This window comes from Parasteatoda tepidariorum, chromosome 3 (genome assembly GCF_982258835.1).
Source record: "Parasteatoda tepidariorum strain Cologne lab strain chromosome 3, Ptep-v5.0, whole genome shotgun sequence".
Taxonomy (NCBI): domain Eukaryota; kingdom Metazoa; phylum Arthropoda; class Arachnida; order Araneae; family Theridiidae; genus Parasteatoda; species Parasteatoda tepidariorum.
Window position 1 is genome coordinate 88870841 of NC_141757.1, and position 72089 is coordinate 88942929.

The window sequence follows — 72089 nt, forward strand, 5'->3', positions numbered from 1 at the left end:
GAAAGGAAATTGTATTTTTATTCAAAATTAAACTTTAAATATAGAATGATTAAGTTCAATGTTTTTTCTCAGAAAAATAATTCATACCCTGGCCGAATTATTAGACGCACTATAAGATTCTATATAAAATCTTGGTTATCAGGTGATACTATACAGCTTTATCGTTTTTATGTGACTGAAAACGGCTTGCCCTTGTTTACGTTAGTGTATCAGTTGGTTAAATTAGACAATATATAATATTAATTTGACAATAGGGTAAATTAGATGATATATTATATAAATATAGAATGTTTATTATATCAAGCATTATATTAATATATTATAATTAGATTGAATTTAAAATTTCTTAAATATGTCATAACTGTAAAAGTGCAAGCTATTTCACATTTCAAAATAAAGGAATGAAAATTTTGACATCAACTTACTTATTTTTCTAAATGACAGCATGTATGAAAAGACAGCACTAAACATTTCTTGGTCTCTTAAAGCTGAATAAATAATTTTGAAATTTTCTAAATTTTTAATAAATAATCTAACAAATACTATTGAAAGTTTTCATCTTTAGAAAAGTGTTCACTCATCTTCGTTACAAAATATAATCAGATTCATTTTTACTCTTTATATTCACAACTGCAACGGAAAGCTAATTTTACATCTCCACAGAAAAATTCCTTTGAGTGTAGGATTTGATACTTTCTATTCAAAAATAGTTTATTAAGATACCTTGAAACAAAACAGAAACAATAAAGAAATAAGTTAAATAAAAAAGGGAATATGAAAATAAGATAAATTGAAACTGCTATTCAAATGTTTTTAGCATAAAATATACATAGTGAGTTAGAAATAAAACATAATTTAGCGCAATTAACTTTTTCTAAGATTTCAAAACTTTTAAATCATTTCAATTATAAATATTTATAATTTATCAAATATATATATATTAGAACTTTGTGTTATATTTATTTAATTTATGCATTTATTAATTTTTTTCAAATTTGGAATGGCGCAGAAAAATCACGAAATACTCGAAAAATGATTGAAGAAAGCCATCTTAAATATGCGGAATATCGACAAAAGAGGAGGAAGAGACGAAGTAAAGAGGAAAAAGGAGGAAAAAAAGTTGAAAACGGCAGCAGCTACGAAAGAAAAAACAACTACAATGACAAAAGCAGAGTGAGAGGCCAAGAAAGTTAATATTATTACTGAATTATTCATTAATATGTTAATTAAAAAAATCTATTTTGAAATATTATTGATATTATTGAGTCATATATATATTTGCGTGTCTTTATTTCATTGGTCATACAAGTCACACCCACAACGGAAGCTAAATATTTCTAACACAAACAAGAGAGAAAGAAATGTAAATTTTTTAATAGAATACTTATTTAAACATTATCGTCTGGCATGAAAAAAAGCGTAGTTCACACTGCTGTTATAATTAACTGAATTTTGAATTTTTGTACTGAAAGATTAAACTGCACTTGCGTTTTATGTCTCACTCGCAACGTTAGGAAATTATTATTTTTTAAATAACCTAAATACTGGTCAACTTAAAGAGTTGTATTAATATATATGTAAGTGATCAACGTTGAAATCCATAAACATTTAAACCAATGCTTTGAAATATTTTGAAGTAATGGCTAATTTAGTTTTTGTAAATATCGCAACTTTAACTTTGGATAGGAATAGAGCCAGAAAGACGCTAAATGTTACCATATATTTGTAGTTTTGATCGTAATTTTTTTCTTGTTGTATTTTTCTCGTTGTATTCTGTATTTGAGTTACGTGAATTTTCTGTTTATGTGAATGTCTGTTTATGTTATGTTTTATATGAATATTCCGTTGTTGCTTAAATGTTACAATTTATAAATTATAAAGTATTTTAACTATACGTTGTGTTGTAAACAATTTTTATGCATCCAATTCAATTAACTGGAAATATTTTGCGTTAAGAAATTGAAAATTTATAGTAGTGTCTAGGGAATAAAAAAAAACTCTTAGAAACAGTAAATGAAGTCTTTTTTCCAGCTGATTAAAAAATTCCTATGTTTTGATCGAGTATAAGGCTTAAAATAAACTTAAAACTAATGTCATGAAAAGCAAATAGGTTTTTTTAAAATTTATTTATGAATATATTAATATGCGAAACAATAATATAATATACAAATTTTATCAAATATTGAATGTGGAAAATACTTGCAAACAAGAATTTTATACAATGCTTCTAACGCCTTGATACACAGAACTAATAGAACGGAAGCATTAAAACCAAAATACTATTTTTTAAGCAGAAAGTATTTAATTTTCTTATTCCAGATTCAAAGTGAAGTAAGAAGAAATTCCAATAAAAAATCTTCAAAAATTTCGATTCCAATAAATGTTGTACACAACATGAGTATATCGACTTAAAGAGAGTAAGGGGAAAAAAAGTGAATTGGAACAATTTCCCTATATAAGACTAAGTTATTTTAAGCGTCTAGTTTTATACTTTCGATAGGATTATGATACGTATGAAAAATGTTGTCTTTATTGATAAGGTTAGTAATCGAAAAATATTAGACTTTATTGAATTCCAATGAAAATAAACTGGAGTGTAATTTTCAATTTCAAAAATTCGATACTTATTCTTAAGAATTATATCCCGCCTGGAGGTGCATTTTATGTGTTATTTTTTTTAAATATTGATTTTGCATCAGTTGGGGGTGGTTTTTAACAGAAATATATGCTCTAGTAAAAATCGCTTTTTCAGAAATTATTGGGAATAAGCTTAAAAATAAATGAACAAGTTTGCAGTAAACAGAATAAACCAATGTTATTTTTAAAACTTTCATTTTGGACTGGATAAACAACATTTTAGGTAGATTGGTATTTTGAGAATTAAAAGAAAAAGAAATTAATTGGATGTCTTGGAGCAGTTTAATGATAAGATGTATTTTAAAATTTTTCAGGAAAGTTACCAAGTTTATAATGTAAGTAATAAATATTTCTTTGTAATTGTACTGTTATCTGATAGAATGTTTTGATTTTATTTTCATTTATTTGCTCTTGAGTTTTGTTTTATATGCCTGAAGAATAATATATTCAATGCTTTAAACAAACTTCACTGTAAAAAAATTCGGGATCAAATTATAGTAAAAATTACTGGCAATCAGGGGGACGGTGCTTTTTACCGTAAAAGTCATTTTCAACGAAATATGTTACAGACAAAAAATCTGATATATCGTAATTTTAACAGTAGTATTTACCAACATATCACTGAGTATTTTTAATTAAAGAAATAATACTCAGAAAATTACTGTATGACATTTTGCGGTAAAAATGAATTTTACGGATGAAGCACCCAAAGTGTCCGTATTTTATACCGTAATTTGATTCAGAATTTTTTACTGAGTTCAGCGTGTATATTTTAAAGAACACATATTTCTAAACCTACCCAGAACTAAAGCATTAAAATTCTTTTAAATAATTATGTAAATAGATTATGATCTTAAAAAAGACATCAAAATGATGTGTCTTGTTCTTAAACAGATAAACTCAAAAGCAAACGGAGACACAAGTTACATTTCCTTTTTGAAAATGATTTTATTTTTCCTAAATGTGAGCTTTTAAGTATGGGACAATTTTTTTTTTATTCAGAATAAAAAACGGAAAATAAAACTATATAAAGGTAATTTTTTTACTGATAAGTGAAATTCAGCTTAAAAGAGGACCTTACCAAGCCTTTAAATAAATATTAAGGAGAATTTTAAATTTACGATATTTATCACGAAAAACTAATCTAGAAGGAGTTTAATAATCAATCCCTTATAATAATTAATAACAATGCATAATAATTATTGCATTAAATTGTAAAATTAAAGCAGAATATTGCAAATTCATTTTATTTAAATATATATATTTATTCCTTAGGTAAAAGCCACAACTTCAGATATTTCTGTTTTTTCCCACACCAACGGAACTATAAAACTCGAGCAAGAAAATAAAACAAAAAACATAGTAGTTGCATATGTTCACATTTCATTTAAGTGAGCTATAAACAGGAATACTGGCTTGCTACATTTAGCCTCGTGATATTAAAGTTTATATTTTATTGCATGATTTTTTAGTTTAGTCAATTTGATTCATATTCCCCACCACAATGCGTGAAAGAATTTTCAGTAAATATCCAATAATACTTTGTTTTGGTACTTTTTTAGTGAGCCTTTTAAAATGTAAACAAAATAAACTAAATACGCGTAGTAGTAATGGTAAGTACCTTGTAGTTGTACGCTGTACCCTGTAGTTGTTGTACGCAATTAAAGCATAAAAATTAAGAAAAAGGTATCAAATGCAACTAAAAACATATGTAGTCGATAGCATTTAATGATAATGGACATTTTAGCAAAATTAATAATTGGATTATTTATTACTATCATACTGCATTCTGAGCAAGATCACCTAGTTTAACTTCATACACATTGATGAGCCAAAAAATAAAATAATCTTCTTTCACCCTTTCACGCCGATTGTCACGTATATGAGCCATCTTGAACGCTCTTACTTCCTGTCCGACACACCGGCATGCCAGAGTGTTTTCTAACTCATTCCCGGCCATCACGTATTTCTGATAGTGTTCTGGAACGTTTTGAAAACTAAAATTTTAGGCACAAGGTGTCATTGCATCTTCATAGATTTTGAGATGCATGTAGTTTGGACCATCTACTCGAAATAAGAAACATGCATCACAACCCATGCAGCATGAAAGGGCAAATAAACGTTAAAAATCCGTTTGTCCGTTATAAGGTTTTGATCTTACGTTAAAATTACGTTAATTTCACGTGATGATTTTCACCATTTCTTCATTCGTTAAAACGTATACGTTAAAATTACGTTAATTTCACGTGATGATTTTCACCATTTCTTCATTCGTTAAAACGTATACGTTAAAATTACGTTAATTTCACGTAATGATTTTCACCATTTCTTCATTCGTTAAAACGTATACGTTAAAATTACGTTATTTTAACGTTATCAATTTTCCCTTTAAATATTTCGTTAAAAATACGTACTTAAAATACGTTATTTTAACGTGTACATTTTATCCATTTTTTGACCGTTTTTTAAAAACGTTTTATTAGCGAAAAATTGACGTTTTGTTGCATAGTTATATTTACGTAAATTTTTTGGGATTATAAACGTAAATTTAATTGTAAAAATGTTTCAAACAAAAAGGATGAACCTGTGAGAGCCCAAGAAAGATAATCTTTTACGTCTCTCTTGAATTCGAATAAACTGAACATTGCAGATTTTCATCACAATTCATATTTAATTTTTAATACTTATAATTATTTTTGTTTCATTAAACTGGTTATAAATATTTGCTTGTTGATAATATTGAGTCGGCTCATTATCAGTAACTGACAAGGGAAATATGAGTTTTAATTCTTATATAACTAAACTACGATGAAAATTAAGAAATTTTCCAAAATACTGAATAAAGTAAACATTTTCTACAACTTGACATGCAACGAACATACCGTAGAAACACATTATACTTAAATTTAAATTATCTCTGTCAAGAACAAGAGTCGTGGTGTAGTGGTTACAGCGTTCGCCTCAAGGGTACGGCGTCCTAGGTTCGAGCCTACTCTAGAGTGGGGTGTGATACTAATAAATATTATTATTCAAAGATCTTAATATAAAAAATTTATTTTTCTGTTATTATGTAAAAATTGATTCACTATTTTTTTATATTTCAATTATGGCTCACCATACTAGTTTATGAAAAATAATTTTAATATTATAATTATTATTTTCTACTTCAATCAACATGAAATAGAAACGATTATTTTTGGTTAATTTTGTTAACATTTATTTATTAATTTCTTACTTTGCAATAATCGCTTTCCGTATATAAGTTTTTTCAAAATAATTGCTAAGAAATGAGTCTACTTTTAAATTCCATGTTCTTACTGCATGAAAGAGACATTTACTTTATTTTAAAATACTGATTTAATTTTTTTTTCCTTCCAGAAACTTCATAAATTGTAAAAATAGAATTAAAGTATTTTGAAAAATTTATCAATCTTGATTTTTTAATGTATATAATATTTATTAATGAAAAAAAAAATATACATATCAAAAGACAGGTAAAAAGATAATTCTCAAAATTAGTTTTCGTAATAAAATTTAGTGTGGGAAGTTTTAAAATATTGGTTGTTATTAAAAGACGTTTTTACACACAACAACGTTTTTTCAAATTTATTAAATTTTGCTTTGAATCTTGAATTTTATAATCTGGAAATTGTTTAATTATAAAATCTCAATTGCAGTAAGTAAATTATTTATGAAAATCATATATAGTAAAAAATAATATAAATTTATTAAATATAGAAAATAATGTAAAATAGCATAAAATATAAATGATAATTGTAAGTTTTGTTGTAATGTCAGAAAAATAATTTTTTTTTATAAGAGCAAGTAATGATAATTCTTTATTTCTTTGCAAAATATTATTTATGAGTGAGTTTTTGTGTTTTAAAATTGAAGTACTTTTAAGAATAGTTAGAGAGTTCGGTTTATTTTTCCGAACTGTCAGTTTTAGGCTTTCTTGCATTAAATAGTCTGTTTTGTTTTTTTTTAATTTTGTTTTTTTTATCATATCTGGCAATAATGTTACATAACAGGGAATTTTAGTAAAATTTTCCTAGGGACACAATGCTTGGAAGGATTTAAATAGCTAATGAAGTTAAATAAATTGTTTTTAATTATTTAGATCATATAAATAAAAAAGAAAAGGATTTAAGTAAGGAAAAGAGAAAGTTCCTCAAAAATTGAAGTTAAGACCTAAATTTTGCAATGGTAATACATAGACCCTGAAAAAAAAAAAAAAAAAAAAAAAAAAAAGGAGCACCTTTGAGGAAAAAAAAAAGGTCTCGCAGTGGACTGATCGTTAAGACACGGTTCCCAGCAGATCACCGAAGTCAAACATCACTGGCTGCGGTCAGTGTGCACGTGCCACTTGGATCAGTCTGCGTAGGGACCGAGGGTGTGCGGTATTGGTCCTCGTTAAACTGTGCTACCGTAAAGTGCTCGACTTCGCACGCATGTCGTCGGGCTACCGAAGCGGGGGTGCCATCCCCTCCGCAGAGGATCAAAATTGTGATGGTATGTCTTCGGATCATCCTCCGGGATGTTTCCCATACCGTCGCCAATAACCCATTGTGCAGCTCTAGTGCGACGTAAATTAACAACGACAACAACAAGAAAGAGAAAAGAAGAGAGAAATTAAATATTTGCTTTTTCATATTTTGACATTAGTGCGACAAATTTTTTTCTTTGTTTTTTGACCAAGATTTTTCCATTTAAGCTTAGTTCCCGGTTAATAGGGGTTTTAAGGGCCATTCTAGTCCTTGACGGGGGCGGTGCTCGATCCTCGACACCACCGAGTACATGCGATATATGTGCTATTACAATCTGTGGAATCGAGAGGCCTGTGGTCGATCACATTGCTGTGCCAAATGTACAGAGATCTGGAGAAAATTTCCTACCCCTTCAGATTTAAGTTTAAATGGATGATAAGCCTAATGTACAGCTCTAGTGCGGCATAACTAAAACTCCTACCTTCATTAATTCGTTGACACATTATCTGTTTACACTGTGTTATCTGGGAATACAATTTCAACAAAATCGTTTTAATATATACATACATTGCTTTTAAAATGAAGACAAATATCAGCAAGCGAAAAAACAGATTCATAAGAATTTACTTTTTTTTATTTATCTAAAGCACTGAAGAGAGAAACGGAACGCTTAACGAAAATGGATCCTTCCAGCTAAAATTAAATATAAAATTTTTAATATATTATATGAAAATAACTTGATCCAATGGAAATGTTAACAACTTGACACCCTTTTTTACCCTTATTGTTATAATCAAGTTTTCAAATCCATTATATTACCTCTTTTTTTTTCTTTTCTCCAAATGAAATCGTGATTTAAAATGTGCTTTTTATTTAAATGTGTATTTTTTTATGTAATAAATATTTTATGAATTTTTTCAAACTATTATTTTTAACACGGTCATCACCAACAACTAAAAATGATACTTAAATCATGAGACCATGCCTTTATGCATGCCAATTAATGTATGTAAAATCTTCACCCACGCAGACCAGAAAAACAAAAAATAGGCACGAAATTTGAGAAATAACATGTAATCATGATAAAATAATTAAAATTAACCAGAGATAAATAAATGTACATGTTGATCCCATATTATGTTAATCGATAAAGCTTTTACATTGGTGGATGTAGTTAGATTAAATCTTTTTGATTTGATGGAAGACGTAACGCAGAATGTATTCTACAATATCTTTCTTACTCTCATTTCGGATTAAATGGAAATCCTACAATTTATGGTTCATTGATCAGCCTATATGATGCACAAAAAAATCAATGTATATTGTTAGTTTTACAGTTTTAAAAAATAACATAATTAATGTCTCATTTAGTTAAATTACTATAGAACGATCTCTAATTCCTAACGATTGGAAATGAAGTTCCTGGTTAGAGGAAGCAAAAAAGTGTAAAGTTTTAAAATAAATAATCACGTATTTTAAATAATCTTGTATGTCTTCCGAATCAGTGATCTTAATTTATAATATTTATTCATGTTTATCTTTTAATAATAAATTATTGTTAATAATAATTTTACATTTCCAGATCATAAAACAGCAATTTTTATGAATTCATAAAAATTATAAAAAGCATTAAAATCGAGTTTTTTTTATGTACAAGCTATTCAAATAATATTATACTAGTTAAAATAAAATACTATTATATCTCTGTAATGAAAACAACATTACATAACAATATAATTCCATTTTTTTTTAAGTCATGAGGTAAAATAGTAATAATTTTTTAAAAAAGGCTTGACAGTTTTATTTAACTTTTTTAAAAATATTATATGAAAGTTATTCTACTATGTAGCATTTTATTCCAGGTTTAATTAGAATAATAATAAGAAAAATAAGAAGAAAAATAGAGAAAAAATTGATTCACAATATAGATTCAAAGTAACTCTCCACATTGCTTTCAGTTATTTGAGTTTTTGTTTTACAAGTGGATTAAACGATACTGAGTTTCAACTTTTCACTCCTTTTCCGTGGGAACAAGTTCTACACAAGGATTGCTACCCCTACACTAGACGACACTACATGCATTTATTTACATTTTTGAACGCGTGTGTTTATATACGCCGAATTCAATGGTAAGTTCTTTTATTCCTTACTTTAATTATTACTATTTAGAATGTTAATTCATTATAATGCTTCACTATCAAAAAGAGTAAATAATTATTGTAGTTAATTCTACTTGAAATAAACACAAATATTCTAAGCCTATCATTTGCGAAGTTTAACAAACTATGACAAAACGTAACGATTTTGGAAAAAAAGCAAGAGAATTTGTTGAATCTCATTTACTGTGCATAAAATGTAAAGAGACGAAATACAGACCCGTTATATACGATTGTTATGCAGTTAAGATATTTTTAATAAAATCATGAATTTTTGGAAAGTTTTCTGATGGCACCTAAGCTTAATCAAGGAATATTAATCTAAAATGCTGAGTTAAACTAGTTGCGATCTTATGTAAAAAAAATATCTATTTTAAAGCTTTAATTATCAAAATTATTAAATTAATGCTGCATTATTTTATTCACCTGACAAATTTTGTTGCTATAATAAATAACAATTAACAAAAAGTAACAATTATAAGCATTATTCTGAAGATAATACTTAAATGTTATTAATCATGGTTGACTTTACACACCAAAATATGAGTAGAGGGGATATTTTCCTTCTGTGATTTGCTGCGCCTACTATTGTGGATTTCAAACTTGTATACATTTATAAAAGAAAACTTGTAGAGGTTTGCCAAGGGGTAGTGGCTACAAGATATACCCTTTTGAATTTCTTCCCATGTTTTGTTTTCAGTGTGATGATAGTCACTGGAAGTTACCAAGACCTGTTGATTATTCTGCCACAGGTGATGATAAACAAATTTTCCGGAGAAGAAAAGAATTTTAACTAGATTTATAATGTAAATTTTTCTGTTTCACTAATTTTAGGGGATATTTCTGTATATTAATCTGTCACACTAACTACAATAGCCAAGCTACCAAAAAGATATAAACTTGAAATTTTTTTTAAAAAAAACATGAATGTTTGCCAAATGGTTACGAGTTATATCTTTCGAGTCCGTCCCTTTCTGTGATTTTTTTACTTTCTTTCAGTTTCTCCGATACCAGAAGTTGCCAAGACGTGCTGATTATTCTGCCATTGTTCATTTTATAGAGATCTCCCCTGATTTTATGAATCAAATAAAAGGGGATGTTTCCCTATTTGAACTAGATTGTGCCAACTAAAAATGTTGAAACAAAAAAAAAAAGATTTTGTACTTTGCAAAAATTTAAAAAGAAGTATGTAGAAGTTTTCCTGAGGGTTGCTTCAACTTATATTCTCTGAGTTACTCCCATTCTGAGATATTTACTTAATTTTTCGTGGACCACTGGAAGTTTATAAATATTTAGCCATAGGTAACAACATAGAAATACTCATTAAACTTTTAATTCTCTATTAGGGTTACTTCTGTATTGTGAGCAGTTATGCCAACTGCTATCGTCCAGGCACCAAATAGATTTCTAACTGCTAACTTTTTAAAAGAATATGTAAAGGTGTGAGAAAGGTAGCTACGAGTTATACTCTTCAAGTTGATATCCGTTAGTTAATTTTTTTTAGTTCCTCCTAGTTGCTGCGTGGAAGTTGCTTAGAAGATGTAGTGATTATTCACCGGCAGATGATACGGGCATTTTTCTTACTGTTTTGCCTACTCAGTACGAGATGGCAATTTTATTAGCAAATGAGACGAGACAAGTTTTATGTGTGAAACAGTCCTATCATATTGTTATTAATTTGAGCTGTCTTATCTACTTACCTACTATTGTCTTATAAAGTATAAAAACTATTAGTTGTTGCATTTTTAAAAAAGTTGAGTAGTGGCATTTTCTTTTAACTTTACCTTTTTAAAGAACCAATGGTTAAACACGCTTGATTGGGGTAAATTTTACAAGAGTCTATAGCAGATGGTTCTTCAACCAAAATGTCGTGGAAGTATCATCTTAACAAGCTATTGCAAGAGAAAATCTCACATGGACAAAATAGTTTTTTGACTAATTATTTTGCAACATGATATCTTTAAAAAAAAAAACACCCAGTTGAACATTTACTGGAAATTTTTCTTCTTATTTTTGAAACAGTTTTTGAAATTTATCAGCTAAAACGATATGGAAAATAATTGCAGTAATTTTCAATATTAAATTATCTTTAGAATTATTCTTATTCAAGCTTTTATTTAAATTTACATTGCTGTTTAAAACTTTTTTAATTCTTTTATAGTCATTGTATTCTAAAAATATGCCTAGGCAGGGGTCTGTCGAGGCCGAATTTACTACCGTTTAGCGGTACCTTCACAAATTAAACTTTAGAAAAAACAGTAGTTTCACAAAATACTTTTTCTTATAATTTTATTTTTGTATTCCTTAAGAAACGATAAATCCATATTTTTGTGTTGATTTTTTAATGTAGTTTTTAATTTTTCACAAATTATGTCTAAATTTTCATAAAATAGGTACCTCTCAGAAAAACCTAGACAGACCCTTGCTAGGTGAAAAAGTTCAATTGAAATTTTTATTGCTAAATTTTTCTTTTAAACAATTTTTGTCTTAGTTTTTTTACCTAGCTTTTTACATTTCTAAAAAACTCTGTTTTTATTAACTGTTTGACACAGTAATTAAGAATGTTTCTATTGACTTTATTCTTATCTGGAAAATATGATAATTGGAAAGACTGAGATGTAAAGCTTTAAAATTTTATTTTGAGAATTAAAATAGATTTTTCTGTTTTACATTTGTATATAATCTTTTGTTTTTGTTAGTGTTTTTAAGATAACAAAGCATTTTAATAACATATTTCTAATAGATTATATTTTAGTTAATGTTGCTTTATGGATACTGCTTTACAGAAAATATTATTCTTAGCATGGAAGTTTTGTTGTAACAATTATGATACTTTTTTTTTCTCTTTCTATTTTACTTCATAACTTTATTAAGTATTTCTGGTTTAATTTTTTGTTTTCCCTTTAGCCCATTCCACTAATATAGATAAGCATGGAGTAATTTCCAATTATAAATAAACTTATTTATTCGTAAAAAATATTTATTAATGAATTTTTTTAAAAAAAATATTGCTATAAAAATATATTCTGCATTTCACCATTTTTTTTAGCTAACATTCTGCCAAACCATTACTCCTTACTTCTCTAGTTCTGAATAATAAATGTGCCCGTATAAAAATATGTTTGAATAATTTCTATGTTTTTAAACGTATTAACTGAATGAATTTTCTTTTTCATAATCTATTGATGTACTTCTGAGGAAGATCTTTGAAAAGGATCTAGCTTTGAGAATGAACCTCCATCAAGTCTCATTTGAAGGTACCTGAATTAAGTATGTCTAAAGAAATAACTGTATTTGAATTGTTTCCTTTTTTCTTGTACTTAAAAATGGGTCAAAAAAATTCGTGAAATTATAAACATGAACAAATCAATTGTTAAAAATTATTTCAGATTACTTTTGCTGATATTAAAAATAGTAATTAAACATTGTTTACATAGGCTGCCCATGCTTCAATAACAACAAATAAAAGTACTCAAAAATTTGTCTCTTAAAATTAATTATCATATATTGTAAATATATTTTCCATGTACTGTAGAATCCTAATTATTTGATGCACAATCATCAGCCTTTGCACTATTCAACTAATTTATAATAGAAGTTTCTGGTGTAAGTTTCATCGTTAGTATCAAGTAGAATGGTAAACTGTTACTGTTTTTACCACCACTATTTTTGCTGTTCCAATGTTTTATTTCACTGGCACTTAAAAAAAAAATGTGTTTTATCTGCATTAAATTAGTCTTTTTATTCATAGTCCTCCATAAGTTCAAACAAATTCTGAAACTTCTATTTTGCTTTTAACAATTCTTCAACGATTATGCAGATTGATGAATCCCTCAAAGGCCCTGATTGATGAATCCCTCCCCCTAAGACTACTCAAACCAAACATTTGGCAAACATTAAAATGAATTATAAAATGAATGAACAACATCAATTGGAAATTCTCGGGGAATTAAGATTGATACATATTGCTCAGTATTTCAAATCTCCATGGCAGAATCGCAGCGACACGGCGACATTGTTGCAGTATTTTACAGATCTCTTGCAGAAAGATTTTTCTCTTGAAAGGAAGAAAATATTACTTTTCTTTTTTACAGAAATATTTGAACATGCAATATTTGAATCATGCATTTAGATAATAAGTTTTTGACATGCTCAATTTTCACCGACGTAATGTTTTGATAGTATTTTCGGCAGTTATTGATATTGATTTTCATTTGATTCTTAACCATCTTGATATATTTAAACAATATGGAAAACTCGAATCGTGCATTTGAGTATCTCTTTTTTAAGGCTATCTTTTTTTATTTTTTTTTTTAAATTCTATCGAATTTTTAGAAGTTATAGATGCTGATTTCTCCTTAAATTTTAAATCCGATATTTTTTATACGATATTATTTATTGCAACCTAATTTCAAAGTGTAACACGCTTTTGACTAGTCCAATTTACGTAATTACATCATATTTTTTTTTTGGGGGGGGGCAATTGCTACTACGGATTTCATGATATTTAATATTTTTTTATTGTGATGATTATTTACAAAATGCGAAGAAGCTAATAAAGTGTGTGTCTTCCCACCAACAAAATGTGAGAATATAACCCATAATATTAAAAAAAAAAAAATTTCGTGTTAAATTAAGAAAATCATTATTATTATTTTTTGTTGACACAGCGTATTTGCCATTTTAAATTAGCAACATATATGTTTGTTTGTATCAAAAGTATTTTGCAATTAGATATTAGTGCTGGAGAGTTTAGTCGCAGATAGCTCAAAAACATTCTGCTACAAGATTTCAAATTATCCTTGTTTTAATTAAACTAAGCCAATTGTATATATGTTTATGTATATATATTTTTTTTTGTACATCTGCAGTTTTCTACAATTCCGCATATTAGAAATTGAACTTTCAATATTGTTAACTTTAATCAATGATTTTATATCTATGACTGTACCATAGCTGCCAACTGTTCAGAATTTTTCGGATTTGTTCCTAATTTTTATATCAAATCTAAAAATCTGATATTTTTATAAAAAATCTGAATTTTCCTAAAATTTCAGTATTTTTGCTTTTAAATCAAACCCTAGTTCTGATCGCCACAAGCTTCCTGTGATCATTGTGCAGAAGTAATTTTTAGTAGCTTTTTATTGGAAAATACTATTCCAATAGCTCTTGCTGATCATTTCACTAAATTGAATCGTAAACAACTATTATTATTTTTGAAAAAATGTATTGCAGTATTTAAACACATGCATCAGAAATATTTGCTTATGTCGTAGATTATTATTTACCTGTCTTTTATAATTTGGAGAATAATAATTATGTATTAAAAAGTAATGGTTGTTTTTAAACTATTATACCGGTATTCCTAATTATAAAATATTAATATTATAAATTTCCCTCAAAGGATAGTGTTTATAGTTTCGTTTTACTAATTTACTTAAGATATTTTAATATTTGTCAATTAATGTTAATATTTAAATTTTTGTCTTACTCTCATAATTGGTGCGTAATTTTGTGGCATATAGTGTTCCTAATTTTTGATTCCTAAGGTTGGCAGCTATGCTATACATATGATATTTTCTATTTATATGATATATCTGTCTATGATATTATCACTTTATTTTTAGAAAGTTTTTTTTTTCAATAACTTCTGCACTATATTATTATGCTTACATTAAATGAAAATTTTTTTGATTTCATACTGTTTGAAAACATCTTTTATTTAAATATCTTATTTTTCCAAGTGAATGTTTTTGTGTCTATTATTTGGTGTTGAAGTATTAATGATTAAAATGCTTTAAAACACGTTTCATTGTGTATATCAAGTTTTCATTAATTTATTATATTTTCTTGCATTTTACTGTATACATTTAGCATACTCATGTTCCAACTTTTTATTTAAACAAAAACTATTAAGTAAAATTTATGTTAAATGTCTAATATTGCAGAAAACTTATATATCTTGTAAATTGAGTAGTTCATGCAATGGAAATTATCACTACTACAAACTATATGAATTACAGTTTGACAAAAAAAATATATATTTGTTTTCACATCTTTAAATACGTTAAAAAAAAATTTTGATATATCTGCTCTATACTTGTTCAAAAAAATTTTTATTTTATTTTTTTGCAAGGGTGTGGAAAGTTGGTAATTTTGTTTTGCTCATATATATATATATATATATATATATATATATATATATATATATATATATATATATATATATATATATATATATATATATATATATATATATATATATATATATATATATGCAGCATTAAAAAAGATAATTTCTAATTAGTTCCAAGCATAAAATTATTATTTTTTGAAACAATTTTAAGTTTAAAGCTGTTCCTCCGAATTGTTTTTACAGTCCAAAATTGCTATACTGCATTACTCCAAACATTCTGTCATGTTGCTACATTTAACTAACACTAACTGGTTTTTTTTTTGAAATTTTTTTATCCAGTCCTTTTAAAGTGGTTTAAACAAATAAAGTTTTTACTGCCCCCAAGCAACCTGATAGTAACACACTTGGGTCAAGGAACACAGAACCTATTTTTCCCACCCTGGAATTTAATGCCTCACCATTACTAAGAATTCCGTTGTGGAAATGAATTTCTAAATCACCTAACAGCTTTCTAATGTATTTTGGAGTAAAGTGTTACGTTTTAGCAGCGATTTTCCAGAAATTAAAGAATTTTCAAAATAACCATTTTTTGTTTAAAAAAGCTTTAACAGAGGCAATTGTAAAATGTAATTCTTCACTTGAACTAAATAATATATAGTTTAACAAATTACTGAATTTGTTAAAATTACTCCTTTTGTATATTAAAGATACTGTTAGTGTTAAAAGGCATAGTATTTTTACTGTTTTAATAAATGAGAAATTAAAAATTACGTAACTGAAACTAATCGAATTGTGTTTCTGAACTACAAAGTTCTTGCAAAATATTCTGAAGAGGAATGAAAATTGCACCCAAGGAGCAATAAGAAAATGAAAAGAATGAGAGAGAAAAATAAAATTCTGATGATAAGTAAATAAACACAAAGTATAGGGCAGCTTTTAGGAGTACTTTACCTGACAACGGGTGCATGTCGTGGCAAGTATTGCGGTTATGAGAAAAAGTAATTTCAAATAGGGGTGTTTTGTGAATAGTTTTGTCTTGATTTTAGGTCAGCGTGGGTAAACCAATTGACACCTTTATTCCTTCATTGTGCTCTTACTTGTTACCAAAGCAGCCAACAGCACCACACTAAAAGTCTGGAGGAGTTCTCCTCAAAGTCACACGAAAAATAATTTAATGTTTTGTTTATAACTTACTGCTGGCTTCATTGTAAGATTTAGTTAGGATAAAAAAAAAAAAAAAATATTGAATATTCTAATTCAGATTTGTGCTGTATATGTATATAATTTTGTCATGTAATATGTGACTAAAATTTGTAAAATAGATTTTCTTATATCTAAGTATTTGGATGTACTCAATCGATATATACTTAGTAGAAATTCCATGAAAATCATGTTTTAATATTTTTTTAAATTTTTTTATTTAACTGTATTTTATTTAGTCAGTATTGCTTCGTTTTAGAAATCTACTGTTGGTTGTAACAATTTAATATTATTGTCCGGTATATTTTTTTTCATATGCTAAAATATTTATTTGTTTTCCAGGAACATTGCAGTGAAGAGGTGATAGTAACAGCGGGGTGGAAGAAGTTATGAATGTTTCAGATCTGTAGCGATGTGTTATAATTGTAAATCTATATATTGTAAATATATTGTATGATAGTTGTAAAATAAATAAAACTTAATAAATCTTATTTGATTTAATGTTTTTTTTTTTGTATTTAAAATTATTTAGTTAACTGCTCTTCTGGATTAAAAATTGTAATTTTACGAACATAAGACTTGGAAAAATTGTAATTTTTGTAAATAAACAAATCAAATGGTAAATTTGGTTAATATTTTTTTTTACTTCGTGTGTGTGTTAAAGTAAATTTTAGTCAAATTTTTCAAGCTGAAAACTAAAATATATGCATTTAAAAAAAAAAAATTAACCCAAAAGCATTCTAGAAGAGTAGATAATTTCCAGCAAGCAATTTGGAAACATGGACTTCAGCAGAGCAGTAGATTTGTTAATTATTAATTTAAACTAAAAAAAACAAAATATTTTTTCCATAGGGGTTTGGAAAATCATGTAAGTATTGAGTAATTTTTTCTTCTACCAATTCTTTATATTACAAACTTTTAGGAATGAAGAATGTAAAAAATTCCTGAGAGACATGAAACTTCGTAAATAAACCAGTATGCTGCTGTGAAGAGGTAGAAAGATTTGCATTCCATATTCGTTGAGTTATAATTTGAATTGTAAAAATTTACAGAAAGTGTGAGATTAAAAATAAAAGCTTTTTCTAGGATTCTAAAAAAAAAAGCATGAATATCGACTATTTTCCGTTATTTTAGTTTTAGTTCGAAAAGAATTAAAAGTTTTTTTTTTTAAATAAAAAGTAAATGCTATATTTTTTAGTGTAATTAGTGCAGCATAAACATTAAAATACGTAATGGTTTCTTTCCTTCTTAGTTAAAAAAAACTTAAAATATGCTATTGTTAACAATTCGGTTAAAATTACGATAAATTGAAATTAATTTAGTTAAATTTACGCGAAAAATTTATTAATTCACCTAGCTCAAAATAAGCGTTAAAAATATTGATATATAAGCGTTAATAATACGTAAATAAAGCTCAAAAATAAGCGTTAATAATACGTAAATAAAGCTCAAAAATAATCGTTAATAATACGTAAATAGTATGGATAAAATGCGTTTGTATTTTGGTTAAAATAACGTAAAATGTACGTTCTTTTAATAAAAATAAGCGTTAAAAACACGTAAATATTCATGGTGAAAAAAACGAATTTATAGAACCAAAAATATACGTAAATAGTTTGGTGAAAAAAACGTAAAAAATACGTTAAAAATTGGTTACGAAATTCACCTTAGTCAAAATAACGGCAAAAATCGGTCATTTTTACGTTAAAAACAACCCAAATATAAACGCTTTTTTACCTAATTCGAGACTACCACTCGAAACGGAAATAAAACGTTTTAAATAAACGTTTTTTTGCTCTAAACCTTGTGGCATTTTAACGTTATTTTCACGTAATTTATACTTATCTCTGCTGCATGGGAAGCACGTGGTTTTTGATTGTCTAAACACGAGGGGAAAGGAATGTTTCCAAATCCCTTGCTCAGTGACATCTTTTTAAAAGGATTACGTGTCACAATTTTGATTCATATTGTTAGAACAATCGACAAAATTTGACATCAAACAGTCTTTTACTTTATTTGTTTTGACTTCCCTTTAATAAATTACAAATTTAACGAGTCAAGTCTGTATGTATCACGGCATTTTTAAAAAATATCAAATGGTAAATTAATACTGAAAAAATGTATGATTATGTACTAAACCAAGAAAAAAACTTAAGTAAATAAAGTATATAACTGAAAAATATATGTAGTATATGTCATTTATTTACTTTGCAGCACGTTATTGAAAAGCGTGTTCATATTTCGATAATCTCATTAATTTAGGCTAAACAGCAAAAAACCTCCAGTCCTGGGCAGGTGCTTGTGAAAGAGGCTGGTTTAGCAATAAGCTCGTGATTGCTACTCCTGTCGAGAAAGGGTTAAAGTTGATGGTTGAAATAGTCTATTAGGTCATTCTCAAAAGCGCTAATTTAATGGAAGAGCATTCTATCATAGTGCCTTTTCAAATGACCATTGCATTGTTTTTAAAATTGAGAATTAAGTTTTTTGCAGCCTATTAATTTTTCATATTCTCAAATAAGGCTGAAAATTAAATTTCAATAAAAATTTGAAATTATATTAGTTTTTATCTAAATATTTTAAATAAAAATATTTCTTAACGAAGCAAAATTATCTCTTTATATTCATGTATTTTATTAACATAAATTAACCTAACATTACTATAAATTCAACGCATGCATCTTCTAAACTGTTTTCAAGCCATGTGCCTGACGCAGCGTGTCCTTTACGGAACTTGTGCCATTAAACTATAATTTCAATTAAATTTAATCCAATAACAAAATAAAATACTACTGTGTATATAGCAATACTATATTTCCCTTGTAATAAAAATAATAACATTTGATTTTTTTTGGGAGAATGCGAGCAACACTTTTACTCATTTTTAACTAGTTCTTAAAAATAGAAAACAGAGCTTTAGAAAATATTTTTTTTCAAATATAAAAACCCTGTCTTTCTTCTGCCGGGCTCAATATACCATTCAAAAGAAATTTAAAATTTTCACAAGAGTATGCATATTTCAGAAGCTTTCGAAATACATTTCACTGGCAAAAATTCATTTTTACGCCAACTCGTGCATTTTAAAAATCAAACTCACATCTGCATATCCGAAACCAGCATTCATAAAGGGAAAGGGAGTATTGAAAAATACAAGGGATAAAACGCGTTCATGGAACGCTTGAAATTTCTTTTGTATTCTGCAAGGAGTCACATCTGTGCGTGAGAAAATTGTAATTCTTAGGATTTGTGTCTGCAGAATAATTTTAATATTATTCCTTGTCGCTGCAGAACTTTCTTAAATAGGTTGCAAGAAAATTCGAAAATGTCATGAATAGTATATTTAAAATGTGAAGTTATATATTTAAAACGTAGTTATATGGATTATTTAACTTCTTTACGGTATATCTATATAATTTAAAATAATAAAGGTTTCGAAAACCCCTAAAAGTTTGTACCATGACATTTTAAGAACATACGTTTAGATTACTTATGAATTAAAATAGTAATCTTCAATTTATATTGTAGTTTTTAATAACACTTGGATGATCCAAGCTCGCCCGTCATTCGCCTTTTGCGAATTAAGACAGGAAGGTTGGTCGTTTGACAAGAAAGCTCCGTAAGGGTGAAAGCACGTATTGGCTCAGAACTATACGGATAGATGGCAGCATCAAACAATTGAGGGACCACTTCCTCAATTTAAACTTAGATCTGAAGTGGAAGGAATTTTTTTTCAGATCCCTGTACCCATGATACTACTCGGTGACCAACCAGAGGACTTCCGATTCTATAGATTTCATCAGCACATGTATCGTATATGTACTCGGTGTGTCATACATATTGGTTTTTTAAGCCTTGTTTATAAAACCGAAACTATAATATGTCCATTTTTGGCACTTGAATTTGTGTTTCATTCATATTTTTTTTCGTTTACAAAAAAGTTATTTATGTTAGCAAAACCGTAAACGCCGTTGTCTAACTTTTTGGTTTTGTTGCACTACCAAAAATTTTAAACCTTAGAAACAAAACAAAAAACTGCAAATAAGTATTGAGAAATGTGAAAGGGAATGAGATGAAATAAAAAAGAAATTAATTTTCGATATTTAGATCGAAAATTACTACTGTCAAACTGGATAGTAAAAAATGCCATGCGGGTTGCTCTGTAGATCGCATAAATTCAAATATGGAATTGAACTTTAATGAGCTGAAAGGGTCGTAGTTGTTTAGTATCATAACAATATTTTTTTACAAATTCAATTTTGTTCGGCAGTTATTGCAATTGTAAAGGCTTTTCTCTCTGTTTTTTTTTACGTTACATTTTTTTAATGGGCAAGAACTATATAACTTAATTTTTTTAAATATAATGATGGGGTATAGAAAAACGCACAGAACACATCAGAAAAAAAACTAACATTCGAGAATTATTAACTTTTATAAGTTTAGTAAAATCTCCATTCAAGTCGATCTCGCCTGAACGTGTTTATCCGCGGGCATTTAATTACGGACTTTGCGATTAATTACGGACTATGTTTTATTCAAAAAGCAATTATTAAATTGAAAATCAAAATGTAAGGAATAACAACATTTTATATCTATTAAAACAAAGGAGTAAGCATTTGAATTTCATTTACAATTTTTAAAGTAGAAAAATAATTCGTATATACAGTTGAATTTCATATTGGATTGGAGATTTGTTTTTGTATAATATACCATTTTATGGAGAAAAAATAAAATTTTACACTAAAAGACTGGTGTCATTTTTTGCACATGCACTCTAATCAACTATCATGAAAATATATTTCAGTAAGGTATCTTACTTCAATTTATTAAAATAAACTCTAATAAAAATATGTAAAAAGAAAAACCGCCTCAAATATTGATGAAACTTACTTTTAATGTTTACATATGTTTTGTGAAAATGAATTGCTCTGAGCATCGTTATCGTATTTACTTGCAAAGCTCAATTTTGGACACGCTTTGTTTAAATCCTAATTAAGACCCTATATTAGCGATTTTTTTTCCTTTTATGAAGAAAGATAAATTTCTTAATTAGGTTCCTTTTTTTAATTTGAATATGGGACTCTGGAATTAGGAATGGAAATGAGAAAAAAAAAACCATTTGCTGTTATTTTTTGTAAAAAAAAAAGAAGATGAAATTCATTTCAGTTTTACTTTGTATGGAAACGACTTAGTTTTTTTCTAATTATAAAGTAAAAATTGAACTTCCTTATTTCTTACCCTTAGATAAACTTTTTTTATATATATATATTTTTTTTGCATTTTTTTTAACTCTTAACAAAAACCAACGCGTTTAAATTTAAACATCATTTTTTTGGTAATAATTAAGATGTATGACTTTATTTTAATATGATAAAATTTTGTTTTCTCAAGTGTTCCTTCATTTGTGAAAACTACTAATTAGTCACGTTATACATTGAATCATGTAATTCAGTATCCATAATTTATTCCAAATTATTCCAGTTCATTAGATTTATTTTAACTTCCAACCAACATAAAAAAATGAAGGTAAACTAACTATAATTTTTATTCGCAAATCAAATTCTAGTTATGACTAAGCAAATATAATTTTTTTGTACTTTTATGTCATTTATTCTGTATCGTTTAAGGTACTGGTTCTATTGACGAAAATATTAAATAGCCACAAAATTGTATTTGATTTCAAATAGGCACCATTGTAAGAATTTTGCATATATATAAACATTTTTTGCATAATTAATAAGAATATACTTTTTCTGAATATTTTTTGTACTCATTAACTTGCTTTTTTCTATTTTCGCTTTCATTCTTTTTATTGAAATATTAGGCGGAATGCACGGAGAAAAAAAATCTTGAAAAATTGTATGGTAATGACATCTTTAGTTACTCTGGTTAATAAAACCAAAATATACGGCATTTAAATATTTCATTCTGTATTTTTTCTGCTTGTATGGCAATAGTTTCCCGGAAATTCCGTTTTTCAAAATGAGTTTTTTTCATTACCACAAAAAAAAACAAAAAAAAAACAAAAAAAAAAACAAAGCTGAAAAGTAAATTTAACTGAATAAATGGTTTTTATGCTATTGCTCTAACGTATGATAAAATTACCGAATTTCATCACGTTTACTAAATTATATCATGTATTGTAAAACCATATTATATTGTTAACTAGTGGGCTGCGATCCCTGCTCGCTAACGCTCGCCAACCCCCAAAAATTGCAACGCAATCTTATATAGTTTGCCTCACAAACCAAGCTCGCTTCGCTCGCTGCTAACTTAGGTACATTGCAAATGAAAAAAATTCTAAGAATTCAAAACAATCATTCAAATCCATATAACCATATAAATTTTTTTAAAAAAAAATTACATCTTTTTAGTAAATACTAAGTCATTAAAATAAAATTGAATTCAAATAAATGACATGTAATTCGTTAAACCTATTAGAAATGTGCTGTAGTATAAAATCTTAAAGTAAAATTTCTGAAACTGATATCTCTTTAAAAAGGTTAAAATTTTGGCTATAATTAATCATCAAATAAATTCGTATTATATAAATTAGTGAAAAAAAGAGCTTTCGACAAATTACTAAAATAGAGATCTATTGACAAAGACTACCCACTTCTGCCTAGCTTAATAGTATGAGATCGCCGCAGCTGATAGGGTGAATTTCGGAAGAGATCACATTTGTTGGTGAGAATGCTCTCTCTGATTATTTCAGTTTCCGTTTTTAAAAGCGCTATATGTTGAGCCACCTCAGCTTGATTTGGCATGTGACATTTTTAGCGGCAATCATTGGTCGATTTTCTAGTGTTGCCATTGTGCGAGTTGTAATGAGGCTTTTTTTGTCGCCGTGTAAGAGAAATATATATATAGATTTTATCAAAATCATTCCCAAATCGCTAGGGTAAAAAATGCCGAAATTTTTAGCGTTCCCATTGAGCCAAGGCCACGGTAATTTTTACCATATTCTGGTAGTTTTGATCATACTTCTTCTCGAATTATGCTTTTTATTTTATCATAATTTCAGTTATAAAAAGAATGCCATTTTTTCATTAATTGATATATCTGATCCGGATCTTTTCTAATCTGTTACCTTTTAGCATTCAGTAAACTTATTCATTTTCCAGTTATCTTAGTGTTTTCAACTGCTAACAGATGTGTCACACATTTTCGTCACCATAAGTTTGTTTTTGAATCGGCAAGGCAAACCAGCAGCCTCATATTATTAGATCAGCATAGAGCCCTTGTTTCGTATTTATACATTTACGGTAATCAGTTCAATCAAACTCCGAAGAGAGAAAATACTATAGTTATACTAAAACTGGAATTAACCACAAAAAGTCTATCAAAAAGATGGGATAATATCCTCTAGATTTTAAAATATTAGTAACTTCTGAACCCAATGACAGAGCCAGTATAGACATTTAGTGAGAAGTGCGGTATAGCCTAATATGGCTCTTTCACTAGAAATACTAACTAACTTGTTTCTTGTGATACTAAATTAACTCTAACCAACCAAACTTCGCTTTTGTATTCCGTTTCAAAAATATTCTAGCCGTATCGAGCTACGTTTAAATTTTTTTCTACAGCTAAAGGACGTTTCAATCTATTCCAATGTCACTTAAATTGTTGATAAGCTTTTCCATTTTTAAAAGCAAAAGTATACAATTATTTTCAGTTTGTTTGCAAAAGAGATAGAAAAAAACTTTGGCCAAATTTTTTCTGTATATTAGGTGTGAGGCTGATATACCTACTGTTTTGAGTTTTTCAGCTTAACGTTAAATTTTGTTCTGGTGTACAAACACTATAGGTTTTAAAAATTTTAAATTATGAAGTATTGTATAAACATGTACAGAGAGTATGATGGAACAAAATAAATTATATTCAATAATTAGAATCACTATTACTATATGGGCAACACTAAAAGTGGTTCCTATTTCAATTGTTATAAATATCGACAACGAGTAAAATTACTTCTCGTTTATTTTATCTTATTGAGTTCCATAATCTGCATTCCCCACTTTTATTTATTTACTTAATTTTTACTTTTCCTATGTAGTTAATCATCCAATCAAAATATTCTGTTCTTTTGTGAAAAAGTTTTATGTTTAAGAAAAAAGTTAAAGAGGAATCGGGAAGAATTACGTGGGACGGGGTTCAGAGCTAGCAGTGGTGGAGCCTCCTAGCTCTATGAAAACAAAATCTGCAACCGGACCAACTATAGCTGCGATAGTTTGAAAATAAAATTATTGGTCAAATTATATAATAATTTAAGATTATTTTTTGTCTAAGCAGTTATCTTTTAAAGAATACATACTTATAACTTTGAGATTTCGTCTTTCAAAGATATCAGTCACTTCATGTCAACAAAAACAATTTTACTTATGTTTTTATGCTTTTTTTTTTTTTTGGTAAATTTTGACAACTTACAACATGTCTTATTTTTTATATAGGTTGATAGAAGAAACATTCATTTAAGAGGATAAACTCAAGTAATTTCAGTAAACAAATTACAACGAAAATGAGTAAATAAATATAAGAAGACATTAAAATTTTTAGAAATTATTGCAGCACGACTTTAAAACCTTACTTGGACATTGTACCCTTATACATATTTCAAATTCAAATCATATAGTCCATCTGAATAAGCAGAACAGCATACTTTTATTCAGAGTTAGAATTTCGTAATTAATTTGAAACATCTGACAATTTAAGAACTTTTATTTTAGAGGTAAATTAGTTGCTGTAAAACTTGGATCTACTAGTAAGTTCTATGTTGAATTGTATAAAGTTTAAACAAACATGCACGTTGGAGACAAAAAAATGTGATATGGTGACTTAATTAAACCACAATACATAATAACTGAAATCATCCGTAAAAAGCCAATATTTGTCTTGTGTTTATTAATTAAACAATAACTATAAGCTAAAATACGTATGAAAAGTGTAACAAACTTAAATAATTAGTAAAAGGTAAAATGGAAAAGATGTAGCAGCCTCTATTTAATTGTTGTTTCAGTTATATACTATACAGTGGTGAAAACGTCTGTAATATACACGCGCAAAGTCACGCAGAAAATATTTGTTAGGCTTTGTTTCCCGTAATAAGCAAGTCAAAAAGTTTGAGATTATGATGAAAAAATCAACTTCAAAGTGGTGTTATTAACGGATAAACTTATTGTAAATTCAATTAAAATTCAGTGTTAAAATAGGATCTAAATTTTCAGAAAACATACAACTGGCGACAAAAAAGCTAACAATCCCTGAAATTTTTTTCTTCTTAAAATCGACGTTTGAAATTCGGAGGACTGCATTAGTAATTATAGTGCGAACGTAATAAAAGCGAGATTTATCCCTAAATTCGTCAATAGCATATACATAACCTCATTTTCATCATATCAGCTTAGCTAAAGTTCGTACTTTTACAATATAGTCTTATCACCCTTCTGCATATAATTACGCAGTCATAACCCCAATGATTCATATGATCTCCGTTACTTCATTTGCCTTCCACAATCTCATCGAGGCACCACAAAGATCCAGCTAAAGATGAATGGGAAAAGGGCTGAAAACGGCCTCAGGTGCCTAGATATTTTATGCAGTTTAAGTTTAAGTTTGTCCCTAAATTTTACTCGCATGATAAAAAATGTTTGATTTTTTAAATTCAATTTATTTTTGAATTCTTTAGTTGGTACTTATATTACGTAAAAGTAAGCGTTGCGATGTTTTATAATACAAACATCTGGGTTAGGGAGCAAATATCTGGTTTGTGAGCATTTTTTTCCCCAACAGTTACTAAAAATAAAATAATCTTCTAAAAAACAATAATAATTTGCAAATACCATTCTTTGTAATACAGTTATACAAAAGTAAAGCTCTTCTTTAAGTAGCTGTGTGATTGAATTTTAGAAATCTCATTTAGAACTTTCCGCTTTTTTGAATTAGCCACAAAAGTAGGCTTTTAAAATCACATACATATCTTTATTTAATGGGATCTTCAATCTTCTTTTCTAAATTTAAAATATAACTGAATTATTTGTTCCAATGAAATATAGATATATATTGGAATTCATATCTTTATGAGACTTTAGCTTATTCCATTCTTTGTAAATATATGCAAAAGAACATGACAAAGAATTTTCATTTCTTATTTTAAATTAGTTTATTTTTCAAACGAAAATCGAAAGCTTTTGTTGGAAATTTATTTCATTCTAATTCATTCTCTTCACGCTGTACTTTAAGAAAGGAAAAATGTTGAAGGAAATGAAGTAAAAATTGTTCCGTTCTTTTTAAAGTAAGTTATTACGACATTAATTTAGTTGAAGGTTGGAAGCGACAAACTGCGATTCATAATTCCAGAGAAAAATTAAATACAATGTATTTCTTTCAAACTTAGGCGTTCGTAAAAATGGATGTTATAATAATTCCAAAGTTTTTTTTCTTCCAGAGGCTCTTTAATTTTGAGAAAAAATGTTGAATGTGCCTTTTGAAGATTCTGAGAAATTATTTAAATTATATGCGCAACATAGTGTCTATAAATTTAAATTAAATTGCTTGTTTCGTTACTAAAAGAAGACATTTTTCTTTTAAATTTTGAGTCATTGTATTTTAATTTCTGCAAGATTGTAAATTATTAAGCAAAATATTTTTTTTCTGCTGAAAGCAAAAGGGTGTATAACATTCAATGCAATTTCACTTTATATCTACCGAAAGTGTTAACTTTTTATTGCAATTGAAATGGAGTTCTGGCTACAGTCAAATTAGGTATATATATATATATATATATATATATATATATATATATATATATATATATATATATATATATATATATATATATATATATATATATATATATATATATATATATACACCGAAGAGCCATTACATTATGACCGCCCTCCATCTATAACAATGGGCTCGCCCAAGAACAATGTTTTCATGGGGTTCATTAGGACCCATAATCCTCATAGAACAATTCCTGACTTCTGTGAGCTACTTGAACATAGTTGCAGACCAGGTTCACCCATTCATGGCAACAGTTTTTCCTGCGAGGGATGGTGTTTACCAACAGGATAATGCACCATGTCATAAGGGTCGAATCGTCGAGGAACATTCCAGTGACTTCCAAGTCATGTCTTGGCCCCCAAATTCACCTGACCTTAATCCAATAGAGCATTTGTGGTCCTACATGGAAAGCCAAACCACGCTACCCCCTCGCAATGTGAGGGAATTGCAGGACCAGTTGGTGAGCGCTTGATACCAGATACCTCAGACTACCTATCAGCACCTTGTGGAATCAATGCCACGGCTGGTGCTAGCAGCTTTGAGGGCGAAAGGAGGTCCTAAATGTTATTAGCAGGGTGTTCATAATGTAATAGCTCTTCGAGGTATAAATATGTATGTTTTAGATGGATTTATAGTAGCTTCACTAGTAACTGATTAAAAATGAAAATTAAATAATAAAAATTTTTTTATCGTGAGTTTAAAATATTTTAAATAAAGCAAAATTCTTAAATTATTTATTTTATTCGGCCAATTTAGAGCTTCTGTTTTATATATTTGAGTATTTTCTTAACGTGTTAATGCTCCAATATAATACTGATTCGACTTAAAAATATTTTAATATCTTGAAACAATTGTAATATCTGGAAACATAATAAGTACATGACAAAGAATTACAATTTTACAGACCTCAGACATTCAGATAAATTTTAGATGGTACCAATCGAAAATAATATGTTAGAAAATGATATTGTGTAAATTCGAGGTATTTGAAATATTTTTGAATTATTTTTAAACATTACCTTTATAAAAAGTAAATTTCATTATGTAATATCCTTAACTTATTTGCTGTTTAAGAATTGTAAAATGGAAAATGAGCTTCTTTATCCTAAAATTTTTCATAATATGTCAATATCATGCAAAAATCTTACAACTTTTAGCTTTAATCCTCTAACTAAATTAAAACAAAAAAAATATTAGCCAAGGAAAATAATTTTATGACCGTTTTATAAAACAATTTAGGTAAGAACCATTAAATAGGGATACAAAGTAATTCGCAGTTAAGCACTGTTAAAACTATTATTAATTTTACGGGTGATAAACCCCAAAGGTATGTGTATCTACTTTGTTAATTAATGATCTTTTAAATGAATTTTTAGTCCAATTAGAATGCAAGAAACGCTTAGACTATTATCTATTTTAGTAAATAAAAACATAATGGTGTTGATAACAAAATTAGAGATAATTAATTACATTTCTCTTTTCATTGCTTTAAAATATAAAATGACAAACAAATACATAACATTAAATGACCTTTTACATTACGTCACTTGTCTTATGAAATATTATGTAGGACAGGGAAGAAAAATTTTTCTCATTGGAACAAATCGATATTTAGGAGGAAAAGTGCATGCTAGCAATATCATTTAATCTCGTAAATCTTTGACATTGCATTCCAAAAATTGAAGATCAATGCCAGCAGATTATAGCTTACAACAAGATAAAAGGACAACTTTTGATAACCCTATTTTTCAGTAGAAAGTATTGGGTAGCGATATTTGCTTTTCATTTGATTGTTTCAAATAATAAGTCTTTTCATTATTAAATAAGTGACAAAGAATGGTTGTATTTCACCCTTTGAGGGATTTGAGAACTTAATCATTGTTTACGAAAATTAGATAGATTTTCCCCTAATATTAGGATTTTTAAACGTATAGAATATTTACATTCAGATAATCAAATAATGTTTAAATATCTAATTCTTATTATTATTATAAATTAAATGAATACTCATACTTTTTAAGGGAAAAAGCAATCAATATATCACTATCATATCCTGCACAGAACTGAAAGATATATACCAACACAATTAATAAAGATAAAATAATTCCCTTTTTTTAAAGTTTATTATTATATTTTGAAATTCTCTGTGATTTTTCGTTATTAAATTATGTAAAATGTGCTTTTAGTAGTGCATCCCCGCATAATAAAGATTAAATGGATTCAGTATAATTTGTAATGATGTTGTTGTTCGTGGCTAACTCATGATGGTTAGACTCACTATAATCACGCGATATTCTCTGGTATGTATCCCTTTAGAGGGACAATAAAAAAATTCTAGAAAAACTGAAAGCAGCTTTAATAGGTATCAAGTATACAAATAAATAATACTTTGTACCCATAGTTACACATTTGATTCCCATTAAAAATGCACCAATTAATATAATACCAGCAGTGTCTATAAACAAAATTAATTAAGCATCAATAGTGTCAAAATTAGTATGATGAATTTTTACGTTACTCCTAAACGAATTAGTTGCATTTCACTATTAATTTTGCTTAATAGTACTTAGAGTATATAGCTTCTTTTTAAATTTCAGTCAGTATTTATTACAAAAATTAATTAAAAACCATTAGCTTCAATAATAGTTTGGAGATATTTTATGGATTAGTACCATTTCTCCATTAATGTTGCTTTTAAGATAACTTATTTTTGATTTCAATTAGTAATTATTACGTAAATTATTCAAGTATCAATAGCGTCAACAGTGAACAACTGCAGAGCTGCAAACACAAGTCTTGGTCTCGATGGGATTACTTATCAGATGCTCCACCATTTGGATACTGCGCTTTTGTCTATCTTCCTAGTTCTATTTAATAGAATATGCATGGAACAGACTTATCTATCAAGTTTGCATGGGGCAATTGTGATATTCATATTGAAACCAAGCAAGGATCCTTATGACGCTGTAAGTTATCTCCTTATAGCTGTCTGGGGAAGACCGTTGAGCTCATGGGCAATACCCGCTTAATACATTTCCAAGAAGAGAACCATCATATACCTGACTTCCAGAGTGGTTTTCGAAGAGGAAGATCTACTACTGATAACCTTATTGCTTTAGAGTCACGAATTCGCAACCATTTTGTCTCTATCTTCCTCGATATTGAGAAGGCTTAAGATCGGACATGGCGATGTGGAATTCTAAAGACACTCTACAGCATGGGACTATGTGGTAACTTACCTATATTCCTAAAAACACTTTCTGCCGAAGTGGTATTTTAGGGTACAACTGGGTACTATATTTTCTGACCTCTTCATTCAGGCTGAAGGCGTTCCTCAAGGTAGTGTTTTAAGTGTCATACTTCTCATTATTCATATTTCGCTTATTTTGAACATCCTACCACCTCTTGCATTTGGCTCACTTTATGTTGGCGACCAGAATGTTTCTTGCTCCGGATCGGACATGCACGTCATTGAGCGTCAACTCCAACCATCTCATCTTTCTTTACATATTGATCACTTTCTTAACCAACCGTGGATTATTGCGTCGTATCTTTTTCATTATCCATTTGCTTCATACAGAAAATCCAGTATAGCCCCCTGTTTTTTTAATCAGTTATTCACCTCTCATCGTCATGAACATTATCATTATGTTTCGATTTTTATGATAATACGAAATCTCTAGGATATGTAATATCTGATCGAACGTACAGTTATGTAATACCTGCCATTTATTCTGTATTTACCGATGAAGCGGCAGCCATTCTCATAGTTCTACTACTTATCTCATCACTGACCGGACGGAAGTATTGCAATTACTCTGAAAGCCTAAGTGTTTTGCGTCAGCTGAATCATGTAAGCAACGAAGCTCATCTTATTTTACGTATCATTAAGCATCTGTAGTTAGTCTTCCCAAAAATGGTTTTAATATTTTGCTTAGTCGGATCTCCCAGCCATGTTGGAATTTCGGGTAACGACAAGGCTGATTTTTCCACCCGGTCTGCTACAACTTTATTAACAATAACTGTACCCTTTTTTGACGTGAAGAATTATGCACAACAGCTACTATGTCTTTATGGCAGCAACACTGTCAGCAACACTTTATAGCAGCAACACTTACAAAGTGAGAACAAACTACATGCTATTTAATCTATGTTAAAGACTTGGCCAGCGTTGTAATTGCGTGGATCAGATGTCAAACTCACCAGTCTTGGTATAAGACATTCTCGGCTGACTCATCTTCATTTGCTGCTTGGAGCACCGCCTCTTCAGTTCCATACTTGTTAAGTTTCACTATCAATTTCTCATATTTTAATCATTTTCCCCTCTTCTAACCAACATCTCTTCACTTTTTTGGGAAGCACTATTTTAGGCATAAAAGACTTGTTAGATAAAAATCACCATCTCAACGTCTTTGCATTTTTACGCGCTACTGGAATTTCAAGTTGTATCTAATTGTTTCATGCATTTTACAATTTTAGTAAATTTACCATTAAGCTTTATCCATTTTGAATGCATATACCTTTAATAGTGTTTTCGATAGCTTAAATAATTTGATACATGTGCTTTATTTTACCTTTTAATCTGTCTTTAAAAAGTGTGTTTGGCGCAGCATGTCCTTTTTCGTACCTTGTGTTACTAAATCCAATATTCAATTCCATTTACTCCATCTTGTCAACTGAAAATATACCGATGAAATTTAGGAATAGTCTCTTATTGGGACAGAAAATGAAAGGAGTAGGTCAGTGCTGAACACTTTGAAAATATCAGCAGGACAGGAGATCTTTCTAATCTTAAAAACTCTTTCTCAAGCTTTGCATTTAATTAATAAATCTTACTAATCCAAAAATAAATAGCTTAATAAATTACGGTACATAAAATATCATAACGTAACAATATACATGGCAGACTTTTATAAATAAAATAAATAAAATTGTATTGTAGTTTAGAATAATGCAGAGAGATGTGCACTCATTAATAAAGAACTTGAAAAATGAAACAACATAGCTCCAATTTTTGTAAGATTAGTTCCTTAATCTAAGCTCTATGTCAAGTAATTTATTTCAAGTGCAGAGATGTTCGCAAAATGAAAGAAAAATCTTGTAATAAAATAAATTAATACAAATACAAAATTGGGACTATTCTCCCCATTGTGTTTCAAAAGAAAAAAACCTATTCATATGCAAAACAATCTGTTCGTTCTTCTATTAATATTCAAATGAGGTGGGTCTCCCACAAGAGTTCTAGTAATTAGATTAACTTAATGGTATACAAAGACTGAGAGTTCTGATACACTTTTTATGTAAACTCGAATTTTAATTTCCAAGATTTGACAGTAGATTCTTATTAACTTTTAAATTATAAAATATACTCGAGAATTTGAGTTTGCTGCTTTGGTAATTAAACATAAGGATCATTCAACTCATTTGATTTATTTGAATAATAAAGGGAATTCAAGATGTCTTAGAATATGCATATCAGGAATGAGATGGAATTAATGGAACATTTCTTGTATTTTGAAATGCTTAGTGTAATTTGTGGTAATTTACTGAATCGAATATTGTTGAAGGGATTATTCATTTGTATAATATTTCAATTAAATTTATGTCCAAACTAAAATTGTTATTTGGCTTTATTTAAGGAAATAAGAAAAAAAGTGCAATTTTCAGAGGATGGGAGTCAAATCTTTACTGCAAAGTGTTTATTTTTCGCTTCTTATGTAGGTATACTGCTTTAATATTGCATTAAATTATGGTTTTTTATTTTTATTTCAACCTCGTTGAATTATAAAAATAAAATTGTAGTATTCAATTTACATTTTGATCTGAATTAGCGTACTGTTTGGAGCACTATATCCTCTTTTGGATCTTCTGCCGTTGAACTCTACATCCAACTGAACTCAACTCAGAATTTTTGAAATACTTGTTTATTCAGGGTTTAATTTGAAGATCAATTTTTCAGAATTAAAATTTTCGTGAAAATTTTTTTTTTTCATGTTGTCCGATTTTTATAAAAAATAATGCATGCGTCTCTTACTTGCTCAAATAACTTAGCATTAACACTTTGGCATTGTGGTCAAAAGCTATAATACGCAGAAACCATCCATAATTTTAACATGTGAGATGACACATAAGGGATGTTTGTCTATGTTTAATGAAATAAATACATATTTTGATTACAGTGAGGGGGGGCATAGCAAGTTTCTTCATGAAGGACCCTGAGTAACGCTACATCTGCTACAGCTACTCCTCCGAACGTCCAAGTCACCATAAACAGAGATCACTCGCTGAGTTGCTTTAACAAATGATGCCGGACAACACTGTGGAAAATTCCAGATCAAATTACGTATGAAAAGTACTAAAATCTCTGGAGCCAATACTTTTTATCGCAAATTCCATTAATATTGCAACATGTTACGGAACAAAAAAAATCTGATATACCTAAATTTTTACAGTAGTAATTACCGTAAATGGATTTCAATGTAAAATCATGTTTTGCTCTTGCTTCATCCTGTTTTATTGCATTTACATTTTATCTGATTTTACTCGCTTTTAAAACCACTTGTCATGCTGTGTACAGTTGTATCAGTTGTATAATCAATTTCCTATGTTCCTGAAAGAAAAATTATAGCATAAAATTTTCCTTTGATTTAATTTGAAACTGTTTGTGGCGCCTCTCTTTTAATGGAATTCATACCATTAAATCCTGAATTCAATCAATTCTATCATAATTTGATCCGGAAAGTGTAAACCACCGTATGCTACTGTGAAGATTGGTGCAAAAGTCCGAACAAACTCAGAAAAGTAAATGAGTAATGTTTATATTGCAGAAGTTTGTCTTAGAAAAGACTTAACAATATTTTATAAAGCAAAAAAATATTTTAAGTTTAATTGGAATCTATGAAAGGTTCCGTAATTTTAAGAATTCAAGTTAAAAGATAGCTGATTTTAAGTTATGTTGAAAGAAAAATTATATGAATGATTAAACCGTGATTTATTGAAAATTTATGGAAAACTTTGCCAATTCTTATAAATCATAGTTTTCGCAATTTTTTATAGATTAAGTCAAGTTCTTAATAAGTAAAAGATGTAGTAAGTGTTTAATTTTTAGATAACCAAAGATGGGGTCATTATAAGCCCACGGATCAATAAAATTATAAGGTAAAAAACCGATCAAAGGAATGGTAAATTAGTTTATTACTGGCAATGGAGATTTATAGAAAGAACAGAAAGTAATATCCCCAATATTACGAATATGAAAATTATAACAAACACTCAAGCGTATAAAATAGAGAAACCAAAATGGCTTAATCGAAGCTAAAACTTTTACTAATGCATTGTAACCGTGTGCAATTCTACTGCTTACTGTGTGGTAATTAAGACTCAGAAAAAACAAGAATTACGATGGTTTTTCAACAAATGTCTGCATTTGTTGTATTTTTGTAAATATGTAGTGTCATATTTTAATATACAGCAGAAATTACACTCACTTTGTTTGGGTGGAAATCTTTAGTCTTCATACTCGATTTGAACAAATTAAACGGTACAAAACGTACTAAGTAGGCAAAATAATGGCAGAAATTTAAGGAGAAATTTTATTCGAAATATCTTGACAAAAACTAAAGTAAATTCAAATTAACTCCACCTTAATATTTCAGCAGTTAAGAAAAAACTAAAAAGCATCAATAGATATTTTTTTTTATTTTATGAATCATTCCTTATTTGGTTCCTCATATATATTTACCCCATATGACGGTGATATAATTGAGGTGGTAACTTAATTTGAACATGTTTTTTTTTCTCTTTTAATAACGTATTCATGATAAGTAATTTAAAAACGTGTATCATGGTTGGCCCAATGTTATGTATACGAATAATACAAATTCTTCATAAATACCTCCACGTAAACAGTACTAAAAGATGAAACGCTTTGTTATCTGAGCTGGGTACGTCTGAACATAGAGGACTGAGAAACCCAACATTATTTAGTCAGATACAAAACTAAGTATGAAGACTAGATAAGATTAACAAAACACGTCAGATTATCTTCGCAACAACAGATTTTAAAATTGCATAAGCATCAGAATAGCTTAATTGAGCATCCAAAGCCTTGGTCAGAATGATATAATATTCATGGCATAGACTACTTAAAACGAAAATGAGAACCATTAATGCAAAATTACTCTGATGGAACAAGGACTTGGCTGCCAAAAGAAGAAACTGACAAGAAAAAGAAATGGTGAAACAAGATAACAAAAAGAAGCAAATTAGAACCATCTTAAATAAGCTAAGAGTAATCATGAATCTAATTAAAAAAACAACTTACTAATTAAAGAATTAAAGATAACTCTTAAAATAACAGATATCCAGACTGTAAAAGACTGTATTGGCATCTTTGGGGAATTATCTTTAATATCCATTTTACCATGAAATCAATTTTACTATTAAATAATACACCATAATTTTAAAAGTAATATTTATTTAGTGATTCAGTAATTTAAAAATTATTACTGTAAAAATTGCGGTACATCAGAGTATTTGTTCCATAATATGTACCAGAAAAAATTAATTTTACAGTAAAAAGCAACGGAAACCTGATTGCTGCTACTTCTTACCGCTATTTGATCCTGAATTTTTCAGCAGTGAATTTAAATAATCTCTAGCTATAAAATAAATAATATTTTAGTTTCTAGTCGTGGTGGCTTAGGGGATAGAGCGATCCCCTTACAATGAGGTGAATTGTGTTCGAATCCCAGAGATGGTTGAGGTATACGAACCGGCCACAGTGCTGGAGTAAAATATCTTCAATGGTAGACGGACCTTGAACTGGAGTCCTCTTGCCATCGGACTAACAGTGGGTAGTTTACGAGGTTTTCTTCTCCATGTAAAGCAAATGAGGGTTAGTTCTATCTAAAAGACTTCAGCGAAGGGGAATTTCTCCCATTACTTGATCCAGGAGTTCCCTTGTCTTCTGGATTAGATTCAAAATTACAAAGCTAAAGAGTTGAACATTAGTAGTAGTAAACCCAAATATTAGGGGGCTGTTCAACGACATTTATAAAATGAAATGAAATATTTTAGTCTTTATTACGAATTTCAACTCCTCTATGACTCTCACCATATGGACATATCCGATATTTTTCAAAACTTAAACTGTTAAAATGAATATTAATTCCATCATTCTATCCGACTTTGAAAGAACTGTAAAAAGTGTCCTTGAAAAATGTCCCGATCAAATAACTTGGCAAAGTTGTCCCAATCGAAATTTCCCCCTTCCCTCTAGATTAAGTAAAATGCAGATTCCCTTTTCTCAGAATGTCCTACTTTACTTCGAACAAAACTTCCAAAGCAGAATAAAAGAAAATTTCTAACTGTGGACTTGACGGTATGCCAAAAGTTTTTCAATCGACTAAATGCAGAACTTCTGAGCAATATGTAAATTGCCACGAAAGTTCTGTTTGATGCAGACTTTGACGTTTCTAGAACTTTTGCGTGTTCTTTTTATGCTCTCTCTAAATCATTTTATGTGGTCCTAATCTAATTTTTAAGGACGATGCCAAGTTTCGATTTTGTAGTTTAAAAGTATCATTATAAAAAGATATAAGCTTACTACTGCTCCTTAAAATGCTAAGACGTAATGGTTTTAAATTGTAATCAAAAATGACTAATGAGTGGCATTTCAGTTTTTTAACACAATTAGCTCTTTCTTTTTCCAACTGTTCTAGTTGGTTGAATTATTGTATTTTTAATTAAAAAAAAATTTGCAACTAGTATTGAACTTGTTACTTTTTGTTTCGTATTTGTTTTACTCTACCATGTTGTTCTTAATTTGTTTGAAAGTTTTTTTTGTATATGATTAAACAAGTACAATTAGCCTAAAAGAAATTTAACGATGTCATAATGACCACAGTTTTTAAAAGGAATGTGTATGAACTGTTTCTTTGATGTAGAATTTGGAATTTCTAGAATTTTCCGTTCTCTTTTTATGTGAGTTTAAATCTAATTTTAAAAGCAATGCTTAGTTTCGATTCAAATTACAAAAAGACATAGAATTGCCGTACTGTTTATTTCAAGAACTTTTGTGGCGTTATGTTCTTGAGTCCAAATCCAAAATTATTAATGAGTATCATGCCAATTTCTTCGAAAAAAAAGTTTTTTTTTCAACTCTTTGGTTATATGCTTAATCAACTCATATAGTTGTTGAGACATTGTTTTTAATTAAAACTTCCTTATCTGATATTATTTTTTTAAAATATTATTTTGGATTTGATTTTGGTTCAAGTTATTGTTTAATGTGAATACATTTTTTATCATATAATTAAATTAATATAATAAATCTGGTAAAATGGATTTTCTAAAATATTATAGAATAGCATATGAAATTGAAGGCAAACATATTTTCGTAACAATATATTCTCATCTAAATAAAAGGGGACAAATAGCCAGCATATATGGAACTGCTTAAATAGTTATCATTTAGATATGTCACACGACTGAATTAATACACCAAATAGAAACATATAAATTATAGTTTACTAAATTGGGCTTAGAGGCCTTACAATTTAAATCCATCTCAATAAATTTAAATATTTTAGCGAATCATAACTCATTTGGTTATCGTTAGTGAGTAGTTAAAAATATTTTCTTAGACTTTTTCAACTGAACCGATTATTATTTCAATATTAGAAATGTATCTTTTTTTGCAAATAATTAAAATATATCGCACCAAACTAATGTAATATGAGATGATCAATATTTTTTTAAAATTTGGTTTAAACCTGATTCCTTCATTCAATTGCATTTTCGTCAGCCATTTCCAAGAAAACAAGTACAGTGTTACAATTTTCATTCTAAAATTACTGTAAAAAAACAGTTAGTAGTTTATCCATCCAACTAGCCTTAAAGTTTACAGTGAAGAATATTTCTTACTTTTACGGTTTTAAAACCATTTACAACTAACATGGTTTAAAAACAGTAAAAAAGAAATTTAACTGGAAATTGGAATATGGTTTTTTGTTAGGTAATGGGCATTTAAGTAAGGCTGTGGTTTATCAAGAGGAAATATTGTAGTATCAACACTGGGATTCGAACTCCCATTCTGTCAGTCATCAGATTGTCAGATTAGCAATCTCTGCTATAATATGTAACGCAGTTGTATAGGGCTGGGTGGCGCAGTTGGCTTGTCGTCGGCCTTCTGAGCCCAAGTCTGCGGGTTCGATCCCCGGACCAGACACCGGATTTTCGGGATGCAGAAAATCCTCATCGGCCATGTCGTATGATTATGCGGCATGTAAAAGATCCCTGGAGTGCCTTATTGGCTCTTGGCATTTCAGGCAAAATTAAATTCCTGGTGCACTTTAGCATCCAAATAGAGTCTCGGTGCTGCCATCTAGTGTGGCAGAAACTAGACGTCCAAATTAACATGATCAACGGTATCTCACCCATTGTGGTGGTCCTGAAAGAAAGGATACTACCTCTGGAGAACGCATTAGGTCTGCTCATCGGCAAGACAGATTGTGCAGCTCATTGGAAATAAAAAAAAGAAAAAATATGTAACCAGCTGCAAGGAACTAAGTGGCTGCCTTAGATGATCCTAGTTGGCGCGATAAAATTTTGGTTGTTTAACCGTATTGGATGAAAGCAGTTAACAAACGATTTTTCTCACAGTTACCAGTTTGAACACCATCTTATTTATCGTCATTTAACTGTTTTTTAGAAGGTAAAAAAATTAAACACTGTTACTTAATCGTCTTGTCCGAGAAATTTCTAATAGTGTAGTTTCTAGCTTATTTTAGTTTTTATGTTCACAAATGTTTAGGCACCTATTACACATAGAAATAATATTAAATAAATTTGATAACAATCATAAAATGAAAATTATTTGTTTCCTAATCATTCAAACTGCTAAATGTCGAAAAAGATTTTCAAAAAATGTATTGGCCGGATACTTTTACACGCCACGGTATTTATTAATAAAACGCAGTTATGAAACAATATCATCTTACATGTAATGCAAATATGGCAGAATAACTCATTTCTGTATTAGTACATTATATAGCACCGAAACTTATTTCCAATTTAAATATTGAACTAATATTTTTAACTTAACCTTATAAAATATTTCATGATATTCAAAATGTGCTTATCTTATCACAGTAAAAACTTAAAGGAAAGATACAGTTTAGTAATATTTGAGCCGATATTTAAACTAGCCAGATACTAATCTTTTTCAAAACATTCTGTCCTCTTTTAATTCATTTTCTTCTTCCAAAATATTTCTACCGCATCAGCAAAAAGTAGGTTTTAAAACTCCTCGAGGAAGGAAGAATTTGTTGAAAAGTGTCGAAATTATTTTTTTTTCTGTATTATTCCTTTCCCGTACATTATTGGTTCAGATAACTTTTTCACCACTCTCTGAAAAGTTCTATTTCACAAGAATTCGGCAAAAGAACCTCGTTTTCTGAGACTTACTGAAAAAAGGGTTCTAAGTTTTTTCTTTCAAATTTATTATAGTACCTAAGAAGTTTTAAAATTGCTTAAAGCCGTTTAATTTAAAATTCGGTGGCTAACTTCAATAGCAAAATATTTCAAAGAATGAAAGATAATAGAAATTATTGCAAAAACATTAATAAGGTGTTTAAAAAAATTAGAAAACTAGATTTAACATTCGTAAGTCAACAAGAAATATAATCCTCTTTTTTACTATAAAAGATCCTAAAAACTTTGATCCTCTAAATTTTTATATACAGACTCTTATATATTTTTTCCAAATCTGCATTTGCATATTATGTATGCAAACATACACAAATTATAATTATTATTTATTATTTTGCATGCAAATTATAATTATATATTCGTTTTCAAGACACTTTTCGATGGAAATAATCTTCCTTTACCTTCTATCTTATATCTTACCTTATAAAATATTTCATGAGATCTAAAATACTTATCTTTTTATGGGAAAAGCTTAAAGCGGAGATACGGCTTAGCACTTTTTCAGTCGATATTAAAACTAGCTTTAGACTAGACTTTTTTTTCACATATATCCTCTTTTAATTCATTTTTTACTCCTAAAATATTTCCACCGAATCAGCGAAAAAGAAGTTTCCCAACTCCTCCAAAACTCCTCGGAGAAGGAAGAATTTGTTAAAAAGCGTGGAAATTATTATTTTTATATTCTTTTTTTTCCTTATTATTCCTCGCCCGTACATTATTGGTTCCAAGAACTTTTTTATCACTCTCTCAAAAGTTTTATTTGACAAGAACGCGGCGAAGGAAGCACGTCCTCTGGGACTTAGGGAAGGAAGGGGGGCTTTGATTTTTTTTCCTCTACTAGAGATTTATTTGATGCTCGTTCTGTTTCTTCTTTCCTAATGTTTTACAGATTTTGCTTTTCTCTTTTCCATACTCAGCAATGTGGAAATAAAGAAATGTTTACTCGAAATATCGCAAATATAATTTGAGAAAAATAAAATAGATTTTTCGATGGCGCCTGAAAAAAATATTTACTCTCGGAAACTGCACACAGGGGATATGGTTGCGTAGTTATTTAAGGCTTTATAAGCATCGGCATGGTGTTTTTCAAAGCCTAGTGAGTCAGAAAATGTAGACGGGGAAATGTAAGATGTAGTTTAAAAGGAAAAAAAAATATTTGTGCTTGAATTTTTAATTTTAGACTGATAGTAATAGTGTTATTTTGTCTTTTCCCCCCAATGTTTCTAAGATGATATGAGTAAACTATCTTGGGAATATATGAATGTTGGGTTATTTCTAAGAGTGAGCACCGGGAAGTATTTTATTCTCCAACAAGCATGTAATTTTTTTTACTTTATCCATATAAAATCAAAATTGAATATCAATGAGACAATTTAAAAAAAATAAAATTTTTAATTTTATTCACGATAAATCATTGAGATGGTTTTAATTAAAATTTGTGACGCATATAACAAAAAGAAATCTACTGGTTCACTTTTGAGCTAATTACTTCTAACTAACGAAATAGAAAGCAGAAAGCAGCAAAAAGCAATATATATTAGAATATTCGACGTTAGAATAGAATGTAACAATTTCCAGATCAAATTAGGGTATTAAGTACCTGCACTTCCGGAGCCTCTTCCGCAAAATCCATTTTCCCCGTAAATATTGCTGCAAATTTGCAGTATAGCAATACTGAAAATTTTACAGCAATATTTATTGAAGTGATTTAGGGGTATTTATTACCGTTAAAATTACAGTGTATGAAATTTTTTGATCCGTAATGTGTTCCGGTAAAAAATAATTTTCCGGTAATGGATGGTGGCATCCTAAAGTACATGTAGACTGTAGAGGAAACCCATTTCCATTAAGACACGCGGCTTGAGGTAACCACAATAAATACCCTAACTCCTCAGAGGTGAAAGAATTTATTAAAAAGCATAGAATTTATTATTATAATATTATTTTACCCCTTACTATTACGCAATCATATTCAGGCGGGCCAAGTTCTTCTTCACGAAAACTCTCCTGGTGTCTCTTAGTGTAATTTATCTCCAATAAATGTCAAATGAAAAATTCATTTTTATCATCAACAGGCGGAGAAAGTCTAGACTTACCTGATTTTGGAGCATGAATGGTTTAGCCATAAGACAGATTTAAGAAGCAGTTGTCATTGATTCTAATAAAATGTGCTCGCAAGTTGACATGATTTATTAAGGTGAATCTCATCTGGTTCTGTGTAGATTTTATATAATTTCGAATTGAATCGTCTTCGAAGAACACCATAAACCTATATTCCTTCAAATATAGTCTTATAGTTTGACAAGAACACCGACTAAGGAAGGCAGTCCATTGTGATTTGTAAGGAAAAAGGTTGCTTTATATTTTTTTTCCCGTCCACTAGAGATATGCTTGATGCTTGAACTGTTCCTTTTTTCGTTACTTTTTACACGTTTATTTCCTCTACTGAAAATATATTTGATGCTCGTACTGTTTCTTCCTTCGTTGCGTTTTAAATTTTCCCCTGTAAGATACTATATATTTGATGCTCGTACTCTTTCCTTTTTTCTTACGTTTTACGCATTTTTTTCACTTTTACATACTCTGCAACGTGGAAGTACCGAAAGGTTCAATTTAAATAACGCAAATATAATATGAGAAAAAAAGAATATATTTTTAATGATGTCTGAAAAAAAAAACGAATTCTGTACACAGAGTATATCGAAGGATACTTATTTAGGTTCCTATAAGTATTGGCATGATGTTTTCGAAATTTTAGGGTAAAAATTGAAGACATGAAAGTATAAGATATAGTTTATAGTTAAATCTGAAATTAGTTTTGCCTTTAATGCCTGAGATTTTTTTAAATGTCTTTTTTAGTCCATCTATTTTAGTTTTTATAATCAAATTAAAGTTCCTATAAATGCAATTTGTAAAGATATAACTATTGTTAAGAAATGGAATTCGAAAATGAAGCGTTCTCTATTATGGTTCTCTTTAAAAAAATATGCTTTCATTTTTTTGTGAAAGTAAATTCCAAACAAAAGGCATATTAGTGAGCAAACATTAAAATTTAAGTGCAGAATAAACAAAAAAAACTTTTACTTTAATAAAAAAAAAGTCTAAAAGTGAATACCCTGAATAATAATGGAGGGATGTAGTAAGTTCGACTATTTATCTTAACAGAACAGTTACATCGTTCTGCCGGAACAATTCCAGCTTCTTAAAGTTGCATAGTTTTAAGAATCTATTATGATTTTAAAGCAATGCACCTTGATTTACACTAAAAATTGAAAGTATTGATTGTATTTAATTTTTTCTTAAAATATCTACTTTCAACCCCATCATTCCAAAGAAAAGTATTTTTGAAAAAAAAGTAAACATGAAGAATTCTCATAATTCTTACGAACCGGAATTCATTTTCTAAGGTCACAAATCACAAATATACTTCTTTTCATAGTAAAATATTCGTAAATCTAATAATCTTCTAAACACTGTTATGCAAGTGAGTTTTTCATAAAAATAATTATTCAGCGATTGCATTGCTTTCTTCGGGAAAGAAGAATTTTGAGGATATTCTTAATAAATCATTTGTTTCACAAACTACCATCTAGCTTATTCAACTAAACAATAAAGAGAGAGCTAGTAATAATTAAATGTCATCTAAAAATGCAGCTATTTTCAATCCCTAAAATTCTAAAAATGCAGCTATTCTCTTAAATAAAATGAATAAGTCAAATATTAAGTGCTCAAAACTATCTTTCATATTTTATAAGAATCTAATTTCGCTTTTCATGGCCGCAAATTGATTTGCAATCGTGACTCTTATCTTAATAAGAAGTTCGTAAATCTAATAATCTCCGAAGCACTAATTCATGTGTAAGTTAATTAATATCGAATTCCTGTATTTACCCGGGCATTGTTTCGTTAAGGAAATAAGAATTTCGAGATGATTTTTTATAGATCATATGGTTAAAAACTGCCCTCTAGACGATTCAAACAAGAAAAAAAAGTAAAAGTAATGATTGAATGCTATAAAAAATATTTCAACTTTTAACCTTATCACTTTTAAGTAAAAGTAAAATAATGAAGAATAAGTTAAAAAAATGAGTGTTCGAGAAGAGTTCTCGTAATTCTTAAAAATCAAAATTCACTTTCTATAGCCACATTCGCAAGTCTAATTTCACTAAGAACACAATAATGCGAGGACGTCCAACATTAATATTTAGCTCGAATAAGTAAGCTGGACATTTAGTTGGGAAAAGAAGAATTTTGAGATTTTTAAGAAAATGTTCAATTTAAAAACAGCCCTGTACACTGGAAAAATTTTAATTAAAACTACCAAAAAATGGTGAAATATACCGCGCTTCTGGCTTTATAGGAGTACTGAAAAGCTCAGTAATTTTTACGAAGCACTTTTGTAATGAGTTTGGAAAAATTTACAATAAAATAATGTTTTACAGTAGGAGACAATATCAGGTAGATGTGGTGAAATTTAATAATTGTATCGATGTACCGTAAAGCTTTGCATAAGAATTGCATTTGTTCGGTTAAATTTATTTTTAAGCTTTGTATTTTTAACTAAATGCATGGGAAGGAAAACTATAATTTTAAACAGAATTTCCGGAAGTTTTTACAATATAAACGAATCAATCGCCAAATTAATAGTTTAAAAACGGCATATTTTGGTTCAATAAAACCAAACAGGAATTATGTTGCTCTTTTTTTTTAAACAGAAATATAATTACCATACAGTACGATAATTTTTCTTGAAATATCTTTTTACATAGATTCCGTAACCACAAGGATTTAATTTTCCGTCTCTCCTGGATAACTTATTTTTATAACTGTATTACAAAAATTGCATGAAAAATAGAAAAAGGGTTTTTTTGATACATTGATTTAATTATCAAAGTAATTTAATGTTGCTTCATAATCATATACAAATTACAAATAAAATTTGGTTTTATAATATGTGATAAAAATTGGGAAATGTGGTGAAATTTGGTAAATTTATCATGATACCTCAGAGCAAATGGTATAAAAACCATACATTAGGTAAAATATATTTTTCAGTTTTGTATATTTTACTAAATGTGTAATAATAATAAAAAATAATTTTGATCTAGAATGAATAGTTTAAATACCGTATTTTTTGGTTATATTAACCTGAATTACGATTTTTTTAACCATAAATGTCATTACCAAATAGTACGGTAATTTTACTGGAATTAATTTCTCAGTTTATAATTTTTTTCTGATTTAAGCAAAAATTACAAGCATTGATTGATGTACACAAAATTCTTATATTTTTAGCCTTATCATTCTTAAAAATAAAAGTAAGAACATGTGAATAAGAATAAGTTTTCAAGAAGAACTCTCATAATTCTTTAGAATCGAAATCCACTTTCAATGGCCGCAAATCGCAATTATAGCTCTTCTCAGAATAAGGCGTTCGTAAATCTAATTCTCTCCAAAACACTATTATGCGAATAAGTTCTCCCTTAATATCGAGTTCCCGTAAGTTATCCAGACATTGTTCAGTTCAGAAGAGAGAGAGAAAGAGAGCAAGCCCAAGGATTAGACAAAGGGCACGGCAGGACTTTACCAAGTTGCGGTATATGCAGTAAATTTATATTAATGATCTGCAATGCAGTCAACTTGAAACAAACTGCAGGAATGGTGATTTGTCACGAGGAATTCTTAACATTGTGAACCCATGCTCTCTCTTCAAGTAATAACGGATAATAATTCACACTCCAAGTTACGGTTAGAGTCGAATTCCTTTGCGTCACAAGCATTCGTAGAATATTGTTTTCTACCTCTTAGTCGTTGTAAATAGTAGCTTTGTTCATATTTAGTTTACTGAAGATTTAAGAATGAGTAATGGACCTTGAGAGTTCTTTACTATCATTTACGAACGTTCTGGATATACTAATAAATTGTTTCTTTACAGGGTGAATATTTTAATCGCATACGTTGGGTTTTAATTTTTACTAATTTGTGATCAGTTAAACATATTTTGTAACGTGTTTATTAGTACGGATAAACTAATTAAAATAAGGATAAGTGTTTAATTATGTATATTTTATTATTTGTAACATCTACAAACGAGCCAGGAGGAAAAAAATAAAATTTATAAAAAAATCTTATGATATAAAACTTCACAATAAATTAAAAAAAAATTCAATAAAAAATACGGAAAATTACATATTGAAAGACGTTACTTAATTCTTTGTGAAATGAACATTTTACATGTTGTTGTTATATTAATATTTTAGTAATATTATATTGATCATCATATAAGACTTTTTTTCTGCCAGACACACAAGTCACAGCTCGTTTTACAGGGCAAACTCATTCATACATTGATTCATTCATCATTAGGTCGTAATTTTGACCTGAACCAGAGAACGATCTATTTCCAATTCAGTATCCCCAGATGTATTGATTTTTTACGGGAACTTGGAGAACTTTGTGAATCGACAGATTTAAAGTGCAACAGTGCAAGGAGAGTCTTCGGCCAGCGGGGTTCGAACTCACGACCTCTTGAACATGGGCCCAACGCCCTACCAACGATGCTATCCTGGTCTTAACTCCATTATTCAGCTAATTTCGGCCTTATATAGAATTGTTCATTTCCCCAGATATTTTACTGCCACTTTTCAACCAATACCGAACTTATATAGAATTGTTATTATAAAGTGCTAAAAGCCCTTCTAAGACAATATTAAAAAATTTATACATTCCAACATTGGTCTTTCGATTCATGGTCTCATAGGACCTAATTTTGAGCTAAAATGGGACTAAGGTAAAATTATTCCTGTGCTGGTTTGGCTTTCAACTCTAGTTCCTTAAAGTGGTAGCACAATGCATAAAGTACTAAATCATTGTGGCTTTACTTAAGTAAAAAATTATTTTAAGTAGATGAACCTTGGTACTTCAGACGGAAATTATTGAATATACTAAGACTATGTAATGAAATTACTCTCTTATCATTGAATGCCAGATAAAAGTAAATTTAATTCTTCTATTCCTTTTTTCTCAAAAAAACTGTGATCGAAATTTGACTAATATTAGCGGGATCGAATACTTATTAAGTGATTAGTAATGTCTAATTATAAGAATAATCATCATTAGAAAAAAGTACAAGATGATAGATTAGTCCTTTTTGTAAATTATTTAAATGATGCTTAGGATATTACTATTTAGGACAAATGTAAAATAATGATTTTTTTTAAAAATTTGCTTTTATATTAATACCATGAAACAATATGTAAAATAAATAAAACAATATTTTTAAAACACCAGAAGAAAAAAATTCTGGGAAAACTACCGTACTGTATGGTAATGACAATTCTAGTAAAAAAAACACATTTCTGGTGGATGAAACTGAAATGTACAGTATTCAAACCATTTGTAAAGTAATTTTTCCATTCAATTAACGGTAACGGCTTATGGAAAACTCTTGTTTTAAAAAATTATAGTGCTTATTAAAGCACATTTAGTAAAAAATACAGAATTGGAAATCAAATATAACCGAATAAATTGTTTTTTGTTATGCTCTAAAGTATCATCATAAACTTACAAAATTTTTACCAAATTTGCCGAATTTTATCATATATTATAAAACTATATTTTGTTCTTAATTTTATCAAAGTTATTACCAAATTGCTTCGGAAAAAATTACTGTGCTTTTTGGTATTCTTATAGAAATCGATAAGTTTTAAAATATTCTGTAGTTTTGGCCATAATGTACAGTATTGTTTTCTTTGTTTTTTTTTCTACTAAGAGACAGTGTAAAGGATTTGTTTAATTATATTTATTAAAAAAAATATCAACACAAAATCTGAATAGCTTATAAAAAAAGTTAAAAAACTTTTGTATTTGACATTTTTAAGTATTCTATTTAACTAGAGTCAAAATTCATATCTGGTCGTATTAAGCAGCAATACGGCCGGGATAGCCTGGTCGGTAGGGCGCTGGTCCCATATCCGAGAGTTCATGGGTTCAAACCCAGCCGGCCGAAGATTCCCCGTGTAGTAAATGGTGACTGATGCACGCTAAATCTGTCGAGTCGCAAAGTCCTCCATGTTCCCACAACAAATCAATATCAATCTGGGGGTACTGGACTGGAAATCGATCGTTCTCTGATTCAGGTCAAAATTACGATCTGTGGATGAATGAATGGATGTATGAATGGATCCGCCCTATAAACGCGCGCGATGAATGTGTGTGGCAGAAGTCGAATTCTTGGCCATAGATGGCGCCACTGGAAAGCAAGAACAATCGCACCCGTCTGCCTAAACTGGCATACAACAACAACAACAACAAAGCAGCAATAGTGCATTTTAAATAATAGATGACACCGTATATCTTTTGATTAAATGTATTTTAATGAATTCAGGTTTATTAAAAAGTATTAACATTTGTTTTTCCAAAAGTAAACTCTTATTAATAACAACAAAACAATTTTGAAATCAGTATTACATAAAGATTGTATAATTTATTTTACATTACTTTATTTATTTGTGAAATGAAAATCTCTATACACCCACCTATTTCAACTTCTGCCTTTTCAATTTAATCATTCTCAGTATCTATCGAGCTCTAGTTTTAAAGTTAAAAATATAATTTTCTGTTTCAACTTCACTGAAGTTAGCTTAATTTGATAACGAAAGTTCTGGGGAAGTGGAGTTTAGTAGAATAGTTAAGAATGAAAAATTTTTGAATCTTAATTTCGCTTTGGTGACTAGGGAATTGCTTTCCACCCAAACGATAATTCTTTTTGAGACCTCGAAGTTTACATCGATTAGTAATTTATTCCATAAAAGTGGCTTAGTCTATGAAAAGTCAGGAAATAAATCTTTGTAAATCCGAGAAGTTGTTATTCTCTCTATATAACAAAATGTGAAGAAGAAATATTTACTGTTGTCCAAGTTTTAATTAAGTCTCTCTTGCATTTCAAAATATCTCTTGAAGAAGTTTTGAGAAGTAATACGTCATTGACATTTTTGGTCTTAGTTTAAGATAAAGTATGATTTTTGTTTAAAGTACTTAGTCATTTCTCGTGTCATCAATGTGTGGATGAAATTAATAAATTTTTAACTCTAAAATTGATTCCTGAAAACTGTGTGGTTCTTAAAAGCTATGTTTTTTCATTAATTTTCAAATATATTTAACTGAAAAAAATATTTAAACCAAACTGCTATGATGAATGGTAGTTTTGGTATAATTTCGAAATTTTGAGGCAACTACAATAACAACACATCATATTTTATATGCTTTGAAGTTGTTTGTAGGTCTTTTTAATTAATTTTGGTGCTTTGGTTGAATTGAATGATTTTGTAATTAGTATTATTAGATCTTCAAGAAAACAAGTACTGCCAAAACTACTAGAATATGGTGAAATTTACCGTGCTTCCGGTTCTAAGGAAACACATAAAGCCAGGAAATTTTTACCCCAGAACTTTGGAAATGTTTAGATAAAATTAACAATTAAAAATCATTTTGTAATATGTGATAAACTTTGGTAAATGTAGTCAAATTTTGGTAATTTTGTCATAATTTAGAGCATAGCATAAAACCATTGATTGTTACAGCTCGTAAACACAAGATACAACTGGATAAAATGTGTCAAAGCTTCAAACTCATAAAATCAAGATATGTAACAAAGCAAAAACTGAAATAACATTTTATCAAATGTTACGATAGCATTCGAAATATCTAAAGTAGGAATAAAAAAAATTAAAACAAAAAAAACATTTAAATTATTTAATTATAACATTAAAATAAATATATGGCAATTAGACTTCAAAAAATGCTTCGCAAATAAAATTTGAGAACAAGAAAAAAAAACATGAATATATTTTATCATTAATATCAAGGTATCTTCCTTCCCTACAGATTACGATTAATAACATATTTTTGACAGACAAACTAATCGAAGCTACTTGTTTATGATTAGCTCTGATATTTTTCTCAGTTATTATTTATGAAGGAATCATTTGAAGGAAGAAGTCTTTTCCTAAGGGAAAAATTCTTTTGCAAAACTACGAGTAACTGTACTTATATAGTTACTTATTTATGAAAATGCTTATTTTTATTATCTTTTATACATCCATGTACCATGTAAAAGCTTTTAGAATTTCTCTTATTACATAGCTTGAAATTCTTCATTAACTATATAAATAAATGATTTATTTAATTTCTCTAACACGGTAATTTCCCATAAATCTGTTATCGACATGATACATATATGTTTGCTAATTTGAATTAAAATATCACTTCTTATCAAGTCATTGAGGGATTTATCAGATAAACAAAATTAAACTATTTATAACTCATAAGACAAGGAGCTGAATAGGATTGTCTATAATTCAGCGAAAAAAAAACGGAATCAACACTGAAAAATGAAACCCATCATTCTAACATCATTGCATTTTTACTCGCTATTAAAATTTAAAATTGTAAATAGCTATTTTATAGCATTAAAAATTTTTTAAATCAAACTTTTGCTTCTACACACTTTTATGTCGGATCTGTTTTATTAGTAATCACTATTTTATACTGATTTATTTATGTATCTCATGTACTTGACTCTTTGTACTTTAAATTCTGAACTGTTTTTAAAACTATGTGCTTGTTTCAGCAAATTCTCTTTAAATCTTATGCCATTAAACCCGACATAAATTTCAAATCTGTTTAAAATAATCTTAACATATCCTCATAGCTTATAATTCTCCCTGATTAGAGGAAGATTTTATTTTTATATAAGTAATATCAAATGTGTGCAATTCTATTTCATTCTGAGCTTGATGAATTTGATTAAGAATTATTTTTAACACCACCACATATGAATAAAATAAACATAAATGAGTATGGAATTCATATGAAGTTTGTTTGAGCTCTGGCAAAATATAAAACTACCTTTTGCTTTCAATTTATTTTCCATTCTACTCAGGATAATCATTCTTTATAAGGGAAAAATATTCCAGATCTTAACAGAGCTGGTGAACTTTAGGGGGAAAATTTATTGAAAGAAATTTTTGAAATTTGTTGCAGATTCGTTTGTCTCAGCTTCTGCCTCACTTGAACTATAAAGAATTTGCAAGTGGTTTGAAAGTGCAAACTGAGTTTGAAAGTGTTAATGGATATGCATTGTTGTTTACGCTATTATTTGCATAGAGTGCTAATAGTAATTGACAATAGAAGTGAAATTCCAGCTCACCTATATAACAATTGATTCCAATACCCCGTAGGGACTTAGCCTTAATATTATAACATTTTACTAGTCTGAATAAAATATTTTTTTCATCATTAAGGAACTTCCGTAATAATTATTTTCTCTCTAAAAGAGTATTATTTCAATGAAATTAATTGAAATGTTAACCCCTTAAAAAATAATTTTCAGTTATACTGAATTTAACAATGCTGGATTTTCTGATGAGACTCCAACTACTACAGATTCTCAGTCTCAGAGAAAAAAACATACCTAGTGATAGCACAGATAACGTATTTATATTTTAATAAATTAGAATAGAAAGCGTTTCACATACCATTAGAGACACGTAATTTAAACCCATACATAAAAAAACATGTAAACGAATGCTTATGTTCTAATATATTTTTTTAATTAAATCCGTAGTAGTTGAAGTCTCTGATTTGGAGTATCTGTTTTTATCCAAAATAAACAATTTGTTATATCATTTTTTAGTGAAAAAACGCATGGTAGAAATACAACAATTTTGCTCTGAACTTTAAGAAGAAAAATACATATATTTTAAATAGTTTTAACTACTGAAATTTTTAAAACTAAGCTCATTTGAAAAGGGTTTGTATATTTAATTTCATTATTAGAGTGGTTTCTCGATGAAGTGGTAATTAATAATTCTAATTTTTCAGCTTTTCTATGGATCAGAATAAAACTATTTTTATGTACTTGCATTTGGTACTAGTGTATTTCGTACAGACAAATTTAAAAAAAATATCTTGACAAATATAGTAATTATATTCACCCATCACGAGTGGTATCGATCAGTAGAATTACTGAAAATACCAAAAATGCTATGAATACACTTCAAACAATCAAATTTGACAGCAAAAATGCTTTAAAAAAGATAAAATCTAACGAGAAATGATAATAATTATCATTTTAATGACATTCAAATTAGAAAAACCAGAATCGAAAAAAAAAATTAAATTACTTATATGAGACTGAACTATTCAAGTAAAGTTAAGCAACCTCTTGTTTCCTTTACTTTATTGTCTGCTGGTAATTATTTTGTGCAGAACAGTCAAAACATTGTCTATTCAAGACATCCTTTACGAACAACAACGTCAATAAGTAATATAATCTATTCAATCATTACTTATTGAAAAAGATTTCTAACAAATATGAACGACTTTCTCAGCTTAATTACGCTTTTCAGTAGATTCTGAAATAAAATCAATTCTCCTTTGAAAGCACAGCTACATTGGTAATTCATCAGACTCAAAAAGTCACCGAAGCGCGGAGAACAAAGGTATAGAAACTCTATAATCTTTGTCAATGGTCTGAGTAAAATGTACGTAAATATTAGACCCGCCCAGAACGTGCACTAGCTTTGTTTGTATCTTGAAGTACATTCTAATGTAGGTTATTTTCATTATTAAAACCTCGAATTATGAAATTTATTTTGATTGCTCACATGCAACACAAGTCGTGCAATTCTTAAAAAATATTGCGTTGAGTCTTCTGTTTTTTAATATCCCTTATATCTCATCTTAATAAATAAAAATCTGCGAATATTATATAGCAGTGATATCAGTATTTTACAATTTCATTCACTTTTGCCAGCATCACCTTCCTACCATTTCACTTTTTCTTGATTTTATAATTCTCATTATATACACATCTCTGGATCAATATTGTTTGCGTCTCGCGAATTTATATTATGTGAAACTAAATAAAAGACTAGGAATGTTATACCAGTTTCGTTGAATAATTTTTTTTAAAGCGAGGAAAAGAAATGTATAGAAATTTTATGATCTTTTTCAATGGTATGTGCAAAATTTAAGCGAACATTAGAGCAGCCTAGAACGTACAATAGCTTTGATCTTAAAGTACAATCTAATGAAGGTGTATTTTTTATATCATTATTAAACCCTCGAATTATAAAATTCATTTTGATAATTCTCATGAAATACTAGTGATACAACTCGGAAACTTATTGTTTATATCTCCGAAGTTTATGTTATTTGCTACTAATTAAAGACTAGGAATATTATACAATTAGTTATTATTTTACTATGCAGTTTAAGTTATATAAATAATTCACGCTAAAGTGAAGAGAATAGAGATATATAATCTCTATAATCTTTGGTAATGTTTTGAGTAAAATACACGTAAATAGTAAACCCTCCCAAAACCGTGCAGTAGCTTTGGCTATATCTTAAAATGGTCGCTAATGTAGATTGTTTTCATTATTAAAACCTTCCAATTATAAAATTTATTTTGATTGCTCACATACAATTCGAGACGTACAATTTTAGAACAATATTACTTACGTCCTCTGTTTTTTTAATATTTCTTATGTTGTATCTTACTAAACAAATGTCTGATAATATTATACATTAGTGATATAAGTGCATTTACTATTTTATTCACTTTTGTAAATATCATCTTCCTAACATTTTACTTATTTCGTGATTTTATTTTGTATTCATACATTTCTCTGATTTGATTCACTTATACCATTTTATTACTTATAATTGCGGGACAACTAATGTGTCGTATGCAATCTGGGTTTTGAAATGCCTTACGGTATCGTGTTGCGCACAACTGGTCCTCTTTTTGACTTTGTGCTTCTAAACACTACATTCAATCCGATCCATTAATACCATTGATTGTTGCAAGAATTAACTAAAAGGTGTTTATGAAAAATTCAAAATGAAACTTAAATTGTCCTCGGACCTCAATTGGTAGAAAAGTTTAATGGTGTTTACGTATAATCATTGAATAAGCTCTTAAACAGCGCGCTTATCATGAAAACTATGTACATATAAAATAAAAGAAATAAATAATTACATGTTTCCATTATTATTCATTCATATAACGTGTTTCCAGATTTAGATATATTTGGTGCAACCTGTTCTTGATTTAATATTATGTCCGGGTCTACTCCTTCTATTTCCTATTACTTTTGAAGCATTATTTTGTTCTCTGCGCCTTGCAAATATGCAGGCAAAGGTGGCCTACAAAGAGAGATAGAAAAACAAATAGAATTAAAACAGGAATATCCATAGTTGTATTTATTGTATTTAATAAAAGAAGCACTACGTCTTTAAAAAAGTTGTATTAATATGGGTAGCGTTTGTATTTAATAAAGTTATGCGGATTTCTCCGTATTTACTGACAAAATCGATACTGTTTATTTGTCGATAAAATTGTCACTAATGATAAGTCCAAATTCAAAATTGTCATGATTTCAAAAAGTTTTTAATTCATAATTTCCAAAATTAACAATTGATTTCTATTCTCTAATGCGAATCCATCTACTTCAATATTTAAGGAATAAAAACGTAAATTAGAAAATATATTAAAGTTATTTGAATAATTCTGGCTGAAGGATGGCTTTTACGATATTAAGATCTAAAAAAGGGAAAAATACATGCCATCCTAGAATTCCTACAAAATAAAATAAGAATGTTGCAGAAGTTCAGTAAACATTTTTGACACGGATGCTACAAAAACTATCTGCAATCCAATTACTCAATATTCTCACTTACGAATTCATCTTTTTCAATATAAATAGAATAAAAATGCAAATTAGAAATATAAAGTTATTTGAATAATTCTTGCCAAAGGATAGCTTTTATGATATTAAAGACTGAAAAAGTGAAAAATACATCCCATCCTAGTATTCCTATAAAATAAAATAAGAATGTTTCAGAAGTTCTGTAAACATTTTTGATATGGGTGCTACAGAAACCATCTGTATTCTAATCACTCAATATTCTCACTTACGAATTCATCTATTTTAATATAAATAGAATAAAAATGCAAATTAGAAAATATATTAAAGTTATTTGAATAATTCTCGCTGAAGGATAGCTTTTACGATATTAAAGACTGAAAAAGTGAAAAATACATCCCATCCTAGTATTCCTATAAAATAAAATAAGAATGTTTCAGAAGTCCAGTAAACATTTTTGGCACGTGTGCTACAAAAACCATCAGTAATCCAAGTGTTTCAAAATGGTTATTTCTTCTTTCAACGTGCTCGGATTCAAGTACTGGAAAGCTGATGAAAAAGTTCGGACATGCCTGGTCACTTTTTAGACAAGTTAAATTTTTTAAAAGTGTACGAAAAATCAGTGCATGATTTAAACTGCAAAAATGTAAGGAAAAATATCATTCCTAATAAATTTAGTAAAAATAATTTATCTTTTTCGAATCAAAAATATCCTTTTAAACTTTAGTTCGATAACGTTTTCACTGATTTTTAATTGGTTCATATGAATGTTTTGTTATAATGTTAAGCGTAATAATCTTTTTCTGCGTTAAAGAAAATATATACAATGAACAAAAAAGGAAGAAAAAAGATTTTAAATAAAAGAAGAAAAAATAATTAAATATTTAAAATAAAAAAAATTATTAAAAATTTTAACAGTGAAAAGATATAATCTCGTAATCAGGACTCAGGATTATATCAGCAAAAAATAGTGCTCTCTAATATTATATTAATCCTGCCTAAGTAAGATATGTCAACATGAGTGTGAGGAACTCGAAAAAAGGTGACCAATTCGTAAACGTAATTTTATAAAGTAAAAATATCAAAAACATTTAAGAAACAATTCAATATAAAACACAAATACTTACGAATAACTTTCAAAAATGATTGATTTGCCAAAATGCAAAATTAAAGCGTAAATAGAGGGTATTGATATATATATGGGGGCGGAGTTATCAACCTTGCCAACCGTCATCTATCAAAGGGTACCACGTGATTGAATCGAGTTAGCATGTCTTATATACCAGTGGATTGATGTTTAATACTCGTAGTGGTAATTACGCCACAATGCTCTCCCACCAAAATTTTATCAGGGACAGAAGTCGATGAACGGATACCACTGGTTGCTGTACTTGTGAAAGGCCGAGAGAGAGAGTCACCGTGTGTTTGAATGCTGAAAGTGAGAGGTGTATTAACTTCACAGTCGTAGTTGCTCCTGCGTTGCCATTAGCAGTTGAGTGTAGGCAGGCTGACGCTGTGTTAAATCGAGACGAGACAGAGTAGCAACAATGTGAGGAGGATTGGATAATGTCGCATTAACAAGTAGCAAATCAACTGTTTTAATGTGGTCTATCCATCGAAGTAGGCGTTACCGTCAGTTATTTTGCGAACTGGGCGTTACTGCATGTTCAAATCACGTCAGGGTCACCAATGTGGGGGCGGAGTTATCGACCTTGCCAACCGTCATCTACCAAATGGTACCTCGTGATTGAATCGAGTTAGCATGTCTTATATACCAGTGAATTGATGTTTAATATTCGTAGTGGTAATTACGCCACATATATGTTTAAGGTTTGTTCATACAAAAATTAAGAATCGTATTTCGTATGTAATTTATCCGTTACTTTGGATTGGCTTGAAAACAGAATTTGCGCAGAGTAATGTTTTATATTTTATAATTAAATAATTGGGTTATATTAGATGATTGAACAAAATTGGGTAATTTACGAGAAAATTTGAATACAATATTCTAATTTGATAATTTTTATAGATATATAAAATTATATATAAAATATATGGTGATATATAAAATTTCAATTTATTTATTAAGTACGTATCTAGTTTTAATTCTTTGTTGACATGTATTTGCTGAAATTGAATTATTCGCATATTGCAAAAACATTTACCCTGAAAACTTAAAATTTTTTAAAGAATATATTCTTTAATTCATTTTCGTACGCAATTAACTCAATATCAGATCGAATTTAATTACATTTGTTGGATAACCGCTATTTTTATTAAAATATTGCCTATTTGTTTGTTTTTTTGGTAAAATAGTAAATAAATATTTTTTAGAAACATTAAAATTGCATACAATTACTTTATTTACAATACTTAAGAATATTCCCTTATAGTAGATGTCAACCACGCAGATATTTTTTTAAAAATACTTTTGTCGAAAAAAGTAAAATTAATATTTTCGTCATGATTACTATGTAATATTAATTCCTCGGAGAAAATATTGCTTAACAAAATTATATATTTTTGAAAATTTAGGTTATTTATAAATGATCAATACATCAAAGTACAAATTTGATATTTAGTATATAATGTTACCATAATAGTGAAAAAATAAAATAATAAGTAAAGTACAATAATTAGAGAAGAAAAGTTAAGTCCTTGTGTGATAGTGTAAAAATAAGTTTTTTCGAAGTGACGGAAAACAGATCCTTGTGTTCATAGGTTTTACATGGTAAAAAAGACTTGGTAAAATTTCCGTACTGCTTGGCAATCAAAAATTTCTGGTTGTAAACCTCCATAGTTTCGGTTAATAAATCAAAATATAGGGTATTTAAACTATTCATTTGGTAATTTTTTGGTTTTAATGGTAACGGTTTAACAAAAATTCTATTTTTCAAAATTATAGATCTCATTATCATGCATCTAGTAAAAGATACAAAACTGAAAAGTAAAATAAGCGAATAATGGTTTATATGCTGTAATAAATTGTTACCACTTTTCACAAATGTTTTTAGTACAATTACCAAATTTTATTACGTATTATAAAACCATATTTTATTCTTAATTCTGCCAAAATCATTACCAAATCGTTTCGGTAAAATTTACCGGAAATTTCTTGTGTTCCCATGGTGCCAGAACAGCACAAAATTTCAAAATATTTTGTTAATGTTAACCACTCTTTTCTCAGTATATGTACTTGCAGCTCATAGGCTTGTAACAAACCTTAATTTCTTAAATTTATTGTATTAATATTATTTTTTAGATTACCAAATGCACATGATACATTTTACAAATAAACGTAGATATTACATAAAGACAATTAACAAACACATTAACAAATACATGTAAGAAAGAATTTAAAGAATGCATATTTTGTACCCAAGCAAGCAATACAGTAACCACAGTGTTTTATCAATAATTTTATAAATGCTGATGCACTAAACAAATAGGACAAGTATTTACGGATTTCCGAATGGAAATTCTTAACTAACCTAAGCTAGTAACGTTTGTTTAATAAGCTTTAATTTTTATTTTTTACATAGTCAATCTAATTATTTAAAAAAAAAAAGATATGAGCCTTATTCATCTCTCGGATCAAATAATTTTCCCCTAACTGAACAGCATTTAGAAATTCGCTGCGTCTTTCAAATCATGAATTATAGAGACAATATGATTAAAGCAAATTTCTGACAAAATTATTTCATGAGAATTGCATGATGTCGATTGCTAAGTTTAAATATCATAAGTTAAAAACTGATTTGTTTTATTTCAGTTCATATTTATTGAACAATGGAAAATTTGACAAATTGGAAGTAATCTGCCGATTTAAGCATTAATACTATTCAAAACGAGATAGTTCCTTTTAATATTTGCACGTTCCTCTTAAGATTCTTTCGAATTTGCTTACTTGATCATGTTTTAACAGATATCGTTTAACCTTTACGAAAGTTCTATTTTGCGTAATCGTTTGGTGAAATTTATTATCCTGATGTATTTCCAAGTGCTTTTGTTAGCTTAAAATGTACACGAAGGATTTATACATGCAAATTTTGTCTAATATTAACCTTTTTGAAATGTACCTGGCTTTCTACACATTGTTTTACATTTCATGACTTTTTTCTAAATAAATTATTGCATTTCATCAGCTGATCTGTTTCAAAAAAAAATTGTGAAGACAAAGCATGTTTTTTGATCCTGATCCCATAAAACTTGCATTTAATTCGATTTTATGTATTTCTATTAATATATACTTATTAACATATTCTTATTGATACATTTTTATTAATAAATTTTTATTAATATATTCTTTATTAATGTAAATTTTTATCAACGTATTTAAACAAAAGGAAGTGGTAATAAATGGCGGCAATATCTGTGTTCAATATGGGCATATGTTTGGCATTTCTTTAAAATCATTTCGATTGGAAATCAATTAGGAACGCTGAGTGGACAAACATGGCTACACCTCCAGCCTTATCTTTATCCAAATTCTTTCTTCGTGTAAGCTACATCTTCAGTTTCATTTTCTTTTCTCCGCTTTCTTCAGACAGCCGAAATTTAGATGCAACGGATTTACAAAAACGATCGAAAAAGATGATAAGACGATTCTCTTTGGGCTCCCCATATATTACAGGGAAGGAAACAAGAACCGTAAAGGTCGAAATATAGCAGGAAGAAGATGAAACAGTTTCGAATATTTTATATTGGATTTTATAGTATATGCGCATTATGAAGCATGATATTATTTTTAAGTGTTCCTATATCCAATATATAATATGTAAAATACCCCATGCGTTAAACTGCAGAGCAAGAGAAATATGTTTGTGGGAGCATCGTCCGTATAATTCACTGTTACCGTAAAAGCATTATACCGTAATTATTACAGTATTTTTTATTTCATTAGAGTGATTCAGTGATTTTTTCTGTAATTAATATTGTTAAAATTACTGTGTACTGGATTTTTTTTTTGTGTTGTAACATGTTCCTGTTAGAAATGGATTTCACTGTATAAAGTAACGGATTTTTTACCGTAATTTAATCCGAAATTTTTTACAATGTTGTTCAACTTCATCCCGGGTTAAGGTTAAAAAATCTTCTACATAACATGTGACAATTTAGTACAACGGGCTCAAACATTTGAAAAAGTATAGTTCTTTATGCAAAGTATAAAAATTGGAGTTCTGTCTTAATTATTAAATTTCATTTATGCACATAATTTTAAGTATTTTTAATTAATAAATTAGAAAAATGAAATTATTTGGCAATTTATATAAAGTCCATTGGTAAAGAAATAAAAGCGTATAACAATTTAGCGTTATGCTACGAGAAAAATGGAAATCTATTAAATTTAGTTTTCATTGTTAGTAGAAATCTAACGTTCAATCTTTTCTTTTATTAGAGTATGTGCTTTAAGTTCATCACTTTGTATAGTAAATCGGTAATTTGTTCGATATCATCAGTATTTAATACATGAATTTGCCACGATCTTAATGCGTTAAAGAGAACAATAATTCGACTCAAGTTGAGTTACCGTCATAAAATCAACCCAAAAATGTGTAATGAAGTTACTTTCTTTTCCACTTTTTATAGATATGTGAAATCTTGATGTAACAGATAATAACGGATAATTATACGACAGGGTATATTAAGACTTTCTCCGATCTCATATAATACTTCAAAAGAAAACTGAAACGCAAAGGTCAAAATACAGCATACATAGTACATAAAACTCCGAGAGCTATTGAGAGATACTACTGTTTTTAAAACCTTTTCATGGGAAATGATTAGATTAACGCAATCCTGGATTAAAACAATTGATTAGGGAATATAAAATGATAAAAAAAAAAGTTGTGATCCCATTATTACGATCACTGGTTACCCATTGGTCAAATGCCTTTTTTTTCTGGTTTGACTCCGATAACTGCCACAACGTTTCAAATCATGGGTTGCAAAAACTGTTTTAATTGATGTTTGTCGGTCAAATCCTGGTTATATACGTGTTTCAAGCCGGCACAAATTACTTTTCCTTCCTCAGTATATATATTTATATTAAAATCACCATCAATATGGTTAATAATCAAAAGAATAAAAAAATACTTTAAATTATTATTATGTAAGACTGCTGGTGAAAAAAAAAGAATTCTATAAAAATTATCAAGTAGCAGTGGTCGCCATCGCAACGCATGCAATGACGACGCATGTGCACTGTTTTCTATTACTCTTGAACTCAGTCGAAAAGTGTGATGACGTCCAAATGAAGGGCGCACGCCATAAAATCCAAAACAAGACCCCTTTTGCCAATGGATAATAAGTCGAGTAGAGTTTAGTGAGTACATAGACATTCCCAAGAATCAAATAGGAGACACTTGTTTGTCAAAAGAGCATATTTTCTTTAAAAAAGTGAATCCCTACTTCGGGCCATTAGAAAGAGTTTATTTCATGGAGCAAGTGAAATGAATGAACACTTGTACCACACGGTCATACAGTGCAAAAATTTAAAAAAAATTAGTGAATTGGTCCTGACATAGTGAATGAAAAGAGATCTACCATGACATTCTACTGAACTTCAAGTATAATATCTTGTAGCTTGTTAATTGTTTCAGAAGATATCGCAATTTATTATACTTTCTTCAGAGACGGGAATCAGCATAGAAGCTTAAAATGAGCAAAAATAACACACAATCAAAAGAAAACAATGAAATCGATTTTTTTTTATTTCTTAAAACCATGTGACTTCGGGGCGCAAAACTGGTCAAAAAGTAACGAAATAAATCTCAAAAGTTACAGAATTGTTAAAAATAAGAATTCTATTACTGAGTATCTATTGTTTAGATAAAGCCTAACACTATATATCTGTAACATTTATTTGTCTAGGTAATATAAAAACTATATACAGCATATGGAAACTAATTGAAATAGCAGAAATCGCAAATTCTTAAACCATAATAATTTTGTATATTTTCTTCGCTATTTTCTCGTGTGTATCGAATTTATAACGCAATACACATATTGAAAAGAAATGATATTAGGATTATGTTCAAGCATGAAGTGTTTTGAAATTTCGAATAATAAAATTAATCATTATTTTTCATTTCATTTTTGTATTTATTATAAAGCAAAAACAATATCTTTAATTTCTTCCAAGTTTTGTCGCAGTCTAACCAATTTTGTTTCTTAGGCAAAAAACTTAAACCTGATTTACAAAAGCATTATCCTAAAACAACTATTTTTGCACATTTTAAAATTATACATCCAAATCCGTAAGCATGCATATATTTCACATAAATCTTGTAAGACAAAAGAGAATGTAACAATTTAACATTTAATACACGCCATATCTTGTCTTATCGGTTATTTATAACAAATACCAAAGTAACAAAGCCATTTGGCGTTACAAACAAGAACATTAGTCACTTGGGAAGCATTTCCTTTGGATGGATGAACACGCTTGAAAGCACACAATATCCATTATTTTTATTAATCGAAAAAGCTTTTAGTTAGATCAACGCAGTACTTTTTTATAGAAAATTTTCTATTTCTGAAACTGGAAAACTAGTCTAATTAGACTTAAGCGTTTTATTAATATTCAATGCGGCAAATGCATTTTTGTCAAATCGGTGCGATTTATGTTCTGATTTCATGTTGCTTGCCAAAAAATTGTAGACTTTTGAGGTTTAGAGTTGCCATAAACGATGAAAATATGTACAAATGTTTCATGCATATTGTAAACGGGATTTCTTATGGGGTGAATAATTTTCTAGGGATGTTATGAATTATTTAAATGCGTTTTTCTCTTAACAATAACAAAAAGAAATTTGTGAATACATATTTGTTTGTGCTTTTTAATGAAAATGGAGCATTATTTGAATAAAAGTAATTACCGATATTAATAATAATTATTTATGGGATAAATAATTTAAGTACGCATTGTAATAATTATAAGCGTCTGCGTGAAATAAATTATAAATAGTTAGATATGATTGCTTATTTTTTTAAATTGATTCAGTTTTAGGTTCTGCTAATAATATGATAAAAAGAAATAAATGTCTGCTTTTAAATTTGTTACTGTTTTACAAAATTTCTCCACTGCAGAAAATTGCGAATCTAAGTTTTATACATTGATTTCCAATTCTGTAAAATTATCACTTAATCGTATCGAGATATAATTAAAATTTTTCACTTTAATGAAACCTTCCAACTTGCGTCGATAACTCCATCTCGCTAATCAAAACACATTGAAGTTCTACGGAATTTGGTTATCTAATTTACTGATAGTTTCTGTTTAACCTGATTATAACGATCTATGAATATATACCTAAGAGTTGTATCAATTTACTTAAATTTTTGTACTTATCGTGAACGAGTATTATGCTTTGTTTACATGAATTTTAACGCATTGCTTGTATTTTAAGATAGTAATGGCACTTAACTATAGTACTCTAAGTTGCAATATCTCCCATAACCGAGTATTTGATGCATAGTAATACTTTTCTGGATCTTGCACTATTATGCACGTTAGCCTTATAAAAACATATATGTAGAACATTATACCTAGAATGACGAAACGAGCCAGAGGTGCCCAGAAGTATATTGGTAGGTACCCGTAAATACTGATAGGTTGAGGTATAATAAACGCTTTGGTAGATATTAGGTACCCCAGTTTTATTAATAAAAAACAAGAGAATTTCATAATTTATAGAGAAGAAGAGGCTCATTTAACAAAGAAATCAATGTATAAGTATAATTCAAGAGTCTGGGTTCTGTTTCATTAAATATTTTTGGTAATCAAATTAAATAAAATACCATAGAGTTTTGATGACCAAGTCTATAATATATTTCTTATTAAATTAATTACGATTTTCGTTTAAGATTTCGGATGTGAAATTGACTTAAACAATTGACAAAACATACACACAGACAATCAGGGAAGGACCAAACTGGCATCTACAGACTTTTGTACATCTACAGACGGGCATTTACAGACTCTACAGCATGGGTCGCCAAACTTTTTTGATCATCGACTCCTATGTAATTTTTCGAAATCTCCATCGACCCCCATAAAAGTAATTTTCTGTTAATTAAAATAAAACTCTATTAGATATTGTGTTTCGACATTTATTTTATGATTTTAAGCATTTATTAAAGATATAGTTCATTGTGTAACAATAGTTTTACGAAAAATATATTAATGTGGAAATTTAAATACCTTAATATTTATTGAATAATAAGTAAAGTAACTAGATTTATTACTTCTTAATCAATGAGATGGGTGTGCCTGGTGTTTTTTTGCAAGGTTCGCTATATTGGGTTCAAAATTGGCCAATTTTAATCTTAAATCTCCTCAAAACTCCACATTTAGTTTATTTTTGTACTTAGTTCAGATTGAATTTACGTGAAAGTTAAAGACACACATCAGATTAAAATAATAATATTTTCAAAAATTTTGTAATTTTCGTAAAAAAATACAAAGTATGCTATAGTTTTGTAGTGGCAGTACTAATCCATATTATTATTGCTTACCTTCTTTTTTACATGTATTGATAATTAAAATTGACATCTAAACTAAGCGAATAGTTTTTATAAAACAATAACTAATTATCCAAAATTATAAAAGTTTTAATAATGACACTGCAAATATTCAACACTGTTCACAGTTTGCAACGATAGCTGAAACTGCGTATGATATTTGCATTTGTAATGTCAATGCTCGTCACATGTGACATTTGGACAAGCGCACATATGCATATGACATATAAACAAGAAGTGCAGAGTTCGTGCCACTGCGCGCTGGTACGTAAATACTTGGTTCACCCGAATAAATATACGTTTATTAATGTATGTTCTATAAAGAAACTGATATTAAGTCTATTATAAAAAAAAATTACAAATTTTACATACTTAATTAGGTATGTGTGAATTGCGTACTAAGAATTGTTTTTTCTTCGACTCTCAATCGACCCTTTCGATTCGGATCGACCCCCATTCGACCCTCTGGCTCAGATCGACACCCACTTTTGTTAAATAGACCCCTGGGGGTCTATATAGACCACTTTGGCGACCTCTGCTCTACAGAAATGTTTAGTTTTTCTAATGTTAAATTATAAAAAAATACTAATAAAGTTATTTGACAAGTTTGATAAGCTTCTTTTTAAAAACTTCATTTATGTATAGTGCACCAAAAAAAAGGCCCACTCTGAATAACTTTTTATCAACTGATCGGATCTTCACGTTCTAGGACTCAATCTCAGTTGTTCGAGGGGTGACTTTAAATATGCTAATTAAGTGGTGCCGACGATATGTTACGTTACGAAATCAGACGCAAAAACATACTTTCTCTGAATAAACATACCTTTTTTTCGATTACTTTGGATTTTTGACCCCCAAAACTTAGGGGACTAGTTGGACCAATTGGAACCAATAGTTTGGTCAGGTAAGCGATCCAAATTTTTGACCCCTAATGTTAATTTATTTTTTGCGTCTTTAGCCGCTTCTCGAGAATGTTTTAAGCAAATATTGAAAAATCTTTGCTCACAATTATAAAATATGTTTATTCAAAGGTAAACCCATGCAAAAAAATAAATTTTAGTAAGTATTAATTTTTTTATTATTTTATTTAACGATAGTCGAAAAAATTTTGAACTTTAAAGCATAAAAATTTTACATAATTTTAAAGTATCTAATTTTACATGGCAAAACGCAAAAGTTCAGCGAAATGGGCTGAATAGTTCCCGAGAAATGAAATTTTACATCTACGACTTTCTTAAAATTTGATTTTTCGAGAACTATTTCAACCGACTTCACTAGAATTTCGTATTTTGTCATGTAAATGTACTTTGAAATCATGTAAAAATTTAATATGCCTTACAGTTCAAAAGTTCCAAAATCGTTATAAAATAAAACAATAAAAAATAGTAAATGTTTTCTAAAATTTATTTTTGTAAGGAATTATCTTTGGATAAACAAATTTTGTAATTGTCTGCAAAAGCATTTAAATTTGCTTAAGAAGTTCTCAAGATACGGCGAAATACGCAAAACTTAAAATTAACATTAAGGGGTCCAAATTTTGTATCACACTCCTGACCGAACTATGGGAACCATATTTCCCTGATTGAGTCTTGCCCCTATATTTTGGGGGTCAGAAATCTGAAACCATCGAAAGAAAAGGTATGTCTTATCAGATAAAGTACGTTTTTGTGTCTGATTTTATTTCTTAAAATATTGTTTGCACTTATTAATTAGCATATTTGAGGTCACCCCATCAAGTCATTAAGACTGGGTCATAGAACGTAAAGATCTGATTATTTGACCAAAAGTTATTCAGGGTTTTCCGGTTCTTCTTATTCTTTTTTTGGTGCATTGTACACAAAAGTTATTTGTATAATTTACTTTTTGAGATTCTTATTTTCCAGCTATCTCCTTTAAAATGTATTCTAAATACTATGACAGCCATATCAGTAATATATATATATATATATATATATATATATATATATATATATATATATATATATATATATATATATATATATATATATATATATGCAGGGTGATTCCAAGAAGATGTGATAAATTTTAGGAAGTGATAGTACATACCCAAGCAAACAATTTTCATCAAACAATGCATAGTCGAAAGTAAAACGCAAAACCGCTAGAGAAGTCAAAGTTTATGTTCTTATATGTGGCAAAAACACACAAAAAACGATGAAGTTAAGTTATAAAAGCAAATTTAATGGCATGTGATTACTATAAGTGTTCAAAACAGTGGTCGGAAACGACTATGCACGCAGTACAACGGAGAAGAAAAGATAGGCGAACATTCTATAACACACCAGGTATATCACGAACTTTCCCAGCAGCGGTCGAAAGCTTGGTGACAAGTTCTTCTGCAGATTCAATGGGAGTCTCATTCATAAGACGTTTGCATCAAAGAACTTTCCAAACGCGCCAGCACCTTCGCGTTTTGTTTTCGACCATGCATCTTTGATAAAAATTGTTTGCTTGGGTGTGTACTATCACTTCCTAAAATTTTGCCCATCTTTTTAGAATCACCATATATATATATATATATATATATATATATATATATATATATATATATATATATATATATATATATATATATATATAATGTATATGTTCATTGCACTTATCGCTCCATGGATTTCAATTTTGTGTTGATAAACAGATTCTTCATTTTAATTTCTTGGATTAAATTTAAAATTAAAACATTAATCGGGTTTCATTAACATACATGTAAATTTTATGCAACTGTTACAGTCGAGTTAGAGCATTTGAAATGTAGATTGCATAGACTCGTCGTATTGTTATTAAGAGAATTTCATTCCAACACATTCATTTTCTAGAGGAGCATAAATCTTTTCAAAACCATTTTTACTTATTCCATTTCCTGCTTTTAAATTTCTATGTAAGTCATTTTAAATATACCAGACAATTATTCAAGTGTTATGCTGTAAGCAAAGTGGAATGTAACTGTAAAAGTAATTATTAAGTTTAAAGTTTACTAAGAATTCGTGGATTTAATTATTTTTCATAATTGAATAGCAACGTCTTATTATGAAAAGTGAGCAATTACGCATTCTTTAAAATCAGTGGAGTGATTTAATAAATTTATATTGTTTTCAGAAACAACTTAGAAATCTCAGACATTCAATATTTCGTATTTTTCAATTAAAAATATATTTTATTTAATTACCTCACGTCATTTTTAACGATTAGGTTTTATTACTTTTTTGCATTTTATCTGCAAAATAAATATTACACACAATTCACATGTTTTCTATTCGAAAATAACACAGACTTAATAATGTATTTATATGTATTTATAATGTCTTTATTACATACAGGGTGTCCAAAAAATGTGTAAGCTGTCAAATATTTCACACTGTAAGCTTCTGGTCAAAAACAATAGAAATCCTTTTGGAATAATTTTAACGATGCATTCAAGAACGGAGGAAACAATTCTGATAAAATTATCGTGCTGTAAAGTAATGTCATTTCTAATAAAAAATATATCTACCAAAACCAAAAAATGCAGTATATTTGATAATTTTTTCCATTTATATGGTAACGGTTTACCGGAAATTCAGGTATAAAATTATAGTTTTTGTTCCCAGATATTTAAGACATATAAAACTGTAAAGTAAATTCATCTGAATAATTGGAAATAAATCGTTTTCATGCCATGCTCTAAATTATTGTGAAAAAATCTATCACCTTTTATTTATATAACCTATCACCATTATTTCACCACACAAAAAAAAATCTATCACATATTATTACCATACTGTTAATTTTACCAAAATCATTACCATAGTGTTTCGGTAAATGTTAACCAGCTTTCTGGTATTTCCATGCAACCAGTAACACGGTAAATTTTGCCATATTCTGATAGTTCTGACCATACACTTTTTCTGTGAAGATACCAAATTTGAGTCCTCAATGAATTTGGATTAAAATGGAATGGGTTATTAAAATGGATAGCATATTTTAATTTTCCAAAAAAGAAATTCTCCGTTTTGTGCCTTAAGATGCAGAACATTTGTTGACAGTCAGGAATGAAAGTGGTGTACAGATTGTTGAAAGAAGCATGAAAGTATCTCTAGAAATATATGTCATATGAGAAAAATAAATAAAATAAAGCAAATTTGATATTGTGAGAAAATCTATCAAATGACAACAAACTTGATACTCTGTTTCATTGTCTAAGGCTTTCATTGGAGGTGCATATTAAAGATTTTGATATTGCTCAACACTTGACACGCAGTTGGTGAAATGAGTTCAGGTTTAGTATCATATAATGTATCTTGTAAAAACACTTCCCACGTGCACTTTTATATTATTATCTACAGCTTATTTTTTGAGATATTTAATCGTTTCCTTTTTTTCGGACAGCCCGTATCTATAAAATCAATATTTGCGCCTCTTTAGATGCTTAGTTGAAATATGGACCCAATTAAAAACTGTTCATTCCCATAAAATATCTAACAAAAACTATTTTATTTGTACTAAATGTTTTCTAAATTTATCTATTTTATGACTCATTTTACTTTGACACATTTGATTATAGTCATTGTTTAATTTTTCTTATCAAATAGAATAGCTTTAAACTTAAAAATTATGATTTTAAATGTAATCCAACATTAAGTGTTTAATTTTTTTATTGTAACTATTATTTTTAGAACTGATTATTCCCCTGAATTTATAAATATATTTTTTTAATTTATCTCTAAAGTTATTCTTATTATTATCAAATCGTATAAATTTAAATTCATCAGTAATTTAATATTTATATAAATCTAAGATGAAATTTTTAATATTAAGTATAACATTTAAATGATCATAAATAAAAGCAATTCCTTCCCTTGTAAGCAAACATTTAAATTTAACTTTAAATATTTTGAGCAATGTATTTCAAAGAGCATTCTCTAAAGAATTGAAACAATATATTTAAATCAAAAAAATCAATAAATTAATGTATGTCATTGCTTGAGTTATAGCCAATAATTTACTTTAAAGATAAGGTTTTTAAGTATACTTTGAAATAACAAAATAAGGATATTAATATGTTTCTATTTTATTAAAAGCTTGTAAAAAAAATTAATTATGCTCGAATTAAACATATAAAATTTCAAAATGTTTTAGCAAAATTAAATTTCGTTGCCTTCGCAACCAAATAATGTTTTTTTTTAAAGTTTACAAAAAATAGCGTTATTCATGTTTCATAGTTAACGAATAGTAAAAAAAAATTCCTAAGTAAAAAAAAAAAAAGAGTAGAGAACATTTTGTAAGAAAAAGCTAGAACACACGTGTATCTTAAAAGAAGAAAATAAATTTCCTTATTAGTAAAATTGAGTATTTTTTTATGAATTGCATGAGGATTTTGATTTTTTAAGGTAGATTTACTTCCGACTATTCCCTTAAATATAATATTTAATATTTTTCTATCATGTTCCAGTTTTTAAAAGTCTTATGTCCCATCAAGTTTCCTAAAACTGTCAAACACTTTAAGATATCAATTAGAAAGAAATTTGGTTATTTAGTTGGTTTGGTTGGTTTTTTAGATTTAGTTGGTTTGGTAGATTTGATTGTTAGCGTCATACTAGTAGGCTTTTGGAGACGGTCTTAGATTCCTCCTTAATGATGATTCAATGACAGAACTGATGCATGCGTATTTCATTAAACCAAATGACATATATTGGTTACGAACAGATCAACAAATCACTCACAAACCACATGATTGGGTGGGGATTTTACCGGCTCGCACTTACAGTTATACTACAGTAGTGTGGATTTCGAATGTCTAAAACATGATAGGAAAACGTGCATTCAGATCAGACACCTAGCCTTTAGCACGGTGAATTGAACCCCGGTCTAAGGCATGCAGGGTGAAGACTCAACCCATATATGAATGCGTAGCAAAACAGGAATATTTATCGGAATCGGTTACAAAGTTAATAAACATATGTCCTCACTAGAATAATGTTTTGAAATAATTACATTATTGCATTCAAGATGCTTCTGTGCAATCACAAATAATTTTATCGTACACAGAAAATTAAATTTAAAAAACTGAAAGGAAAGGATCTAAATATGAGTTAAAAGTAATAAGTAATCTATGAAAAACAGCTCAAAACCTTATATTTTAAACTATTTGTCCATCATTGGTTGAAGCAGAGAAAATTCTTAAATTCCGACACCTAAGAAAATGAAATCCAATTATAATAAAACGAAAATTAAGTTATGAAGTATATAAGGTTAATATGACTATATAATTATGATTAAAATTATCATGAAATGATCCCTTCGATAACTGAATCAATCTTGTAAATAATAAATCACTACAAGCGATGAAAAATTATTCATTTCTTTTTTCAAAATGTTATGTTACAAATTAAAATTCTTTCGTGGGGGTTATTTAAGTTATTTTTCATAGGTCACACACTTTTTGCTCATGAACATTGGCTAATCTGCACCAGACTGCTCAAACTGTATGATTCCATTGACTGTTAAACTCATTCTAATCTTCTTACATAAATTTAAAAGCCAACGACACTTTGTATGCCATTATCCTTCTTTAACGTTACAAGTAGAAATAATCCTTAGAATTATCTCTGCTTTAGCTTAAAGACTCTGGGTTTAATACCTCCGTCTAGTTTACGAAATAAAAATACATGTTTTTTGAAATCAACGAATCTGTTTTCCAGACTAAAATCTTGCAGTGGTATGATCCTTTTTGCTTTTTCCTCCAAAAACTTCTAACTAGCTAAATTAATCATCTTGTTGTCGAAGTAAATGGAAGTTTCTCATTTTCAAACTGCATGGAATATATTATAACTTTAGGAGACATATTATGATTATTAATAAACTTATATCACCGTGACTTTTAGGCGACAGGTTTTCCGAGTACACGCATTGCCGAGTACATAAGCATATTGATCCCAAGTTGAATTGAATTATTGTTACCTTGGACAATAATAAATTGCAATTTTGAAACCTTAAAAAATTTTAAATTGAATAATTTTTCCATTTAAGCTAAACTAAATCATCGTTAACAATTCTAAGAAGTACTTTGATATGGTTCAATGTAGAATATTAAGGTTGCATGAAATCGGAACAACGTTATGGTTCTGCACAGTTCAATATTTCTACTAGTATTCGGATTCAGTTAAAAAATTAGCTCTCTAATATTATACTGATATTTCAATACACCAATGTAATAATGCAATAAAAAACGTACTTTATTATTAATAACTATGGAGCTACGAAAATAGAGAAGAAAAGTAAAATAAATAAATAAAAACGTTTATTCCTCACGTTCAGCACAAAGAAAGCATTTTCTTCAAATTTTATTTAAATTGAATAAATATATGAATGCAGAAACTGACCTTTTGCATTTTTATCTTCTAAAATTCGATCAAACGGATATGAAAAAGTTTTACCATTGTTTTTTCGCGATCCAAAAGATTGAAAAGAGAAGTTTCCTGAAACTAAAAGGAATAAAAATGTCATTTCTAAAAAAATTGGTATATTTTTAAGATTTTTAAAACTTTCCGGATTCTTTTAGGTCTCAATAAGAATGTGCATCGTTATTCCCTTTATGCCCTCGGAACCGGATAGAACGAATAAGATGGACCAACCTTATCACGTGACACGGCGGCTGACTTCAGCGGCCGACTTCCTGACCGGTAATTTGTCTTCGTAAGCTTCCGCAGTTAGAGCAACAAAAAGCAGTTTTTCGAATAAATAAATAATAAATAAATGAGAAAAACGGGAGAGAAACGATGGCAAAAACTGGGAAAGTACATCTATGAAACTTTCGCTGTTTTACTTTTTATTTTTTTTGCGATCGATAGAAGAACAATAATCTTTCCAAAGCAATCTATTTCTTCCACATTTCTTTAAAAGCTCAATGGAAGTCCAAAAAAGGCAAGTTTAGCAGTATGAAAGGAAGTGGCCATTGTACAAAACA

At 28.6% G+C, this 72089-nt stretch overlaps 1 long non-coding RNA gene across 1 annotated transcript; it reads left to right on the top strand.

Moving 5' to 3' along the window:
* The first annotated feature begins 10834 nt into the window (after positions 1-10834).
* LOC147813945 (uncharacterized) lies at positions 10835-17107 on the top strand. Its single transcript, XR_015432646.1, has 2 exons — positions 10835-12550; positions 16959-17107. It is a non-coding gene; the product is annotated as an uncharacterized LOC147813945 (long non-coding RNA).
* The last annotated feature ends 54982 nt before the right edge of the window (positions 17108-72089 follow it).